At 37.9% G+C, this 60,948-nt stretch overlaps 1 protein-coding gene across 1 annotated transcript; it reads left to right on the forward strand.

Moving 5' to 3' along the window:
- Positions 1–37,276: 37,276 nt before the first annotated feature.
- ANKEF1 (ankyrin repeat and EF-hand domain containing 1) lies at positions 37,277–59,568 on the forward strand. Its single transcript, XM_060031227.2, has 10 exons — positions 37,277–37,456; positions 41,184–41,553; positions 46,679–46,878; positions 47,654–47,803; positions 48,821–48,944; positions 52,246–53,068; positions 54,954–55,180; positions 56,370–56,533; positions 57,717–57,854; positions 58,692–59,568. The coding sequence occupies exons 2-10, from the start codon at positions 41,208–41,210 to the stop codon at positions 58,848–58,850; spliced, it is 2,331 nt and encodes a 776-aa protein (XP_059887210.1). The 5' UTR covers positions 37,277–37,456; positions 41,184–41,207; the 3' UTR covers positions 58,851–59,568.
- The last annotated feature ends 1,380 nt before the right edge of the window (positions 59,569–60,948 follow it).

Below are 60,948 nucleotides of genomic sequence, written 5' to 3' on the forward strand. Positions count from 1 at the left end.
GCTAGTTCCCAGCCCAAGTGTGAATGGAGCTTGCGCTTTTGCTCTTCTGGAGTCCTGCCAGCACCTTGGGAATAAGCTCCAGTCAGACTGCTGGAGGATGACAGCACATGTACAGCTGAGGCCACGCTAGACCAGCCTACTGTCAGCTGACACCCCAAACATGGGAGAGTGCCACCACAAGGTCAGCAGAGCGGCCTACTTGACCCACAACAGCTACAGATGCATGAGGAAGCCCACTGAGACCATAAGACACACCCAGCTGACTCATAAACTTTCAGGCAGTAATACCTACTTATTATTATTCTTAGTTTAGAAGATCTTGCTTTTGTTTTTATTTTTTCCGCAGTAATTTTTTCATGGTAGATTTGCTCAGACTCACATTGGTTCTCTAGTTTTGAGGAGAATTCTTTGGCTTGAGTACTTTTTCACAGAAAATCTTGTGTAATGTCTTTTTGTCCTATACCTTAGGACTAGAAACCTGATTCTGCCATTGGCAAAGAAGTAGCTAAATAATTTGAAAAAGTGAAGAGTCCAAATAAAAAAAATTAATAAGATGAATATTAGTTTGCAGAGTTAAAGGTTGGTTCAATTGAACTCACAGTATTGAAAGCAGAAAAGATGTCAAGAGGACAGAATTAAGTCTAAATATAACTTCATTTTATCTAGCACATGGATATTATATATGACCATATTTGAGTTCCAAACAAGTAATGAGAAAAACAGAAACATTTAATGTTGGAAAAGAATGAATTACACCACCCCAAAGTGATCTGTCACAATAACGAATGCAGCTTTCCTTGATGTCCAGTAGGAATAAGAAATACCCTACAAGTACACTACATTTAAAATAATGTTTTACCTAAATATCCATCGACAGAGGAATGAATAAAGAAGATGTGGCACATATATACAATGGAATATTACTCAGCCATAAAAAAGAATGAAATAATGCCATTTGCAGCAACATGGCTGGACCTAGAGATTATCATACTAAGTGAAGTAAGTCAGACAAAGACAAATATCATATGAAATTACTTATATGTGGAATCTAAAAAGGTGATACAAATGAATTTATTTACAAAACAGAAACACACTCACAGACTTCGAAAACAAACTTATGGTTACCAAAGGGGAAATGTGGGGGAGAGGGATAAATTAGGAGTTTGGGATTAACATATACACACTACTATGTATAAAATAGATAATCAGGCTTCCCTGGTGGTGCAGTGGTTAAGAATCTGCCTGCCAATGCAAGGGACATGGGTTCGGGCCCTGGCCTGGTAAGATCCCACATGCCGCAGAGCAACTAAGCTTGTGCACCACAACTACTGAGCCTGAGCTCTAGAGCCCGCAAGCCACAACTACTGAGCCCACGTGCCACAACTACTGAAGCCTGTGCACCTAGAGCCCATGCTCCGCAACAAGAGAAGCCACCACAATGAGAAGCCCGCGCACCACAATAAAGAGTAGCCCCCGCTCGCCGCAACTAGAGAAAGCCTGCTCACAGCACCAAAGACCTGACACAGCCAAAAATAAATAAATAAAAATTAATTAATTAATTAAAATATATAATCAACAAGGACCTACTGTATGGCACAGGAAACTGTACTCAGTATTCTGTAATAACCTATATGGGAAAATAATCTGAAAAAGAATGTATATATGTATATCTATATCTGAGTCACTTTTTTGTACACTTGAAACTAACAAAACATTGTATATCAACTATACCCCAATATAAAAAAAATTAAATTTAAAAAATTAAAATAAATTTTTAAAAAGATAATGGTTTAACAGCCTACTCTAACATGTATTTTTATTCCCTTTGATAGCTAATCCAGTGTCTCCCCACACCTCCACCAGTCGTTTCATATACGTGTTTAAAAGTCTGTTCTTGTATCCCTTGTCCTTGAAGTAACCATTATGAGTGTGATATTGTTCTTTCCAACTTTTTCTTATGCTTATTCTGAAATCTGTGTATATTATAAATATATATATATAATTTATATTAATAAAATGGTATCAGGCTACACATATTGGACTAAAACTTGATTGTTCCATTTAAAAATGTACATCTTCCCAGGTTGTTATTTATGTACTTACTTATGATTGCTGAATATTAGCAACCTTTTTAATACTGGCAAATTTTTTCAACTTGGTAAGTAGAAAACGATATCTCATTTTACTTTGCATTTTGAAAATTACCTGTGAGTTTAAATGTTGTTCATAGAGCAAAATATTTTAACCTAGTAATAGAAAACATATTCAGAATTCAGATGTTTCTCAGAAACCCTACAGCTGAGAATTGCTAAGAAATCTTTCCTTGAGTGACTCTTCTTGAATTTTTCTCTATTTGTAATTCTTTAGATTGCCCACATATTCTGAAATTTATGAGCCAATCTTCTAAGTGTAGGAGGAAGACATTCAAAGAAAAAAACATAATTGTTTTAAAAGTATACTAGAAATTAATATTTCAAAATATATATATTCTAATACCTAAGTACCATTGGTCACCAGATGGCTTGAGAGCATCTCATGTGTCAGACATTATTGCAATTAAGGCCAATGTCAGCTCTTCAAACCTGTAGAATTAAAGCTCTAGAAAAAAGTAGTTCAAGGCTTCTCAAACCTTAAAGTATTTATGAATCACTGGACATCTTGATAAAATGCAGCTTTTGAGTCAGTAGTTCCGGGGTGGGGATTCTGCACTTCCAAAAACTCATAGGTGATGCTGATGCCACTGGTCCGAAGACCACACTCTGAGCTAAGAAGGCATTAAAGACCTCAACTAGTTTAGCTCCTCATTTTATAGACACACAAAAAAATGAATAATACACCCTGCTATCTGTTTTTTAATTTAAAGAAGCACACAGAATTTGCTTAAATATTTCAAGCCAACAAACATCCTATTTGCGTGACATAAATAATATTTGAACAGACTGTAATGAGTAATATAACATCTGTAGCTCTTAGAAAATAAAACAAAGTTAATTAGGGATGGCATGAAATATGTAATCATTACTTTTAATGTCTTGTTCTTTCTAGGTCATTCAAACTGCCATCTACACGTGCATAACAATGAAATTTTCATAAACAAGCCGAAACACCCAGAGGCATGGAGGGTTATAATGCGTGAATAATGCATGTATTATGACATTATAACCTCAGAAAACATAGATTTCATAACTCTAAAGCTCAGCCTTGAAGAGGATAAACATGTCATTCAACGCTATAGCATTCCAACACTTGTTCAAATGTCTTTGGAGCTTGAAATCTAGAGCCACCAAAATGTTTAAGAATTAAATTGAAAAATGTTCTTTCAAAATGCCTTAGCCAACCAAGCACGAGCGTTTTTGCCATTGTGGCAAAACTGACCATTGCCTTTGTTGGTCTCATCGTGGTCCATCAAGGAGCATCCTTTACTCCCTGAGTGAAGAAATTTGTGAAGTCAGCTTCTTTCTAGCTTTGACCAGATGTGATTTCTCTCTCCACAATAACATCCTGTCAATAATTTACTGGTAACACTTACAGAATTCTGTATTTTACTTGCTCTGATTATGTGTGAAGTTTTTGCTATTTCATCCTTAGATTATCCCTAAAATTTAGCAACTGCATCTCAGCTCCTCTGTATTCTCAACAGTGCCCATCCAAGGGCTGTGAATATCAATAAACATTTTTCTGAATCCACAAATCCCTACAAAAATCTATAGCCACTGGCATAAATACTGTACATCCCAAGGAAATGTGGAAGTTAAAGGAGGAGAATCATCAGCTGAGGAATGAGCCTATCAGAGTTCTCAAAAATTCAACAAGAAGATCCAGAAGAGTTCTAAACATTTCTTCATTTCTTTACGAATGGTTAATTCCTTACCAGTAGTGAGTCAGCAGCAATGATCTAATTTTCAGATGTTCACACCTTTGTTCATTGGAAGCCAAGATGAGATCAGGATGGTTTCAGAAGAGCAATCAGGCTGGGAAGGTGTGTGAGGAACCATTGGTAAAGGCGAAACGGGGAACCTCGTCATTCTGGAATGTGGACCTAAGAAGTACTGGGTTTCCCAGAAAGCTGAGCTGGACACAGAGTGTGTATGGAGGAAGTTTACTCTGTGTGGTTCCATCCCAAGGAACTGGAGTAGGAGACGAAAGGGTATAACAAAGAAGGTGGGTTATGAAGCCAAGCGTCACCTTGGGCAATTGCGGCTCAATCCTCCAGGGGGCGCTCTAAGAAGCTGCGGAGAGTACACCTCAAAATCGTCCTCCAGAAGGACGAACGAGAAATTATCCATCAGCTTCCTTGTCCCACAGATCAAGAGTTGCCCCAGGGGGTGTGCATGACCTTGCACTACCAGGATTGCACATGTTTCAGAACAACTAAGTGGCTTCCAGAAGGCATCTTAAGAGATGGCAAAGAGAAGCTGCAGGGCAGAAAGCATGAGATAGTTGCTGTTGTTGATGCAAGGTGCTGTCAAGTGATGGCTTCACCAAGCTGGTTGCTGTAAAATTTCGGGTCAAGAGGATGTGACCTGGGGCACGAGAAGTGGCTGACACCAGCTCTTAAAAGCACATGAGTCTAATGAAAATCTGTCTGCTCTGGAAATAATGAGCACAGGCTTATATCCATCCTTTCTGGACAGAAGTCAGAGAAAGGGGCACTCAGAGCAAGGGGCAGCCAGAGACAGAAACCAGTTGGGAGCAGAAGAAGCCAGGGCATCGGGGGCATTGCCCTTGCCTAGGACCAACACCTTCTCTGTGCTTCAAACACAGACCAACCCCTGGATGGGAGTTTTTCTTTCTCTCTATTCACATTTCTGGTATTTGGTTGCTACTTATTTTAACTTTCCATCTCTGGCAGAGCAATGCCATCTGCCAGCCATTTTTTTATCTTCACATAAATTACTTTATTGTTTTACATGCTCTGAGTTTTGTGCATTTCAGGGAACACCCTCAGTTTTCTCTGCTCATGACCTGTCTTAGTTTGGGTTGCTCCAAAAGCCGACCCTGAGGCAGGGATATGGCTACAAGTGGTTTATTTGAGAGGTGACTCCAGAAGTGCCACAAGGGAGGGGGGACTAAGGGAGAGAAGGGAAGGCAGTAAGAGTGTGCACATGAGCAGATTATTGGTGCCTCAGTCTTGCTAGAAATGTGCCCCACTGAGCGACAGGGAAGCAGGGGTGTCTCTGCACAGGCTCCAGTTCACTGGGTGAAGGTTGCTACTGAGAGTGTTAACGCTTCCCTGCATGCACCATGCAGGCTGAGAAAACTCCCTTAGTGCCAAGGAAGCCTCCAGGCAGAGAGGCCAGCAGAGAGGTGTGGATGGTCCAGGGTGTGAGCGGGGTGAACTACAGCTGCTGTGAATCCAGGAGTTGGCTGAGAGGACATGGATTGAGGCACCAGGAGGTTTTACCATACACTCTGAGATTATTTTGCAAAGGGCAAAATGTCCAAATACAGAGAAAAACAACAGCAACAACCTCCTCTGGCCTCTATGTGGAAAGAATAGTTACTTATTAAAGGGTTAGAGGTGATTAAACTTAACTCTGAAACTGAGATTATTTATTAAACTTTACAAAAACTTCAAGATGGCATTAGATCCCCTTAATGGAAATCTCCTTTGCTATGACTAAAGAACAAATTGGGAAAGCAGCCAACATCATGTTTATTGCTCTGGCCTATAAATTAAAAACCTCACTGAACTATATTAAATAACCACCACTTGGCTCTCTTCCTATATGAACACAGGAAACCATTGGGGTTGTGTGATTCTCTTGTACTGGTCATTGTTCTGGACCATCACCAAGGTGGAGCCACTCTACGATTAGAAGGGTTTCGCCCCTCTTTTTCTCCACCCCATGCTTTCTGATGGAAAAGCCAGATGACAATGTATGAAAACTTGACTGGACTTGAATGCAGTGGGTTTCACTGAGGTTAGAAGCCTGGACAGAGCCCAAAAGATTGGCTAGGAAGGAGTTACTCTCAGTGGCTTCAGAGATTAAAAATTCACCCCAATTCTTTATTTCCTTTTACTAAAATTATAAATGCACACCTCGGCCATGGCTTTAGAGTGGTCTTTATTGTTGGTTCATTGCATCTAATTCTAACCCGAATTCTTATGTATGCAATGCTGGAAAACCCATTCCCCCTCTGCCTGTTCTCGCCCTAACACGTCTCCGGTCCTGTTAGTCAGAAGAGCTTTAGAGGTTTCAGATGTTGCACCCTTGGAGCCATCAGTACCAGGCCCAGGGCTTTGTGTCCCTCGGCAGCAGATGGATAAGTGCAGCACTCCATCCTTTCTAACAGCTGCCCTTCAGGGTCTTCTTGGCCACGGAGATGAAGAAGCTCCGCAGGACCTTGAACTCCTGCATGCAGAGGTCTTTCCTTAGGCGGCCGCCAGGGGTCACGGACACCTGCATGCACCTGCCTTGGCCATGGTCCCGGCCCCACAGACCACCAGGTGCTCAGGGAAGCTGAAAAGTACACTTCTCATGTGTCCCCACACCACTCAGTTCCCTGACATGAGTAAAAAACCAAATTTACTGAAAAAGTTGAAGATAGTCAAAGATCTAACCCGTTGTACCCCCATATACTCTAATTTGACAGCAAGATTTGCTTGTTTGGGAGGGAGATTTTTATCAAAATTTTAATTAGTAAGTAATCTCTTTGGTATTTACAATCTATTCAAGCACATTAAAAAGAAAACATGAAAATTAAAACCACTGATATTATGTCTAACAAGCAGCCATACAAGGGTAGACATTAAGCTCAGTGCAAATATAATGAATAAAATATTTTCAAATTCACTGTGTCAACATCTTGCAATATTAACAATGTGTAGTGATGGAAGAAGGTTTATCTTAGGAATACAAGAACAGTGTAAGAATAGGAAGTGTATCATCCCTCCCCTGTTCAAAACTCTCCCAGGGCTCCCATCTCACCTCCTCACTTCCTCTCTCCCACCCCCTCAGGCTGCTTGCAGTCATTCTGGTCTCCTTGCTCTTCCTCAAACACAATAGGTAGGCTCCTACCTCGGGACCCACTGCTCTCTCTGCCTGGAAAGCTCTTCTCCAAAGTATCTGCTTCACCTTTGTCAAGTCTCAAATGCCACCTTCTCACCAAAGCCTACTCTGATCACCTCCTTAAAATGGCAGCCCTTTCTCACACTAATTAGGATGGCTATCATCAAAAACAAATTTTAAAAAAACCACCAGCAACAAAAGAATAGGAAGTGTTTTTATGCTAAATCACTGTAGAATAAATGAGCAAAACATCTTAATCGTTGTTGGAAAAGTATTTGACAGAATGTCTTAGTCACCCCTGATTTTAAAATTTAAAAATTAGGAAGTTGGGCAATGAGACTTCCTAAATTTGACATGGTGTTTTCAGGAAAACTATGGCAAACATCAATGATAAAAATGTTAGGAGTATTCCCATAAAATAAGGCAAGAATACCACAAATCCCCATTATTCAAAATAGTCTTAAGAGCCCTAGAAAAGAAGACCAAAATATTAGTAAATACTGGGGAATATTTAACAATTTTACATTAAAATTCAACATAATGAAATAAAAATTGACAGAAATATGACAGAAATATGACAGATTTTCAAGGTGTCTAAAAGTAAGATAAACACACACAAAGTACAGACATTTTAATGTGCCAGCAATAACCAATATAAAGATATCATTCAAAACAGCAACAAAATTATATTGTCCTCCCCCCAAACTTTAAAACATATTAAGACATAATATTTAAGGGCAGAGAAATAGACCTAATGCATAAAAGTAAGTAATATGGATTGTAGTGGGGAGCCTCAAGTTTTTAAAGGTTTATTTAATTTATTAAGTTTATTCCACTTATACTGTTGAGGAAACTGAGATATAAAGAAGTTGAATAATGCCATGTAGCTGCCATGTGGTGAAACCCAGGATGCCAATCCAGAGCCAGTGCTCCTCACCAGTATGCTGTACTGTCCCTGGCAAAAATGTGTGTGTGTACATATATTAGACATAGAGTCAATATCCAACATATACAAAGAGTTCCCATCAATCAATACGAAAAACATAAGTAACTTAATAGAGATAGATATGAGAAAAGTATATAGAAGCAATTTTCAAAAGAATAAATAACAAAAGGTAAATAAATATATGGGAAAAAAATGTTCAAGCCCCAAGTGGGGAAATGCAATTAAAAATAACTGCTAAAGGGCTTCCCTGGTTGCACAGTGGTTGGGAGTCCGCCTGCCAGTGCAGGGGACACAGGTTCATGGCCCAGTCCAGGAAAATCCCACATGCTGCAGAGCGGCTGGAGCCGTGAGCCATGGCCGCTGAGCCTGCGCGTCTGGAGCCTGTGATCTGCAATGGGAGAGGCCACAACAGTGAGAGGCCCGTGTACTGCAAAAAACAAACAAACAAACAAAAAACAAAACAAAACAAAACAAAACAAAAAAACTACTAAAGTCCATAAGGTTCGTGAATATTTTAAGAGTTCTGATCTCCAGTGTTTAATAAGGAAGTGGAGAAATAGCTTACCACCCAACATTCATGGAAGTTAGTTTGTCATTATTTGCCAAGATTAAAATGTACTTTAACTTAGCTATTAGCTAAATTAAATACTCACATATGTACAAAAATATATGTAAAAATGCTTGCTATTTCTAAAAGTGACCAATGGAAATAATAAAGAATAATAAATAAAAAAATAATAAAGAATTATTGTCAGAATGGAATAGCCACAAAATTAAATGAATACTGATATGGAAAGATGTCAATTTGGAGTTGATAATTTTTTTAAAAAGCAAGCAGGAGAAAATTCCATACAATATGATTCTCTCATATTTTATATGTGTGGAATTTGCACATATGTTTGTGTATCTAAATGCATTTAAAAGCTCAATAAATACCAAAGTACGCATTATACTACTCTTGTTTATTTTTATTTATATATACAAGTGTTTATTATACCAAAGTATTATCCACAGAGGAGAGAGGTTGATGGAGGAGAAGGGTGGAGAATGAATATGGATTTTTCACTTTTACTCCATCTATTTCTGTAATTATTGAATGTTTTATAACCAAACATTACTTATGTAATTTATAAGAAGACAATAAATATGACAAAAATTGTTTCCAAAAATGAAAAAAAAATGCACAGAGCAAAAATATTATATTTGGTCAGCATATTGTTTTTTGGAGAATTTTTTAACATCTTTATTGGAGTATAATTGCTTTACAATGTTGTGTTAGTTTCTGCTGTATAACAAAGTGAATCAGCTATATGTATACATATATCCCCATATCCCTGTCCTCTTGCATCTCCCTCCCACCCTTCCTATCCCACCCCTCTAGGTGGTCACAAAGCACCGAGCCGATCTCCCTGTGCTATGCGGCTGCTTCCCACTAGCTATCTATTTTACATTTGGTAGTGTATATATGTCAATGCTACTCTCTCACTTCATCCCATCTTACCCTTCCCCCTCCCAGTGTCCTCAAGTCCATTCTCTACGTCCATGTCTTTATTCCTGTCCTGCTCTAGGTTCATCAGAACCATTTTTTTTGGGGGGGGAGTCAGCATTTAACTAGCAAATTACCATTTCTGTTTACTGGTATCTACCATAATGAATTAAATTCTTGCTACTCAAAGTAGCAAGAGGTCCTTGACAAGTAGCAATGGCATTACCTGGGAGCTGGTTAGAAATGCAGACTCTTAAGCCTCACCTCAGACCAGCAGAATCTGTATCAAATCCCCAGGTGATTGTTGTGCACAGGAAAGTTTGAGTAACCTTGCTCTAAAGAACTTAGCATTTTGATTTCTGCTTTAACCACTGAAAAAGCAACTGTTTAAAAGTAAAATATTTTAATATTTTTCCTAATATATGAAAGATATTTGAAAGTATCTTCAAATATCAGAGACAATTTGTAAAGATAGTTCTTTCACAATATTAAAAATATTTTTAATGTTAAAGTGTTAAACACAAAACAAATTTTTCAGTAACTAGGGAGGCAAGACCACTAAGTAAAAACAAAACAAAAAACAATATTAGCATATTTCAAGCAGAGCAGGTTGAACTTTGTAAATTACGATTTTTCCTCCATCAAAAATCAGTGTTTGTACTTCCTGAGAGGAGAGCCAGCTGCCGAGCCCCAGCTGTCTGGATTCTCCATTCCCAGGTGAACTGCAAGGTGCGTCAAGAGACAACATGGAGACGTAGCCACCAACTTAGTTCCTCATTATCAGGCACTACAGAAGCCTCGACTTCCTGCTTTCACACATAAATCCATCCCCTTCACAACCTCTCACATTAATCCCACCCAAATTCCTACCTAGCCTTCCCTAAAGGAAGCTCCCTGGACCAGGTATGATTCCACCTCTAATTATTCTGGCTGCATTTGCCTGTGTTTTTCCTCATTATACTATCATTAGCATGAGGAGCAGGCTTCTGTTGCCTGGGCAACCAGAAGCAGCACTGTGCACTGTGCCTGGTGACTGGATCCTACTTCTGTTTTTTCTTTTACACTCTTGAATACTCTCACTTTTATGATCAAAAGAATGCAATCCTTTCTGCGGTTCTACCTCTTTTCTTGTATTGTGGTTCTCTCTGTAGTGTCCAGCTAATTTGTCGAATTTCTCTTGGATTTATTACTTTAACTTCTCTTATTTCCAGTAGCTAATGCTGCTAATGCTGCTCATGCTTTCTTTCCCCTTAATCAGATTCTCCCTTTGAATTGCCCACTCGGGTCAAGACAGCCAGCTCAATATTTTTTCTCCTTTTAGATGTCTGTCTAAAATATTATATGCACCATTAAAAGGACCCTATTTATGAAATTTCCTTGTCTGTCCTACTTCCTTCCTTTTTTCACTTGCTCCAGTTATTTGCTACTGTAATAATACAAGGCTAATAGAAAAATAATGCCCTCTGAGAAGCCTCTTAGATAGCCTCATCTACCAGAGAGCAAACAGCAGAAGCAAGCAGTACTACAATCCTGCAGCCTGTGGAACAAAAACCACATTCACAGAAAGATAGATAAGATCAAAATGCGGAGAGCTATGTACGAGATGAAGGAACAAGATAAAATCCCAGAAAAACAACTAAATGAAGTGGAGATAGGCAAACTTCCATAAAAAATATTCAGAATAATGATAGTGAAGATGATCCAGGACCTCAGAAAAAGAATACAGGCAAAGATTGAGAAGATGCAAGAAATGTTTAACAAAGACCTAGAAAAATTAAAGAACAAACAAACAGAGATGAACAATACAACAACTGAAATGAAAAACACACTAGAAGGAATCAATAGCAGAATAACTGAGGCAGAAGAATGGATAAGTTACCTGGAAGAGAGTGGTGAAATTCACTACTGTGGAACAGAATAAAGAAAAAAAAATGAAAAGAAATGAAAACAGCCTAAGAGACCTCTGGGACAACATTAAACACAACAACGTTCACATTATAGGGGTCCCAGAAGGAGAAGAGAGAGAGAAAGGACCTGAGAAAATATTTGAAGAGATTATATTTGAAAACTTCCCTAACATGGGAAAGGAAATAGCCACCCAAGTCCAGGAAGTGCTGAGAATCCCAGGCAGGATAAACCGAGGGAGAAACATGCTGATACACACAGTAATCAAATTGATGAAAACTAAAAACAAAGAAAAATTATTGAAAGCAACAAGGGAAAAATGACAAACAACATACAAGGGAACTCCCATAAGGTTAACAGCTGATTTCTCAGCAGAAACTCTACAAACCAGAGGGATTGGCATGATATACTTAAAGTGATGAAAGGGAAGAACCTACAACCAAGATGACTCTACCTGGCAAGGATCTAATTCAGATTCGACAGAGAAATCAAAAGCTTTACAGAGAAGCAAAAGCTAAGAGAATTCAGTACCACCAAACCAGCTCTACAACAAATGCTAAAGGAAATTCTCTAAGTGGGAAACACAGGAGAAGAAAAGGACCTACAAAAACAAACCCGAAACCATTAAGAAAATGGTCATAGGAACATACATATTGATAATTACCTTAAACGTGAATAGATTAAATGCTCCAACCAAAAGACATAGGATTTCTGAATGGATACAAAAACAAGGCCCCTATATATGCTGTCTACAAGAGACCCACTTCATACCTAGGGATACATACAGACTGAAATTGAGGGGGTGGAAAAAGATATTCCATGCAAATGGAAATAAAAGGAAAGCTGGAGTAGCAATACTCATATCAGATAAAATAGACTTTAAAATAAAGAATGGAGAGGGAGCTTCAAGATGGCGGAAGAGTAAGGCACGGAGACCACCTTCCTCTCCACAAATACATCAGAAATACATCTACACATGGAACAACTCTTACAGAACATCTACTAAACACTGGCAGAAGACCTCAGACCTCCCAAAAGGCAAGAAACTCCCTACGTACCTGGGTAGGACAAAAGAGCAAACACCGACAAAAGAATAGGGATCGGACCTGCACCACGGGGAGGAAGCTGTGAAGGAGGAAAGGTTTCCACACACTAGGAAGCTTCTTTGTGGGGGGAAATTGCAGGTGGCAGAAGGGGGGAGCTTTGGAGGAGTGCCGCAACAGGGGTGCGGAGGGCAAAGCAAAGAGATTCCTACACAGAGGATCGATGCTGAACAGCCCTCACCAGCCTGAGAGGCTTGTCTGCTCACCCACTGGTGCAGGCGGGTGCTGAGAGCTGAGGCTCAGGCTTCGGCCGGATCCCAGGGAAAGGACTGGGGTTGGCTGTGTGAACACAGCCTGAAGGGGCTAGTGTGCCACAGCTAGCCAGGAGGGAGTCCGGGAAAATGTCTGGAGCTGCAGAAGAGGCAAGAGACTTTTTCTTGCCTCTTTGTTTCCTGGTGCGTGAGGAGAGGGGATTAAGAGTGCTGCTTAAAGGAGCTCCAGAGACGGGCATGAGGCGCAGCTATCAGCGCGGACCCCAGAGACGGGCATGAGCCACTAAGGCTGCTGCTGTAGCCACCAAGAAATCTGTGTGCAAGTGCAGGTCACTATCCACACTTCCCCTCCCAGGAGCCTGTGCAGCCCGCCACTGCCAGGGTTCTGTGATCTAGGGACAACTTCCCGGATAGAACACACAGCATGCCTCAGGCTGGTGCAACGTCACGTTGGCCTCTGCTGCCACAGGCTCACCCCGCATCTGTACCCCTCCCTCTCCCCGGCCTGAGTGAGCTAGAGACCCCCAAATCAGCTGCTCCTTTAACCCCTTCCTGTCTGAGCAAAGAACAGATGCCCTCTGGTGACCTACACGAAGAGGTGGGTCGAAATCCAAAGCAGAACCCCGGGAGCTGTGTGAACAAAAAGAGAAAGGGAAATTTCTCCCAGGAGTCTCAGGAGCAGTGGATTAAATCTTCACAATCAACTTGATGTAACCGGCATCTGTGGAATACCTGAATGGACAATGAATCATCCCAAACTGAGGAGGTGGATTTTGAGAGCAAGATATATTATTTTTTCCCCTTTTCCTCTTTTTGTAAGCATGTATGTGTATGCTTCTGTGTGTGATTTTGTCTGTATAGCTTTGCTTTTACCATTTGCCCTAGGGTTCTGTCTGTCCGTTTTTTTATTATTACTTTAAAAATTATTTTTTCTTAATAATTTTTAAAGTTTTATTTTAATAATTTTATATTATTTTATTTTACTTTATTTTATCTTCTTTCTCTCTCTTTTTATTTTCTCCCTTTTATTCTGAGCCGTGTGGAGTACAGGCTCTTGGTGCTCCAGCCAGCCATCAGGGCTCTGCCAATGAAGTGGGAGAGCAAAGTTCAGGACACTGGTCCACAAGAGACCTCCCAGCACCATGTAATATCAAACGGCAAAAATCTCCCAGAGATCTCCATCTCAACACCAAGACCCATCTCCACTCAGCAAGCAGCAAGCTACAGTGATGGACACCCTATGCCAAACAACTAGCAAGACAGAAACAGAACCCCACCCATTAGCAGAGAGCCTGCCTAAAATCATAATAAAGCCACAGACACACCAAAACACACCACCAGACGTGGGCCTGCCCACCAGAAAGACAAGATCCAGCCTCATCCACCAGAACAAAGGCACTAGTCCCCTCCACCAGGAAGCATACACAGCCCACTGAACCAAGCTTAACCACTGGGGACAGACACCAAAAACAATGGAAACTGCGAACCTGCAACCTGCTATAAGGAGACCCCAAACACAGTAAATTAAGCAAAATGAGAAGACAGAGAAACACACAGCAGATGAAGGAGCAAGGCAAAAACGCACCAGATATAACAAATGAAGAGGAAATAGGCAGTCTACCTGAAAAAGAATTCAGTATAATGATAGTAAAGATGATCCAAAATCTTGGAAATAGAATGGAGAAAATTCAAGAAACGTTTAACAAGACCTAGAAGAATTAAAGGCAAACAAAGAGAGATGAACACAATAAACGAAATTAAAAATTCTCTAAAGGGATCAATAGCAGAATAACTGAGGCAGAAGAACAGATAAGTGACCTGGAAGATAAAATAGTGGAAATAACTACTGCAGAGCAGAATAAAGAATGAAAAGAATTGAGGACAGTCTCAGAGACCTCTGGGACAACATTTAATGCAGCAACATTAGAATTATAGGGGTCCCAGAAGAAGAAGAGAAAAAGAAATGGACTGAGAAAATATTTGAAGAGATTACAGTTGAAAACTTCCCTAATATGGGAAAGGAAATAGCTAATCAAGTCCAGGAAGCACGGAGAGTCCCATACAGGAAAAATCCAAGGAGAAACATGCCAAGACACATATTAATCAAACTATGAAAAATTAAATACAAAGAACAGATATTAAAAGCAGCAAGGGAAAAACACCAAGTTACACATAAGGGAATCCCCATGAGGTTAACAGCTGATTTTTCAGCAGAAACTCTGCAAGCCAAAAGGGAGTGGCAAGACATATTTAAAGTGATGAAAGAGAAAGACCTACAACCAAGATTACTCTACCCAGCAAGGATCTCATTCAGATTTGATGGAGAAATTAAAAGCTTTACAGACAAGCAAAAGCTAAGAGAATTCAGCACCACCAAACCAGCTTTACAACAAATGCTAAAGGAACTTCTCTAGGCAGGAAACACAAGAGAGGGAAAAGACCTACAATAATAAAACCCAAACGATTAGGAAAATGGTAATAGGAACATACATATCGATAATTACCTTAAATGTAAATGGATTAAATATGCCAACCAAAAGACATAGACTGGGTGAATGGACACAAAACTAAGACACGTATATATGCTGTCTACAAGAGACCCACTTCATATCTAGGGACACAAACAGACTGAAAGTGAGGGAATGGAAAAAGATATTCCATGCAAATGGAAATCAAAACAAAGCTGGAGGAGCAATTCTCATATCAGACAAAATAAACTTTAAAACAAAGACTATTAAAGAGACAAAGAAGGACACTATGTAATGATCAAGTGATCAATCCAAGAAGAAGATATAACAATTGTATATATTTATGCACCTAACATAGGAGCACCTCAATACATAAGGCAAATACCAACAGCCATAAAAGGGGAAATCGACAGTAACACTCTCATACTCAGGGACTTTAACACCCCACGTTCACCAATGGACAGATCATCCAAAATGAAAATAAATAATAAATAAGGAAACAAGCTTTAAATGATACATTAAACAAGATGGGCTTAATTGATATTTATAGGATATTCCATCCAAAAACATCAGAATACACATTCTTCTCAAGTGCTCATGGAACATTCTCTGTGATAGATCATATCTTGGGTCACAAGTCAAGCCTTGGTAAATTTAAGAAAATTGAAATTGTATCAAGTATCTTTTCAGACCACAACGCTATGAGATTAGATATCAACTACAGAAAAAAATCTGTAAGAAATACAAACACATGGAGGCTAAACAACACACTACTAATAACCAAGAGATCACTGTAGAAAACAAAGAGGAAATCAAAAAATATCTACAAACAAATGACAATTAAAACATGACAACCCAAAACCTATGGAATGCAGCAAAAGCAGTTCTAAGAGGGAAGATTATAGCTATACAAGCCTACCATAAGAAACAAGCCTACCAAATAAACAAACTAACCTTACACCTAAAGCAATTAGAGAAAGAAGAACAAAAAAATCCCAAAGTTAGCAGAAGGAAGGAAATCATAAAGATCATATCAGAAATAAATGAAAAAGAAATGAAGGAAATGATAGCAAAGATCAATAAAATGAAAAGCTGGTTCTTTGAGAAAATAAACAAAATTGATAAACAATTACCCAGACTTATCAAGAAAAATAAGGAGAGGACTCAAATCTATAGAATTAGAAACTAAAAAGGAGCAGGAACAACTGACACTGCAAAAATACAAAGGATCATGAGAGATTATTACAAGTAACTCTATGCGAATAAAATGGACAACCTGGAAGAAATGGAAAAATTCTTAGAAATGCAAAACTTTTCAAGACTGAACCAGGAAGAAATAGAAAATATGAACACACCAATCACAAGCATTGATATTGAAACTGTGATTAAAAATCTTACAACAAACAAAACCCCAGGACCAGATGGCTTCACAGACGAATTCTACCAAACTTTTAGAGAAGAGCTAACACCTATCCTTCTCAAACTCTTCCAAAATATAGCAGAGAGAGGAACAGTCCCAAACTCATTCTATGAGGCCACCATTACTCTGATATCAAAACCAGAAAAAGGTGTCACAAAGAAAGAAAACTACAGGCCAATATCACTGGTGAACATAGATGCAAAAATCCTAAACAAAATACTAGTAAGCAGAATCCACAGCACATTAAAAGGATCAAACATTATGATCAAGTGGGGTTTATCCCAGGAATGCAAGGATTCTTCAATATATGCAAGTTAATCAAGGTGATACACCATATTAACAAATTGAAGGAGAAAACCCATATGATAGGGCTTCCCTGGTAGCGCAGTGGTTGAGAGTCCACCTCCCGATGCAAGGGACACGGTTTGTGCCCCGGTCTGGGAAGATCCCACAGCCGCAAGCAGCTGGGCCCGTGAGACATGGCCACTGAGCCTGCGTGTCCAGAGCCTGTGTTCCGCAACTGGAGAGGCCACAACAGTGAAAGGCCCATGTACCACAAAACAAACAAACAAACAAACAAACAAAAATATGATCATATCAATAGATGCAGAGAAAGCTTTTGACAAAATTCAACACCCATTTATGATAAAAACCCTAAAGAAAGTAGGCATAGAGGGAACTTTCCTCAACATAATAAAGGCCATATATGACAAACCCACAGCCAACATTGTCCTGAATGGTGAAAAACTGAAACAATTTCCACTAAGATCAGGAACAAGGCAAGGTTGCCCACTCTCACCACTATTATTCAACATAGTTTTGGAAGTTTTAGCCACAGCAATCAGAGAAGAAAAAGAAATAAAAGGAATCCTAATTGGAAAAGAAGAACTAAAGCTGTCACTGTTTGCAGATGACACGATACTATACATAGAGAGTCCTAAGATGCTACCAGAAAACTACTAGAGCTAATCAATGAATTTGGTAAAGTAGCAGGATACAAAATTAATGCACAGAAATCTCTGGCATTCCTATACACTAATGATGAATATCTGAAAGTGAAATCAAGAAAACACTCCCATTGACCATTGCAACAGAAAAGAATAAAGTATCTAGGAATAAACCTACCTAAGGAGACAAAAGACCTATATGCAGAAAACTATAAGACACTGATGAAAGAAATTAAAGACAATACAAATAGATGGAGAGATATACCATGTTCTTGGATTGGAAGAATCAACATTGTGAAAATGACTCTAGTACCCAAAGCAATCTACAGATTCAATGAAATCCCTATCAAACTACGACTGGCATTTTTCACAGAGCTAGAACAAACAATTTCACAATTTTTATGGAAACACAAAAGACCCCGAATAGCCAAAGAAAACTTGAGAACAAAAAATGGAGCTGGAGGAATCAGGCTTCCGGACTGCAGACTATACTACAAAGCTATAGTAATCTAGACAGTATGGTACTGGCACAAAAACAGAAATATAGATCAATGGAACAGGATAGAAATCCCAGAGATAAACCCACGCACATATAGTCACCTTATCTTTGATAAAGGAGGCAGAAATGTACAGTGGAGAAAGGACAACCTCTTCAATAAGTGGTGCTGGGAAAACTGGACAGGTACATGTAAAATTATGATATTAAATCACTCCCTAACACCATACACAAAAATAAGCTCAAAATGGATTAAAGACCTAAATGTAAGGCCAGAAACCATCAAATTCTTAGAGGAAAACATAGGCAGAATACTCTGTGACATAAATCACAGCAAGATCCTTTTTGACCCACCTCCCAGAGAAATGGAAATAAAAACAAAAATAAACAAATGGGACCTAATGAAACTTCAAAGCTTTTGCACAGCAAAGGAAACCATAAACAAGACCAAAAGGCAACCCTTAGAATGGGAGAAAATATTTGTAAATGAAGCAACTGACAAAGGATTAATCTCCAAAATGTACAAGCAGCTCATGCAGCTCAATAACAAAACAACAAACAAACCAATCCAAAAATGAGAAGATGACCTAAATAGACATTTCTCCAAAGAAGATATACAGACTGCCAACAAACACATGAAAGAATGTTCAACATCATTAATCATCAGAGAAATGCAAATCAAAACTACAATGAGGTATCATCTCACACCAGTCAGAATGGCCATTATTAAAAAATCTATAAACAATAAATGCTGGACAGGGTATGGAGAAAAGGGAACACTCCTGCACTGCTGGTGGGAATGTGAATTGGTTCAGCCACTATAGAGAACAGTATGGAGGTTCCTTAAAAAACTACAAGTAGAACTACCATATTACCCAGCAATCCCACTACTGGGCATATACCCTGAGAAAACCATAATTCAAAAAGAGTCATGTACCAAAATGTTCATTGCAGCTCTATTTACAATAGCCAAGAGTTGGAAACAACCTAAGTGTCCATCATCGGATGAATGGATAAAGAAGATGTGGCACATATATACAATGGAATATTACTCAACCATAAAATGAAATGAAATTGAGCTATTTGTAATGAGGTGGATGGACCTAGAGACTGTCCTACAGAGTGAAATAAGTCAGAAATAGAAAGACAAATACCGTATGCTAATACATACATATGGAATTTAAGAAAAAAATATGTCATGAAGAACCTAGGGGTAAGTCGGGAATAAAGACACAGACCTACTAGATAATGGACTTGAGGATATGGGTAGGGGGTAGGGTAAGCTGTGACAAAGCGAGAGAGTGGCATGGACATATATACACTGCCAAACGTAAAATAGATAGCTAGTGGGAAGCAGCCGCATAGCACAGGGAGATCAGCTCGGTGCTTTGTGACCACCTAGAAGGGTGGGATAGGGAGAGTGGGAGGCAGGGAGATGCAAGAGGGAAGAGATATGGGAACCTATGTATATGTATAACTGATTCACTTTGTTATAAAGCAGAAACTAGCACACCATTGTAAAACAATTATATTCCAATAAAGATGTAAAAAATAAATTAATTAATTAATTTAAAAAAAAAGAGTCATGTACCAAAATGTTAATTGTACCTCTATTTACAATAGCTAGGACATGGAAGCAACCGAAGTGTCCATCAACAGATGAATGGATAAAGAAGATGTGGCACATATATATAATGGAATATTAATCAGCCATAAAATGGAATGAAACTGAGTTATTTGTAGTGAGGTGGATGGACTGACAGACTGTCATACAGATTGAAGTAAGTCAGAAAGAGAAAAACAAATACTGTATGCTAACACATATGTATGGAATCTGTAAAAAGAAAAACAAATGGTCAGAAGAACCTAGGGGCAAGACAAGACTAAAGATGCAGACCTACTAGGAATGGACTTCAGGATACACGGAGGGGTACAGGTTGTCTGGGACGGAGTGAGGGAGTGGCATGGACATATATACACTATCAAAGGCAAAATAGATAGCTAGTGGGAAGCAGCCGCATAGTATAGAGAGATCAGCTCTGTTCTTTGTGACCACCTAGAGGGGTGGGATATGGAGGGTGGGAGGCAGGGAGATGCAAGAGGGAAGAGATATGGGGACTTATGTATATGTATAACTGATTCACTTGGTTATAAAGTAGAAACTGACACACCATCATAAAGCAATTATACTCTAATATAGGTGTTCAGAAAATAAATAAATAAAAGATAAAGAATGTTACAAGAGACAATGAAAGACACTACATAATGATCAAGGGATCAATCCAAGAAGGAGATATAACAATTATAAATATATATGCACCCAACTTAGGAGCACCTCCATACATAAGGCAACTGCTAACAGCTATAAAAGAGGAAATCAACAGTAACACAATAATAGTGGGGGAGTTTAACACCTCACTTACACAAATGGACAGAACATCCAAACAGAAAATTACTAAGGAAACACAAGCTTTAGATGACACAATAGACCAGAGAGATTTAATTTATATTTACAGGACATTGCATCCAAAAACAGCAGATTACACTTTCTTCTGAAGTGCACACGGAACATTCTCCAGGAGAGAGCATATCTTCAGTCAAAAATCAAGCCTCAGTAAATTTAAGAAGATTGAAATCATATCAAGCATCTTTCCTGACCACAGTGCTATGAGATTAGAAATCAGTTACAGGGGAAAATATGTAAGAAACACAAACACATGCAGGCTAAACAATGTGCTACTAAATCACCAAGAGATCACTGAAGATAGCAAAGATGAAATCAAAAAATACCTAGGGACAAATTACAATGAAAACATGACGATCCAAAACTGAAGTGATGCAGCAAAAGAAGTTCTAAAAGGGATGTTTATAGCAATACAAGCCTACCTCAAGAAACAAGAAAACTCTCAAATAAACAATCTAAACTTACACCTAAAGAACTAGAAGAAGAAGAACAAACAAAAGCCAAAGTTAGTAGAAGGAAAGAAATCATAAAGATCAGGGCAAAAATAAATGAAATACAAACAAAGAAAACAATAGCAAAGATCAATAAAATTAAAAGCTGCTTCTTTGAGAAGATAAACACAATTGATAAACCATTAGCCAGACTCATCAAGAAAAGGGGGAGAGGACTCAAATCAATAAAATTAGAAATGAAAAAGGAGAAGTTAAAACAGATACTGCAGAAATACAAAGCATCCTAAGAGACTACTACAAGCAACTCTATGCCAATAAAATGGACAACCTGGAATATATGGACAAATTCTTAGAAAGGTATAACCTTCCAAGACTGAACCAGGAAGAAATAGAAAATATGAGCAGACCAATCAAAAGTATTGAAATTGAAACTGTGATTAAAAATCTTCCAACAGGGCCTTCCCTGGTGGTGCAGTGGTTGAGAGTCTGCTTGCCAATGCAAGGGACGCGGGTTCGTGCCCCAGTCAGGGAAGATCCCACATGCTGTGGAACGGCTGGGCCTGTGAGCCATGGGCGCTGAGCCTGCGCGTCCAGAGCCTGTGCTCCACAACGGGAGAGGCCACAGCAGTGAGAGGCCCGCGTACCGCAAAAAAAAAAAAAAAAAAATCTTCCAACAGGACTTCCCTCGTGGCACAGTGGTTAAGAATCTGCCTGCCAATGCAGGGGACATGGGTTCAATCCCTGGTCCAGGAAGATCCCACATGCCGAGGAGCAACTAAGCCCATGCACCACAACTACTGAGCCTGCTCTCTAGAGCCTGTGAGCTACAACTACTGAGCCCGTGTGCTACAACTACTGAGCCCGTGTGCCACAACTACTGAAGCCCATGCTCCTAGAGCCTGTGCTCTGCAACAAGAGAAGCCACTGCAATGAGAAGCCCGCAGACCACAACGAAGAGCAGCCCCCACTCACCATAACAAGAGAAAGCCTGTGTGAGCAACGAAGACCTAATGCACCCATAAATAAATAAATAAACAAGTTTATCAAAAAAACAACAAAAAAATCTTCCTACAAACAGAAGTCCAGAACCAGATGGCTTCACAGCTGAATTCTATCAAACATCTAGAGAAGAGCTAACGCCCATCCTTCTCAAACTCTTCCAAAAAATTGCAGATGAAGGAATACTTCCAAACTCATTCTTTGAGGCCAACATCACCCTGAAACCAAAACTAGACAAAGATACTACAAAAAAAGAAAATTAAAATTAAAAAAAAAAAAAAGAAAATTAGAGACCAATATCACTGATGAATATAGATGCAAAAATCCTCAACAAAATACTTGCAAACAGATCCACATTAAAAGTATCATACGCCATGATCAAGTGGGATTATTCCCAGGGATGCAAGGATTCTTCAATATATGCAAATCAATCAATGTGATTCTCCATATTAACAAATTGAAGAAGAAAAACCATATGATCATCTTAATAGATTCAGGAAAAGCTTTTGACAAAATTCAACACCCATTTACGAAAAAAGTATCCAGAAAGTGGGCATAGCGGGAACCTACCTCAACATAATAAAGGCTTTATATGACAAACCCACAGCAAACATCATTTTCAATGGTGAAAAACTGAGAGTATTTCCTCTAAGATCAGGAACAATACAAGGATGTCCACTCTCGCCACTCTTACTCAACATAGTTTTGGAGGTCCTAGTCATGGAAATCAGAGAAGAAAAAGAAATAAAAGGAATACAAATTGGAAAAGAAGAAGTAAACTGTCACTGTTTGCAGATGACATTATACTATACATAGAGAATCCTAAAGATGCCACTAGAAAACTACTAGAGCTAATCAATGAATTTGGTAAAGTTGCAGGATACAAAATTAATGCAAAGAAATCTCTTACATTCCTATACACTAATGATGAAAAATTTGAAAGAGAAATTAAGGAACCACTCCCATTTACCATTGCAACAAAAATAATAAAATACCTAGGAATAAACCTACCTAGGGAGACAAAAGACGTGTATGCAGAAAATTATAAGACACTGATGAAAGAAATTAAAAATGATGCAAACAGATGGAGAGATATATCATATTCTTGGATTGGAAGAATCAATATTGTGATAATGACTGTAGTACCCAAAGCAATCTACAGATTCAATGCAATCCCTATTAAATTACCAATGGCATTTTTTACAGAACTAGAACAAAAAAATATTAAAATTTGCATGCAGATACAGAAGACCCTGAATACTTAAAGCACTCTTGAGGGTAAAAAACAGAGCTGGAGGAATCAGACTTCCTGACTCCAGACTATACTACAAAGCTACATTAATAAAGACAGTATGGTACTCACACAAAAACAGAACTATTGTTCAATGGAACAGGATAGAAAGCCCAGAGATAAACCCATGAACCTGTGGTCAACTAATCTATGACAAAGGACAGACAGATATACAACGGAGAAAAGACAGTCTCTTCAATAAGTGGTGCTGGGAAAACTGGACAGCTACATGCAAAAGAATAAAAATAGAACACTCCCTAACACCATACACAAAAATAAACTCAAACTGGACTAGAGACCTAAATGTAAGACTGGACACTATAAAACTCTTAGAGGAAAACATAGGAAGAACACTCTTTGACATAAATCACATCAAGATATTTTTTGATCCACCTCCTAGAGTAATGGAAATAAAAACAAAAATAAACAAATGGGACCTAATGAAACTTAAAAGCTTTTGCAAAGCAAAGGAAACTATGAACAAGACGAAAAGACAACCCTCAGAATGGGAGAAAATATTTGCAAATGAATCAACGGACAAAGGATTAATCTCCAAAATATATAAACAGCTCATGCAGCTCAATATTTAACAAACAAACAACCCAATCCGAAAATAGACAGAAGACCTAAATAGACATTTCTTCAAAGAAGACATACAGTTGGCCAAGAAGCACATGAAAAGCTGCTCAACATCACTAATTATTAGAGAAATGCAAATCAAAACTACAATGAGGTGTCCCCTCACACCAGTTAGAGTGGACATTATCAGAAAATCTACAAACAACAAATGCTGGAGAGGGTGTGGAGAAAAGGGAATCCTCTTGCACTGTTGATGGGAATGTAAATTGATACAGCCACTATGAAGAATAGTATGGAGATTCCTTAAAAAACTAAAAATAGAATTACCATATGATCCAGCAATCCCACTACTAGGCATATACCCAGAGAAAACCATAATTCAAAAAGACTCATGCACCCCAATGTTCATTGTAGCACTATTTACAATAGCCAGGTCATAGAAGCAACCTAACAGACGAATGGATGCCCATCCACAGACGAATGGATAAAGAAGATATGGTACATATATACAATGGAATATTACTCAGCCATAAAACGGAATGAAATTTGGTCATTTGTAGAGACGTGGATGGATCTAGAGACTGTCATACAGAGTGAAGTAAGTCAGAAAGAGAAAAACCAATATTGTATATTAACTCATATATGTGGAACCTAGAAAAATTCTACAGAGGTACCTGTTTGCAGGGCAGAAATAGAGACACAGATGTAGAGAACAAACATAAGGACACCAAGGGGGGAAAGTGGTGGGGTGCTGGTGGTTGTGAGATGAATTGGGAGTTTGGGATTGACATGTATACACTAATATGTATAAAATAGATAACTAATAAGAACATGTGTAAAAAAAAATAAATTAAATAAAATTCAAAATAAAAGACCCAGCACAGACAAAATTAAAATAATAAAATAAATAAATATTTTAAAAAAGTAGAAAAGTGAAGCTCTCTATTATAATTTCTAATAGTAATCTACATAAAATATTACCTGTCCAATCCCTTTTCGTAAAGTAATAGTTCTTAACCTTGGCTGTATATTGAAATCTCCTAATTAAAAAAAAAATCACTGATGCTTCAGTCTCACCCTTAGAGTTTCTGATGTAATTAGTCTGAGGTGCAGCCTGGCAGAGGATTTTAGAAACCTTCGTGGTGATTCTAATGTTCAGGCATGTTGGGAAGCAAAAAGGGTAATAGCTTTTCAACCAGGCTTTCCTGGTTTTGTTATTTTTGTTATTCCTTGGCACGTATGATGATAAATTACAAATTTACACTTCCCTTATGGTCTCATGTCAGTCTTGGGTCTATTTTCCCACAACTCCGTTTCTCTCCTTCCCCTTTCTAAGCTGCGCATTTCAGAGGGCTGATACTCATAGACTCTTTCCTGGGCTCCTGTGACAGGTAAAACTTTTGCTAAAAGTTTTGTAGTTTTACCTCTTATATTTAGTTCTTTGATCCATTTTGAATTAACTTTATGTGTAAGATGTGAGGTAGAAGACATTCTTTTGTATATAGATATCCAGCTGTCCCAGTATCATATATTGAAAAGACTATTCTGTCTCCCCTTGAATTGTTGTGGCAACCTTGTTAAAAATCATTTGACCATAAATGTATTGGTTTATTTCTGGACTTTCAGTTTTATTCTATTTATCTATTTGTCTATCCTGTTGCCAGTACCATACTCTTTCATTTACTGTAGCTTTGCAGTAAGTTTTGAAACAGTTCTCCAACTCTGTTCTTCTTCAGTATTATTTTGGCTGATCCATGTCCCTTGCATTTCCATATGCATTTACGGATGAGTAGTCAATTTCTGGGAAAAACGTGGCTGGGATTTTGATAAGGATCGTGTTGAACCTCTAAATCAGTTTGGGGAGTGCTGCTGTCTTAATGATGTTAAATCTTCCAATCCATGAACATGGGCTTTCTTATCATTTATTTAGGTTTTTAATTTCTGTTGACAATGCTTTGTACTTTTCAGTTACAAACCTTGCACTTTTTTTGTTAAATTTTTCCCAAATGTATTATTCTTTCTGATGTTATTATAGATTGAATTGTTAATTTCATTTTGTGGCCTTGCATTATAAAATCTGCCTTTTTCACAAGGTCTCCAGATGATTCTTACGTACTCTGACAGTTTGAGAAGTGCTACTCTATTCAATAAACTCAACCCAAATAATATTCCATACAACACTGCCAAATTCTGTCCCCCAAAGCTGCCAGCTCTCCAATAAGAAGTGACTTCAAGAGCATAGTTTACAGGAAACAGAGGCAGGTCCATAGATACTACTTAACTGTGTGAATTAAATCTTTTAAATAAGAGGAAGCAACTAGTTAATATAAATAGAGTTTTGTTTTAATTTCTATGCAATGAAAAACTCATATTAAATATCCATTTAATTTAGGAGGAAACTACAGTGTTGACTTTTCCCTGAATTACGCGAATCATTATATGTGATTATAATATAATTATGTGAAAGAATTATATTGATAATTATTAATTCTTCATTTCATTTCTATTGTATTTTTCATTCTTTTTTTCCAATAATAGCAACAATTACAACAGTTATACCTTATAGTGAATATGTTTACTACACCCTGTTCTGCCTTCTGGTTTTAGATATGAACACCAATTACCTCCATGACTTTCAATAACTCACTTTATCTTTCTAACTTGCAATTTCCTCAACTGAGTAATGTAGAAAATGGACTAGATTTCTCTAGCATCTCACTCTTTTAGCTCTACATTAGATAATTCTGAATTTCTCTCATGTCCAAATATACCATTTAATTTTATGAACAATGTATTACAGAATTAGTCACTTATGAATAGTATAAAGCATGATTCAGAATGAAGGTGCTGAGGTCTGACATTTTTATACATAAATACAGTTACAGATCAAATTCAACACAGCACTTATAGTCATAATATATTCTCTCTGCTTGCAATGTCCTTTTAGCAAACAATAGTTAATGAAACAAATTAAACAAAATGCAATTTAAAAAATAATACTGAGAGTCCTTTGAAGTTAGTTAAAAGGGTATTTATTTACATATGTCTTCCCCAAATTAACACTTTTCTGTATATTTAGTAGTCATTTTCTTTTCCCCCAATTTCACACTAATAATTTTATAAAAATCAATGTGTAAATTACTGTATTAGCATGTAAAACTACTAACATGATGCTTTTCAAAGATGAAGTGAATATTCTGGTAAAAAGCCTTCAAACTGGAGGCATTTAATAATACTTATCTTTCCTTCCTATCAATTCAGGTTAGCTTTCTCTCTCAGTCCAAGTTACTAACAATTAACCATACAGCAAACATTTCAAGATTTTTGCTAACAATTCTTGCCTTTGAAAAATAAAATCTATTTTCAGAAAACTGTAAAGATGATTTCTTTCTCTGATACCATTCTATCATGGAAGAGATACTATTGCTTGCTTTTCTCAATGTACCTATAGGATTGATGATATACCCATGACACATTAGTTATATGATAAATGAAGTTAGTTAACTGAATACATAAATAATAATAACAATAATAATAATACTTGTCTTCCTATGGTATCATTGACCTAGGAGTACTTAGCAATTTGACTGATGCCTTATGTCTTACTTCAGGTTTCCTAGAAACAGAGCATTAGCCAGGGATTCTCGTTCAAGTAATTTATTGAGGGAGTGCTCTCAGAGGACACTTGTAAGAGACTGAGGAAAGGAGAAGAGTGCCAGGGAAGGACGCAAAACATGAGAATGCAGCTGAAATCTAGTCTCAGCCTGATCACAGGAGCAGCTCAGGAGTGTGAAGATCACCACAGAGTTGTTCACGTCTACGCCCATTTGATGGGTGAGTGGTGGATTATAACCTCCCAGGAATCTCCTGGTATATGGGATCCACTGGCTCAGGGCAGTCTCAGGAGAAGGGGCAGCTGTGAACTATTAGCAAGAGCAATCACAACATCTAGAACAGTGGCATATAACAAGTATGTGCTTGCTAATGACTTGTTAAATGAGTCAATAAAATATCCCTTTCAGTAGAAATATCCCTTTCAGTAGAAATTATGTTTAAAATTGTTCAATTATTCAAAACTCCCTGGAAAAAAAGTGAATGAAGAATGAATTGCTGTGATGCCAATGAAAGTTAAATGAATTTGGGTTCAATATCCACCTCCGTTACCCATATTCATTCTTCTATTTGCCCAGGGCAAAATGAAGACCGAGATCTAAATCTTATTATTGTCTATCATCACCCTTATCTGCTGTTTTGGTTTTGTATCATGGCTGGATCTCTTCTAAATGTGATTCAAACAAAGATGCAATTGACAGGAACTAGAACACAAATTCATATGGCCCCATTATATTACTCTATTGGATTCTTTCTGTATCGTAGATGCACAAGGACATTTCAAAGGGAATTCGAGAAAAAAAATGTTCACAGTTTAACACAATATGAATTTATTATTTGTGCTTTATTTCCTAAATAATCTTCCTAAATTGTCTCAAGGGCACTCTAAAATCATTAAACTATTGAGAATAGCAAGATAAAAAGCAGTAAGTTTTCTTTCCAAACTGTTTTATAAAAAGTCTTCCTTCACTGTTTTGAACATGAGTTATTTTAAGAACTTAGCACAGGAAAACAAAAATTCTCAATGCAGTAATCATTTTACTGCTTGGTCATATGAAAGGAAAACAACATCATGGATCTTCCTTGCAAAGCTGGGCAGGTAGAAAATATGAAAGTATGCAAAACCAATCAGACTGTGTCTCTGGAGAATTTCTCATCTCAAGTGTAGTTAACAAACTCCCAGTTCGTGGTCATATCTAGATACAGCCTGTAACCCATGTATATGAGCCTGTGAATAGTGTAAAATAAACTCAAAATAAAATCTTCTTATAGTACAAGACATGGCAGTCATTAAACTAAGATACAGCAAATGTTATGAAGCATGAAAATATGGTACGTGAATTCTATTTATTCAAAAGTCTTCACTGAGCTGAGGGTGTAACTAATTCAATTACTGATTTGAATATGTGTTATATTTTAATTGTTGCAGCTGTGAAAAGAAGCATTGGCTAAGGATGCAATTAATAAAAATATCTAATCAGCTTGAAGTTAATCATTTAACTTTTTTATTTAATGAAGATCTAATTTCTAGAACAATTGTGCCTATATATTTTGGAGATACATACCTATACTCTGGTCTATCTAGTGCACAAATTACTTTAGAATCATACTAGTTTACTTCAACTGCTTATCTAGGGAATGTTAAATAAGAGAGAAAGGTTTGGTTTTTTTCCATAATTGAAATAAAGGTACAATTAAGAGTAACTTCCTGATGTTTTGTCTAATCAACATAACAATGTAGATTTACTCTGCCTATACATGGAACTGTAGAAGAAAGTTGAGAAAGAATAACTATTAATAAATATAGGTCATACAATATTTATATGTTGAGACCAGCTATAATTTCTGGATGGATATTCAGACTATATTTACATTGCATAGAAGGATAGACATCAAGATTTATTTGATAAATGTGTCAAATATTGATGAAATTTGAGTATCAAAAGGTTGCTGTCAGGATGCTATGTCAGCATGTTTTTGTCATCTCAAAATAGCTTAAAAATACAGAAAATTATTTTCTCACTTAGTTTGAAGTCAGAAGTAGGGCAGGTCCAAGTTAGTTCAAGTTTATTAAAGCTCCAAGTTTTTGGAATTTGCTCTGCTAGACTTAGCTAGTTGGCTTTTGTCCTAAAGCTTGCTCCCTCATGGCCAGAATATAGTTGCAGCATCTCCTAACAATGAAGCCTGAACACAAGGTGTAAACCAAACCACTACACATGGTAACCCTTTCCATAACCAATCATATTCTTGGCAAAGCCCTCATTCTTGCTTGGTGATGGATAAATTAAATGTTTTCTTATTCAATAATCTAGTCTAATCTGGAATTTTCTACCTAATCCTGTTATGATAGCAGTCATAAGTAGTCAGAAATCCAAGTATTATCAGTATTAGCACATTATCCATCACTGGGGTGTGCTGGTGGGAAGAAGAGAGGAAAGGGAGGAAAGAAAAGCTGCTTGGATAAGTGATGGTGACTGATGGTTCCCTGGTGGAAAAAGCTGTCTTCCATTGGGATTATCAGCTGCTGGGCAGGTCGGAGAATTTGACTTTTTAATAATTATTGATGTGATGGTTTCAACATAGCTGGTGGACATATTTTTCTAGACACACCCCTACCTTTTTGCCATATCTCAGTTGTGTTTCTCTTCAGAGCCCACAATTTATGCACACTCCCTTTAGGAGGTGTGTCCCACTGTTCCATTGCTCTACCGCCAGGCTGGCTCACAACTGCTCCTCAGCTAACCTCAGAGATCTCTCCTTTGGAAATAGAGAAACTTGTGGGGTCTTACTTGCTGTCCTCTGAGAGCTTAGGGAATGAAGGGAGGGTGGATGATTTTGCTTACATTTTTATCCCACCATGTCCTGTTGGCTCAGATCCGTCAAGGATCCTCTTGCCTTTAGAAATGCCCAAATAAGAAGCAGGTATCATTCATATGGTTCGGCATACAACTTCAAAAGTTTTATGTTCAGGCCTCTGTCCACCCTGTCTGACCTGCTTGAATGTAGGAAATATTCAGGCACCAAACTCTGATTTGCCCAAACTCTGCCAACTTTAGTACATTTTTCTCTCCACTATCTCTTGTTTATACTTCCTGTGGCATTTTGGCGGGTGGGAGAGGAACACATCAAGCATGTTATGGCAAAGTCTCCATTAAGCCTGGCCATTGGTCACCTAGGCTGGGGGATGATCTTGACACAGGAAAAAGCCTGATATCTGCTGCCAGGGCTTCAGACATCTGAAGTTTTGACTGGAACTGAAGGATCCACTTTCTAGATGACTTACTCACAAGGCTGTTGGCTGGAGGCCTCAAGTCTTTGCCACATGGGCCTTGCCCCGGGACTGCCCGAGTATCCTTGTAACATAGCCACTGACTTGCTCTAGAGTGAACATTCTGAAGAGGAGAGATTCAGAAACCACAATGTCTTTTATGACCTTATCTGATGTCACACGCTGTCACAGTCACTTTATTCTAGTCATTAGAAGTAAGACCAAATCCTGGATCCGTGAAAGGGGAAGGGAAGTAAGCTCTACTATTTTGAAGGGAGGGTCAAAGAACATGTGGACACTTTAAACCACCACAATGCTATTATTCTTTTCACTGAGGCACAAAAAAGAAATTTAACTTGACCAAGCTTACACGGTAAAGGTTCTGACTCCATTGTGTGTGTGTGGCGGGGCGTTGATTTTCCCACACCACCAAGCAGTTCTCAGAATCCAGCTGGGTGTCCTACAATTCAACTCAATTCTGACACTATCTACTCAAGTTAGCATCAGGGTAGAGGGCTCATTCCCAAAAGATTGCTCTCCACTTCAGATGCCAATAGCAAGTCCAGTTTGTCATCTGGCCTTCTAACCAACCTGCTATACATTGGAGGTTCCCATAATCCCTTCCTTGGGTTTGATTAATTTGCTAGAATGGCTCAAAAGACTCAGGAAAACTGTCTGCTCACTAGACTACTGGTTTATTACAAATGATATTAAAGGACATTTATCAATAGCCAGATGAAGAAATACATAGGGTTAAGTCCCAAGGTCCTGACAAAGGAGTTTTTGTTTTTGTGGAGTTTGGGGCCCTGCACAATGGCACATGGAAATTTTCTGGTTCAACTTGGAAGCTCTCTAAATCCCATCTTTTGGGGGTTTTATGGAGGCTTTATTACATAGTCATAATTGATTAACTAATTGGCCATTGGTGATTGATTCACCCTCCAACCCCTCTTCCCTCCCTGGAGGTAGGAGGTTGGGACTAGAATTTCCAACCTGCTAATCACAAGGTTGGTTCTCCTGGAAACCAGCACCCATCCTTAGGTGGGGTCCAAAAGTCACCTCATAAATATAACAAAAGACGTCTTTGTTGCTCTCATCTCTTAGGAATTCCAAGAGTTTCAGGAGCTCTGTGCCAGAAATGGGGATGAAGACCAAAGATATTTCATACTATAAATCACAATATCACACATAGTTAGCAGCCAGGGGAGCTGAGACACAAGCTCAGATAATCTGACTCCAGTGCCCAAACTCATAACCACAACATGAAACTGGCCTTTCCATGAAAAAAAAGATTGATTTCTTAGGATTGTGTTATATGCATTGACATAGAATATTCATACTTCCAGTATAGTATAATAATTGTCTGGAATTAGAAATTCTAAATTATCTTGGCCAAACACAAGAGTTGCCATTGGGCTTGGAGGGATGTAAGATCCCTCCAAGAAGGTTGGAGGGATATAAGATCATGCCCAAGATGTCATCTAGGGGTGGAAAAGTAGAATGGGGATGTGAAAGTGTTCTTTTTAGATTGGGGAAAACATTGGGAGAACAGAGCATCTGGAGATAGGTGGAGAAAAGTTATTTTTTTTTTTTTTTTTTTTTTTTTTTTTTTTTGCGGTACGCGGGCCTCTCACTGTTGTGGCGCACGGGCTCCGGACGCGCAGGCTCAGCGGCCATGGCTCACGGGCCCAGCCGCTCTGCGGCATGTGGGATCTTCCCGGACCGGGGCACGAACCCACGTCCCCTGCATCGGCAGGCAGACTCTCAACCACTGCGCCACCAGGGAAGCCCGAAAAGTTATTTTTATAAAATAAAAAAAAAATAGATTATTAGTGCCTGAAAATGGAAGGTGATTATTAATGGGATAGAAAAGTTCATCAGATTTCCCAAGTTAGCAAGGAGGAATTTGAGCAAACCAGAAAAATAAAGAAAAAAGAGGTCATAGCAGAATAAACAAAATAAATTTATAATGAAAGTTTAAAAATAAGAGATTGAGGTATAGCAAACAAAAAGAAATGATTATTGGACCAGGAGGAAAGAAAGGTTATGAACACTACCTAAGAAAAGGAGAGACACTATTTAACAATAAAAGACAAAAGTTAGGAATCAGTTATGTCATAAATTTATATGCACAAACAGTATAGCAGCTAAATACATAAAGCAAAAATTACTAGAAATATAAGACAAATGATAAAAATACAATTATACAAGAAATTTAATATATTATAAAAATTAGACTGATACAGTAAATTTAAAAATAACCAAATTCATGATGTAGGGGTTCAGAATGAACCTCCCCTAAAATGTGTCACTTTTGCATGAGGATTATTTTGAGCTAAAAGGAATCAAGATCCTGAGGGTTTAAGAGGAACTACTACCCCTCTTTTAACCACCTAGAAGAATTTAAGCAGGGTATTTTTCTTAGGAAAGATTTATTACAGATACATTTTACCTAAGTGGCCCCATCTATATGGCAGGGCAAACGTCTAATTACCAAACATCTGCTCTTCTTCTTATCATCCTGTGAAACAACCTTCTGTCCTTAGAAGCCCCAGACCCCTATCCCATTCCTTACCTCTGGATGGTATATAGACCATTTTATGCTTCTGTTTCTGACCCTCTGATATATGTGGGGTCTCTGACCCTCTCATGTATGTGCGATTCCTGTATGTATTAAATTAAATTTGATATTCTCCTGTTAATCTATATCATGTCAATTTAATTCTTAGACCAGCTAGAAGAACTTAGAAAGTTAGAGGAAAGTTTTCTTTCCCTCCAACAATAGGATCTAAATAATATAACAGTAGCCTACAATAATGAAAATATGCTGATGTCAAAGTAAAATGCACAACATAAGAGTTGTGAGTTTAAGTTTTACTCAGGGTCTTACTGAGGACTATAGCCTAGGAGACAGACACTCAGTCCTGAAGAAACTGCTCAGAAGAGGCAGGGGAAAAGCCAGTTTATATATGATTTGTGACTAGGGAATACGTGCAGTCAAGCATACATCTTGGTGAAAGATTACTGCTAATCACAAAGAAAAGATATCTTGAGTTAATGATTTTAGTGCTTTTCTATGTATGGGAAGATGCAAGAATCTGAGTTCATCATAATTCTTCCTGAGATATACATTGAACTGTCTAAGAGGACTGCTTGTCCAAAGCACAGAGTGACTCGTCCTGTTTTTCATCCTGAATTCCTCCCAGAGTGCACTGTTGGTGGGCAACTGTTAGTGGGTTACCACTTAACCCTTATAGAACTGAGGGGTAAGTAATACCCTTTGTTCTTCTTTTTTCACCCTGGATCAAGAGAATTTCTGAGGTGTTTATTTCAGATTCACTATCATTTCCTTACATGATCTTAGACTTTAACCCAGAGAAAAGTGCAGACTCTGATATATTTAAACACATTTATCCACAAACTGCTTGTATTCTAAAGGAAGACTTGCTCAACATTCCTTCAATTCAGGGATTGTTTTCTAACTGCTATGATATAAATGAGTCAATCTAAGTCCTTAATGGAAGCATTACCAGGCCAAAGTTGAGTCCATTTGTCTGTCTCACAGCAAGGCCAATCTACTGACACCAGATTGTGGTGAAGGAAAGTACAGTGTTTATTTGCAGGGTACCAAGAAAGGAGAATGGGCAGTTCATGATCAAAAGATCCAAACTCCCCAGTAGCTTTCAGGGAAAGGTTTTTAAAGGCAACATTTGGGGTAAAGGTGGCAGTTCATGGACTTTCTTCTGATTGGTTGGTGGTGAGGTAACAGTGTGATGTTCAGGAACCTTAATCATCAACCTTCTGGTTCCAACCAGTCTGGGATCTATGTGCTTGTGGTCAGCATGAGGTCACAATTCTCCATCTGGGTGGGGGGGTGGTCTTTTCATTATGAAAAAATCCACAATGATTCAATGAATTTTATTTCCAATTAAATGTACCATCACCCTCTAGCATGCCATACAGGTTACTAATTCATTCATATTTCAATTAATTTCACACTTAATTTAATTAATATCGTTGCTGCTATGGAACAACTACTCTATGGCCTGCTTTTCAGGCCAGTAAATAAGAATTTAAGCACTCTGGTAGCTAATGCAATATGATTGGATTTTAATGACAGTTTTAATAAAGATGTGTGATGTAATTCAGTAGAATCACTTTTATTTACCAAGCATTTTGCAGAAAGCCTGAGACTGTGTAAGAAGTGCTAAATATATAATCCCTTTGCATAGTTGTAATTTAGAGATAAAATTTTATTTAATATGAGCTATAGATGGAAGCACAAGTTAGATTTTTGGTAGCGTATTTAGCCCATGCATCAGTCTGTCTCCTAGTTTGTACTGGGAATGTAGGTGTGTTACCAAACCAGGTCTCTTTGCTAGATGCACAGCAAGCCAAAGGCTGAGACATGGAGGTTTGTGACCGAGAAGGAGTTTATTCACAAGGCAGCCAAACGAGGAGACCGGAGAGCTAGTCTCAGATCCGTCTCCTCAAAGCCCAGGGGTTTGGGATATTTATGGGATAAGTAGGGTGGTCTTAGGCATAGGGAAAGGTGCTTGGAAGTAGAGAAAAAGGTGAGGTAATTGGTCTGGGTTACCTGTTTCTGTATATTCAAAATGAAGGCATTTAGCATGGTCAGAGGGTGGAGATTTCCCACCGTCTGATGTCAATAAGCCATCATCAGACACCTGCCCAGGGCCAGTTTTAGGGCTGGTGATCCTGACTAGCCCTGGCTCGCACTGGGCAAGATCCAAGCTCCAGTAAAACACCTGGGTGGTGTGAAACTGGGAAAGTATGCAATTAAAGAGAAAAAAAGAAAGAAAGTAACCACAGAGAGCTTAATTAAGCAAAGAGTTTTTAACAAGTTGTTCCCTTATCTGTTGTTTTGTAAGACAAGCTAAGGAATGTCTATTAGTTACCAGCTTCTGTTAACTCTGTGGGGCATGGGGGAGCAAATTTTGCCACCCCAAAATGTCTTTCTGTCATGCAGATTATTTTGAGCTGAAAACAATCAAGGCCCAAAAGAGTCAGGACATCTTTCTTTTGACCTCCCGCTTCGCTACCTGAAGAATTTCAATGAAGGGCCTGTTCTTGGAATAGAGCTATCACCAGGGAATATGGGCTGGGTGTAGCGAGGGAAACTCAACAAGGCCTAGAGATCAGAGTCCACTATGTGTCCACTCTCTTTGCATGGCCCAGTGTTTTGGTAAACATTTTTTTACCAAATATTTGCTTTTTCATCTCCATGTGAACTGCCTTCCTCCCCTGTGAAGTTCCAAGCCACTACCCCCAACACCTCTTTTGTCTTCGGCTGAAGATGACATTTAAGGTGAGGGCTCCTGCCTTGTTGACAAGTTATTAAGTTCTCCTGGGTCTCTCTCCTGTATACATGTTATTAAATTTTGTTTGATTTTCTCCTGATGATTAGTCTCAGTCAATTTAATTCTTAGGCCAACCAGGAGAACCCAGAAGGGTGGAGGAAAATCTCTTCCTCCCCAACAGTAAAAACTCTGTAAACTTTTCTGTCATGTCTCCATTAGCTTTATTTTAAGCAGTAGGACTATTAATGCCCTTTCCTCCCATTTTTTTCTTTATGTTGCCCAAGTTCTGACAACTCTACTGCCAAATGCTAAAGGCAAGAAATAAAGTTCAAGTTAAGAACTTTTCTGTTTTTAAGACCTCTCGTGAAACAGGGGAAAGGTTGTGTCTATTTACTAATCTGTGGGATTTATAAAATTTTACCCTTGTTACGCCTGTCCCCTCATTAGAGGAATAGTCCTTAAACATATTTTTAAATGAAGTGTAAAATATAGGACAGATGGGGTAAGGAACTACTGCTTTTAATTAGAAGCTATTACATATTATTTTTAAAAGCATACATATTTTATACTCACATAAACAGATAAAAGCTTTCAGAATGCCTCCAAAAAAGTGTGCATGTGTTTGGGGATAGGGATGTTAGGGCATCTTTGTAGGCCCTGAAATAAAGCTATCTCCATGATATATTTGGTCCCATTTGTGTATAAATCTTTTCAAGTATATATACATCCTAGAGTATGCAAAGAAAATTTCTGGGATCTATGAGAAATAAAGTTTACAAGAATCTACTGCAGTTGTCTCTGACAAGTAGATTTACTTTGCATTTTATTGTATTTTCATTTAACCTTACTGCTTACTTAATTAATTAACACTATATGAGGTTTACCTTTTTGATCAAGTTATTTTTTGAATGAGGGCAGGAGGTAGGAGAAGAGGATGAAGGAAGGGAGGACTCCTGGAGACCCCAGCAATGGGCGCAGCGGCCCTGCCACCCGTTCTGAGAGTGCTGAGCCCTCCTCCAGCATCCTAGCCCGGCCGGCGACCAGGCCGAGACCAGGCCACCTGGCGGGAGGGGCGGTGGGTGGCGGACGGTGGGCGGAGACGGGCCTCGCCCCGCCCCACCAGCTGAGCACCTGGGCCGTTGCCCTGGCAGCGGGGCCTTGCTGGCGTGGCCAAAACTCACAATCGGCGGGCGTCGCCGGCTCCCTCCCCGCCCCCTGCGCTCACCTGGCCGCTCGATCGCCCCCGGCGGATCCGCGGCCCATGGACACACACACCACCTTTCCTGCTGCCCCGCGCGCCTGCTCGCCTGCTCTGCCCAAGGGGACACCATTCACGTCCGGGCGCCCAAGCCGGGCTCTGGGAGCCCGAGGTCGTGGCTGGGACCCGCGCCAGGCGGCAGAGAACCAGAACCGGCCCCCTCAGGCGCGTCTGTGCCCGGACGTCCTCGGCTCTGATCGTCCTGGCGACTAAGAGGTGAGCTTGGCACCATGGTCCCGGCCATCTGGACTTTCCCTTGAAGTGACATTTTACCCACCTTCCCTTCCCGATTTTTCTGAGCCTTAAAATTGAACGGAACAGTAAAGAATCCCCGACATCTAAAGCTTGGCTTATGGATGAGCTGAAACCCATAGATGTTTGATTTATTCATGGCGAGCCTGTGTTGAGAGACTTGTCTAAATACTTTACAAAGCTGAACTCATTTCTGCTTCACACAGCCCCATGAAGGGTGCACTCTTCTTATCCCCATTTCACAGATGAAGAGACTGAGGCATGAACTAGGTAGATGACCTGTCCAGGTTTATCTAACTCCTTTGTATAAATAATGATGCAGAGGAGGGAAAACAATGGGTGGCAACAGATCTCCCCACTTCCAATCCTGCACTCTTTCCGCTGTACCTTTCCTCTTTCTGACCAACCACCATTGCCTCACAGGCTCCTTTGAAAAGTTAATGAGCTCTATGGATCTCTCCCTACAATGGAAAAATGCATCTGGACACACACACCCTGTAGATTTTCATATAATTTCAGAGTATCCAGACTCCAAACATGAACTTCAATTCAAGGAATCCTGTTCTGTTCCACTATCTTTTGAGATTGTGCTCATGGATGGTTACGTGGGGTATGCCAAGGTGCCCCAGGGCTATGCATGCATACTGAGATGTGTGTATATGTGGTGACCCTCCTGAGCATCAGAGAGGCCGTACAGTTTACAAGGAACCCAGGACTGGAGGGCAGGACTTCTGTCATTTCCTCCAACGGGGTCAGTCTTGGCAGTTGGTCGTGAAGGACACTGCACAAGGCCTTGCTCTCTCCTCAGCAACTCAAAGCGTTAGCCAAGAGGAACGCAAGCTGTAAAACTGACCTATGGGCTACTGAATTCATCCTTATAGCTGAATGGGACAATGCCATATGTTGCTGGTTCTTTGTAGGGGTGGGTGCTCTCAGAGGCAACATTGAAGCCTCTGATTAGGAAGTCTGTCCTCACAAATGAGTTTGCATCAACTCAGTATAAGCAATAAGCTTTTGGGGTGCATCTTATCCTATTCTGTATATGATGTATGTATGCGGTAAGACAACCCAGCATCTAACCAGAATAAGGCTAATAATAATACAACAAACCATAATCTCCAGCTAAAATGAATGTCACCAAGCCAAGCTGCAAAGGCCAACTGGATAAGTTCTGAGGCAGCTCAGGACTTACTGGGAGCCTATTTTACACACATGGTTCTAACAAGTTGCCTTATCCAGTTCCCAGTCCATCACCCATTGTAAACAGATTAGAAGGGAAGAGAGGGGCTACAGCAAACAGAACATTGAAGCCACGAGCCACGTGATGGCTGATGCTCCGCAGCAAAGGAGGAGGCACAAGGAATAAACAGTCCTCACCCAGTCTGGGGCTTACTGAAACTGCCAAAAACCTCGTAACTCCCCACCCACCAGGCTCAGATCTTTCCCTGAATAATGTACACCATTGCCTTGTGAATTCTCACTCTGCATGCTCAAAGCTTAGCTCACTCCCTGACAAATCTGGACCCCATCCTGGGCTCACCATCTCAGACACAGGTTGCTCAAGACAGAAACTTAGGTGTTTTCTTTGATTTCTTCCATTCCTCAATCTTTTAACTTTCAGTCATCATTTATTGAGCAAATATTTATTGAATGCCACATAGGAGTCAGGTTCTGGGTGATGGAGAGATAATACTAATTAAAATATAAAGCTTCTATTCCATGAAGACCATATACTAGTGAGGGAGACACACAATACATAAATCGAATATATCTATATTTACAGATTTCTAGAAATTTTATATATAGAATGTTTCACTTCATCGTGAAAAAAATAAAACAAAGGGATGATGTAACATGGTGACTGCAATTTGAGTTGTGAGAATGCCAACCAACAGAAATTCTGAGCAAAGAGCACTCCAGGCAGAGGGAACAAGAAGTTCCAGAGTCAGGAATGAACCATAACCAGAAAGAAGGCCAGTGTGTGTGGCTGGAGATCACTAAATCGAGGGAGACTGGAGTGAAGTGAGGTCAGAGGGGCAGAGAAAGTGTCCTTAAGACATCACCCTGAGGGATTTGGATTTTTTCTAATTACAATGGAAAGCTACTGAAATACTTTTAAAAGATAGTTTGGAAAGAACTTTCAGGTGTGAAGGTAATGCTCTGTATCTTGATAGGGGTTTAGTTTACAAAGTTGTATGCATTTATCAATGGCTATATATAGAAATAGTACACATAATTCTTGTATATTATATTATATGTTCAGAAGACCAGGAAGAGAAAAAGAACTGTAGACAAATATTGAACTACAGTTAAGGATATGTATGCTGGAATATGTCTGCAATTTACTTTGAAATGGATCAAAAAATAAGATAGATTGATGGATAGATAGAGGAATGGATAGATGTGTGATAATGCAAATAAAGCATGAATGGAAAAAAAAAGCATGAATGGTAGAATCTCAGTGGTGGGGATATATGGGTGTTCAACTTTCTTTATGTTTAAAAATAGTAATACTAAAATGTTGGGGGTGGAAGCTGGTCTGATCTTATCTAACCTACATTTTACAAAGATTTTTCTGGGGACTGAATAGAGAATGGGCTGTAGAGGGTTTTTGTGGAAGCAGTGAGACAAATTACAAGGCAATGGCAATGATTTGGCCTAGGATAGCACCTCTGTACTCTCTGGAATGGATTCCCAATATGTTAATGAAGTTCTGTTCCCAGAAAACGTGAAGAAACACGAGCTGGGCGTACCTAACATGGTCTACTACTTGACTCAAAATACTGTTTTTTTGAACTGAATAAACAATGAGATAAAATTACGTATTAGAATGCTCATTGCAACTTAGTGGGATTATTTATGAAAATTTACAGTTATCTCTGAACCATTTACCTACATAGTTCCCACATTAAGATGGCACAGGAATCATCCATCACATCTTTGGTATTTCCCAGGGCTCAATAGATTCCTGTTTATAAGCACCTCAAAATTCTACACATTCTTTATAACATGTTTAAGCTACTGAAATCTGTGTGGTCTCTACATTGTGAGGAACATGCTGGTACAGATCATTATAGTGGGGAGCTTGGCAATTTAATTAGCTTCACCTTCTTCATGGGTAAATGGTAAAGCTGTGTCAAGGAGGGAAAATTAAATGGAATAATAAGAAAACTGCATAGCAAGTCTAGTGTTAATTATGATGGAAGATTTGTTTTGAAATATTTTAACGTTATGCTAGCTGAATATTTTTGTATTTATATGTAATTTCTGCTTTCATGAATTAGTTGCAATAAATTATGGTAATAACGTTTCATAAGAAACAGCATCTCTTCTTAGGGAAGGCTTAAAATATTATTATCGGGCTTCCCTGGTGGTCCAGTGGTTGAGAGTCTGCCTGCCAATGCAGGGGACACGGGTTCATGCCCTGGTCTGGGAAGATCCCACATGCCGTGGAGCGGCTAGGCCCGTGAGCCATGGCCGGTGAGCCTGCGCGTCCGGAGCCTGTACTCCGCAGCAGGAGAGGCCACAACAGTGAGAGGCCCGCGTACTGCAAAAAAAAAATATATATATATATATATATATATACATTTATTATTATTATTTAGTCAAAGTAAAGAAGACAAAATTAACTTTGAGTTATATGTTTTTGCTTTGATTTTTGTTGCTGTAATTTTTGTTTTGGTCCACAAAGGCATTTTCAAGAAGCTGGTCAAATATGGCTTTAGCAGATAAAAGACTTGAGAACCTGCAGATCTACAAAGTTCTCCAGTGTGTTCGGAACAAAGACAAGAAGCAGATAGAGAAGCTGACTAGGCTCGGATACCCTGAACTCATCAATTTCACAGACCCCGTCAATGGAAACAGTGCTCTGCACTTAGCCTCAGTTTCCAATGACATCGATATGGTCAGCTTTCTCCTGAGCCTCGGTGCTCACCCTGATGTGCAAGATAAAATGGGCTGTACTCCGACTATGAGGGCTGCAGAACTGGGCCACGAATTGTCAATGGAAATATTAGCCAAGGCAGAGGCCGATATGACTATTGTCGATAATGAAGGAAAAGGTAAGAACTCCCAGCATTTTATCCAGCAATTCACTTTGTAGCCAGAAATCAATAAAATGCATTTTTTGCTTTCCAGCTTTAGAAATGAGTTATTTATGGTACATGGTAGTGAAAGTCTAGATTCTCACTCTTATACCAAAGGACACTATCTCCCCATGATTTGAAAATGATGCAGGTATTTCTTAGGGAAGCCAGTTCTGAGAACTGTCTCATTGAAAAATAATATTAGAATTAGTCAATCTGTTTTATTTTTTAACATGGAGAACTTTCAACATGACACATGTTAATATTTCCATAATCACAATCACCCATTGTAAAATATAAAGTCTCATTTAGAGCTAAAGATGAAGGAGAGCATCTCTTCTTTTTTACATTTTAGAACCTCGAGTAATACTAGATATAGGTTTTGCTCTCAAGAGCAATCTAATGTAGAAAGTAGTTGCATTTAGGAATTTGAGGGACAAAGGTGGATTCTGACATAAACTCCAACTTTCTAGTGTCATTTAAAAATGTATTTGAAAATATGGCTTAAAATTTGAGATATGGCAGGCTTCCCTGGTGGCGCAGTGGTTGAGAGTCCGCCTGCCGATGAAGGGGACACGGGTTCGTGCCCCGGTCCGGGAAGATCCCACATGCCGCGGAGCGGCTGGGCCCGTGAGCCATGGCCGCTGAGCCTGCACGTCCGGAGCCTGTGCTCCGCAACGGGAGAGGCCACAACAGTGAGAGGCCCGCGTACCGCAAAAAAAAAAAAAAAAAAAAAAAAAAAAAATTTGAGATATGGCATTTCCATGATTATTCAGGTGAGATAGCCCCACTTTCTCACTCCTCCCCTCCCAAATCCCATTTCAAGACCACGATCTGGGAGCTTCTTGTCCAAATAACTCAAGGTTCTGACAGGAGGTGACACAGCCTCATGAAAATCACTAAGAAAATTACCTCCAGGCTTAATATAAATTGGTAGATTTAATCAGTTGTTCCAAAGAGTTGCTTCAAGTACAAAGCCATTAACATCAGTCCCACATTAGAGAAATGAGTCCCATTTTATAATGTTAATTAATGTTTTCTGACAGGAGCAGAGTCTGCTTTTTAACTCTCTGTGGACATGGTATTTGAAAAGTGACTTGCTTATAACAAGAGGAGAGGACAAAGAAAAGGAAGAGTTATTTAATTACTTAATGGCACCATGTAACAAAATACACTTCAGATGCACTCAGGAGTCAAATGTGTTTTAAAATGTTTTATTCTGAAAAAAAACCTCTCAACGCTCTATAGAATATCATTTCCCAAAGTGTGTGTCACGGGCCACTGAATCAGTGGGATATTGATAAGTGCTACATGCAAAATTGGTTCATTCCGCTGCCAAATTTATTAGAGAAACATTGGATAAAACAAATTTAGACATGTTTATTTTACATTTGTCATACCGACCAAAACCAGTGACATTTTCCATATTTATTTGACCATGAGATAGTTTTTTAAATGGCATCTTGTATACCTGGAGTTTCATGGAAACTTCAGTACATTCAGAAGAACGGTAACAAAGAAAAGTTTACCTTCTTGAGTTTGAAACAGAGATACAAATCACAAAGAAAGCAGTCTGAGACATTTTATAGCATAAAAAACTAAAATTATAAAATGTAAGCAATCAAGGTAAAATTGGAAACGAGGTCAAATGAGTATCTGTAGCAAATGCAACAGCCATGAGGTTATCTATACTCATTCAAATTAATATTAAACCTACCAAGGTTCTGGAAGACCAAAGTATGATAAAAACAACCTGACAAATCAAATAGAAAGAATTAAAAATATAAAAGGAAACTTGAAATAAATACAAAATCTTGTTTCACACGTGACCTTGTTAGTACTGCTCCCTCCAGCCTTGATTGTGGTTCATGGTATGCCTACTGCACAGAGGGCCTTGTCTTCCCATCAGTGAACCTAGCTTACCTTGCACATCCCTCAGCTCAAGGGCTGCCACTGGCCAAACTCCTTGGTTTATTCCACTGTAGTCTCTCTGCCCTTAACATCCTATTTTCTGGTGATTGACATTTGACTCACTGCACATTGTTTCAAAAGGATGAGCAAACATTTAAATGGTTAAAATAATGGAGCTTTAGAAGGATGAGGGATGTACTCTAGGTCTAACCTGTACTTTCTATTTGAACAATTTTGCAGAATATGGAGAAGGTAACACTCTAAGCCAAAAAATTATTTGTTGTCTTAGGAAATTAGTTACAGTGTCTGGAATTATTTTCTTTAAGGGTAAAGCTGGAATAGTTCCTTGTAACACCCATTCCATTGGTTCTCCCATTTATAGGAATGCATCCCCAGTCCTCAATTCAATATGCTAGTTCTATTGTGTATACATGTTTTTCTCTTTTGTTTTTGCTTCGATCTTGGAATGTTGATTTGTGTCCTTTGTGGCTTAAATAGTCAGCATGGATAGACTTTCACTGTGTGTTGCACATGCCATCATTATAAAGTAGCCATTTCATAAGTTCCTTAAGGTCTTTGTAATGAATTCAACCTCAACTGGCACTATTTTCTAGATTTTGCTGTTGTTATTGTTTATTGCTGTTTGGGTTCACTCTTACCTACTATGACTTCTCTGTCTTTGATTTTATATTTTCAACCATGTCCTTGACCATCTTTCTATTTTTAACTGTTTGAGTAACTCTATTTTAGATGCATGTTTATAAGAGATATATTTTGGTTTCTATTTTCACATACATTGTATTTTTATTTTAATGGTAGAGTTTATCCAATTTACATTTATCTAGATGCTCCATAGGTTTGGCATCAGAACTGTCACTTATTTTATATTATGAAAACATAATATATTTAATTTATATAAATACACAAATATGTATAAAAATATTTTCCTCTATGGTCCATGTGTTCTGTGTTTTGTTTTGCTGTGTGTATATATTTTCCTTCTCACATTTTCTAAAATTAATGGTATGTTTTTAGTTCTTTTAATGGCTAACTGGACAGCGTTACATATACTTAATACTCTGTTTATTGAATTAGCACTTTAAACAGTATTCATTAATATTTCTCTATGAAAGATGAGATTGGTACAAGAACCCTTCCTCTCACCTCCTTTACCTCCCTTCCAGTACCTAATTTTAGTACATTAAAATCATTTTAGTTCTTTCAGTGATTCTTTTCATACCTTTAAATAATAAGCATCTATCTCTTTATCTGTTTTAAATAATATCTCAAACTCCAGCAGTAAAAGATAAAGAAAATCAAATGATTACACTGTCTCTCCTTCCCTCTCTTCCCTCCAAGTTTTGTTAAATTACATTATTATTTCTACATTACTGTGAATTACAATATTATTTTCTGTATCTAGAATTCCTAAGGTGATTGAACTTTGGTTCAATGGTTGAAGGGATTCAACATCTATCAAGGGTCTTTTAGTCACATATTCTCTGTTGATCCCCTGTTAGACTCATTTTTGTCATCAAGTAGTTTAGCTCACTCCTTTGGGCTTATATCTTTTGATTTCTTGCATCTTTAAACTTATTGTCCATCACTTTTATATATGAACAATACCTTGACTGAGTATTAAAAATTCTCTGTTTTCTATTCCAAGTGACATTGTAGAGCTATTTTGGTTATTTTCTAGCACTGAATGTTGCTGTACCAAAGTCTTGCAGCCAGCTTGACTTTTTCTCTTTAGAAATGACTTGAATTTTTAACTGGATGCTCACAGGACACTTTCTTACCTAGCTTTACCTAGGCACCATCTTATGGATTGTTCTTAATCAATTTTTCCTGAGACTCAGTATACTCTGTCAGATCTAGGTTTTTCCTTCAAGAGAGTTTTCTTCTATTATATCTCTCCATTTCTTTCTGTTCCATTTGTTCTTTTATTTTTGAATACCAATTACATACATGTTAAATATTCTTTGCCTCTCTAGAACATTTAAACTCTTGCATCATTTCAGTTACATTTTTCTTTCAAGTTCTTTCAGGTTTTTCTTCCATGTCCCTGACCATGGTTTTGGCGATGTCTGCTCTCCTTTTTCCTGCTTCCAACATGAACCACTTTCATTTCCTTAGTGGTTTTACAATATTTTTCTCTACCATTTCTTTTTTTAAGCTTTGCTTGCTCAAATTCAACTTTTCCTTCTATTTATCTTTTATTGTCCTAGAAGTATTTATTATAAGTTCAGTCTAGCTTTGCACTTTTGTTTCAGAAAAAAATGTATTTGATTTCTTTGTTGTCATGGAAATGGGTCAGTCAATAATTTTCATGTCGTATAGTTTTTTGAGTATATAATTTTTGCCTATGTTTGTCATCAAGTTTCTTTCCTTACCTTTCTTTCAGTATATTTTTTCATAGGTCACATGCTGGTTTCTTGTTGATTATTGTTCCTCTTTGAATGAAGCCTCTTTTTAGAGTCAAGTCATTACAAAGTCAGTCTGAAGTTTGACTGCTGTTTACCTGACTTTCTTACCAGGGGAATATAAACAATACCCCAGGTCTGTAGTACATTTTTGACATGGGTTATGTTGAGGGTCTGTATGTCACAGGTGCTGGGTATGAAGATTTAGCATTTTTCTCTCTTCAGTAAACAAAATTATTTGCCAAAATGTCAGAGCCCCTTGCCATCTAGTTTTTCTTCTCACTGCTACTGTACAGACAGCCTGCTTCCTATAAACATGGCTGATCTGCACATTTCATCATTATGTACCATCTCCTTTGCCACTCTGCAGTTTCAGAGGGGATCCAGGGATCCACCAATAGTCCTCTGGCACACACACCCCTGTATATTCCAAGAAGGGACACTGGGGTATAGACTGCAGGATGCCAAATACCCAGGGTCAACCGGAGCTCACATCCCAGCACTCAAATTCTTCCCAAACAAAGTCTTATCACATTTTGGTTATGATTGTTTTCTGGCTCTTATATGAGATTGGGTTTCTTTTCTGGTATCTCTGTCTTGGTGTTTCAGTTGATTTCAGAGGGAAAACCAAGGCATAAACATCTTTGCTCTATCTCCTTCAGCTAGCTAATTATGAATTTGTAAATTATTGTTTGTTCCTTCCTATGTGATCCAAATATAGAGAGACTACTAATTAAGTATTCTTTGGGGATTCTATTTTTCTACAGGTATTTTGTTTTACTGCATTTTACCTACTAAGAGGCATTATCGCTGTGCACTGATTGCCTTGGAACATGGTGCAGATGTCAACAATTGTACCTATGAAGGAAAGCCAATATTCCTTAGAGCTTGTGAAGAAGCACATGATGTTAAAGATGTGTGCCTGACATTTTTGGAAAAAGGAGCCAATCCAAATGCTGTCAACTCAGTATGACTATTCCTGTGATTATAAATATTCCTTTTTTCAATTATAGAAAAAAATTTCAATACACTAATAATCTCTATTAGTGTATTTTTTCATTTGAATATGATAAAATTATCCTGTTAGTTTAGACTGTTCATTTCTGTTCAAAATACTTTAAGATGATATACTTTCATCATCTTTATATGGCATGGCCATGATTCTACAATCTATTTCCTAATTATGTTTGGAAAATTGGTATTTATTATGTATAATGTTAAAAGATCATTACAGGAAATAGAAAAGATATTACTGATGCCTAATAAAAATTTATCTTCTTCAAAAGAAAATATGTAGTTCTGCTGTTCCCCTTAATCATTTTGCTCCCTCTCCTCATTTGGCTAATTTTATTCAGTTTTCTTATCTTTTAATTGTCATTTCCCAACAATAAAAATAGATTTTCTTCTCATTGGAAAACACCTATAGCCTAATTTTAGCATGTGTTTTACCCTCTTTTCTCCCTTAATGCTCTACTTTCTTTACAAGAAACTGCATTTTTCAGCATGATGTTCTTACAGGGACTTTTGGTGTGACCTTGACTCTGATTTTAGAATTCTACATTTTGGACACTGACCCATTTTACTGGCTTCATTTTTCCTATTTGTTACGTGAAACCAATAAAACTGTACAGAACTGAACGTGTCAGTGTGACTCTAAGGCCAAATGGATTTAGACATATTTATACGGAATATGTTATTTAGTATGACAGGGATAAACAGCATCTGATCTGTTTCACGTCCAGTCCACAGGTCGCACGGCTTTAATGGAAGCATCAAGAGAAGGAGTGGTAGAACTAGTTCGAGGGATATTGGAAAGAGGAGGTGACGTGAATGCATTTGACAATGACAGACATCACGCCGCACACTTTGCTGCCAAAGGAGGCTTTTTTGATGTAATAATCTACTCTTTGCTTTAAATTTTGTTGCTAAAAATATTCTCTTCTTTTTCTCAACATCTTAAAATATCATGTAGGTTACACTGATAGAATTTTTTCTGAGTTATCATCTTGATTTTCCAAAATAATTCTAAAACTATATTTTAAACCAAATATTAACCTTCAAAATATATTTTAGCTCTTTATTCAGTTTTATCTGCTTGCTAACTTATTCTTTTAATATTGCTAATAATGTTTTTCTATATTTTTAATTATGACAGCTTAAAGGTTTTGCCAACTGGGATTACTCCATTTTATGACTCCATTACACATTAGAATTTTCACGGTGGGGAGAACAATGCCAATATACTCATCTCCCTGATGTTTGAGGCATCTAATGACTCATCTAAATTTTTAACTCTAAGTATTCTTATTATCTGGATATATCAGCAAAGGATATCTCATAGGTACAGTGATATTGCAGAAACAAAATAGAAATCGATGCTATCCTATTTTTTTAAATTCTGAATTATATCTAAAATTTCTTTACTGAGTTTTTCTGAGTTTTAACATAATTATCTTTACTTTTGTCATAGCATCTCTTCCCTGCAATAAAAGTATATATCACAGTAGAAGTCACATCTGTTTGGTAAAGAATTTGCTCCCCTGATGATGCTTGCCATAGTCTGATGCTTTCTAAAATTGCCTAAATTTACTTCAAAACAGTAGTTCCCCAGCTGAGTATAGAGTTTTCTATACTCTAGATCAATGTTGTTTGATAGAACTTCTGGCAGTGATGGAATTGTTCTGTATCTGTGCTGTACAATGTGGTACAATACACTACACTTGTGGTTTTTGAGTACTTGAACTGTGGCTAGTGGAAGTAAGGAACTGAATTTTTAAAATTTGTTTTCTATTTAATTCATTTTAATTTAATTCAAATTGACACTCTGGATAGCACAGGTCTAGGTCCCAGTTTTCATTCAGTAAATGTACATTCCTATTCCTCTACAATATCCACTATTTATTTTGCAGATATTGAAGCTTCTCTTTGCCTACGACGGAGACATGGGGCTGATTGCAATGAATGGCAACACACCACTTCATTATGCTGCTATGGGTGGTTTTGCAGATTGCTGTAAATATATATCTCAGCGAGGTAAAATGGTCTACCAATTTCATGCCTAAAGAATTTATAATTTTCCCTCACTGTAGATGAGCAGAGAATTTCAGCCTGTCAAATGTCAGTTGCTTATCTCACACATATATGTAGAAAGAAAATTAAACTTTTTTTCTTATTTACCTTCTGTTAAATCATGAATCTGGCCTTGAAGGTGATAAAAATTCATTTCTCAAGTATTTTTAGGTTATTATTAAAAATCTAAAGAGAATTGTTTATGAGTCAACCAATTATTAAGATGCTTATAGTTATTAAATTCCTATTTAAAAATGTAAATATCAATCTAAAAAAAGACAAACACTAGACACCATGTCTTTTAGTTTGCATTCTTAATTATTTTATTTTTAAAAAGGTACTATCATGTCAAGTTCATAGATAACATTTCTGGGTAATTTTAAATTATAGAGGAAATATTTTGGGAAGAAACACATGAAATAAATGAAAAATTTCATGGAACATTTGGAATATAAGTAATATTTATTATTTTAGATTTTTCTGTAGCTTTCAAATAATTATTAACTTAGGAATATAAACTATGTTTTGTATAGCTTAATGTATTCCTTAAAATAGTAATATTAGCCAATTAAGGTTAAAGATTTGGATCTATTTGGTGTTAATTACATGCTAATTAAATGTACATTCAAAGTTATTAACTCTTTGTTAGAGAGGGAGCTGCATTCTGCTGAATGTTACGGTAGTGTTTTTTTTTTTTTTTCCAGTTTATGAGAAATGGGCAGAAACTTAAAGTTCAACAACTTTATAATAGAGCAGAGAAAGTGTTTTTATTTTCCTGTCTTCTACAGAGGAACAGAAATTTTGAAGTCACTGGGATCTGAGAGAGCCTATACTGTAACCACTAACGTTATAAATAAGACTAACGTGCCTGCATAACTAATGGTGTAATAACTGGTCCACTTTGACTTTTTTCACGTTATACAAAGCTCACATTCTTTCCCCATTCCCCTAAAATACAAAGCAGATAAAGGAAAATATATCAACTGCAATTTTTGCTGTCATCAACTGTCTCATCAGTCTTATTTTCAAAGCTGTTACCATCAGCAGATTATTCTGACACTTCATTTTTAACATTGTGTATTTCTAGAAACTAAAGATCTGCCCAGATTGAGACAAGCTTCTTCAACTTTAACATGCTGATTCCTTTCTTATTGGGACAAACATCGCCCAATATATACTCTACCATTTATGTACTCCTGGGATAAAATCAGAGAAAGCAAATTGAGAAGTAAAGAGCCAGAGCCTGCCAAAGGCCTTGCCTGGTGATGCAGAAAAGTTTCATCCTCCTGGCTGGCTCACAAGACTAGGCTGTGTTTCTGAAATAAATGTCTGAAAATGTTCTGAGTTCTGTAGCATGTTTGGAAGTACAACCACCAGATCCTATGTGGGTGACCTATTTCCATACCAGGCAATTGCTTATCTAAGGCAATCAGAGCAGCAAGAAACCATTGGTCACGAAATGCTCATTTCTGAGTAAACTCCCTGAGTGTAGCCTCTTTTATTCTTAAATGTGAGGGCTGGATTCCTTTCCCACATTAAACTACCTTCCTCAGTATGCTCCTCTTTTGTCCCTGATCTTGTCCCTAGAGTAATTTACAACTCCCTGTAGGCAGTGTGAGGCCAGATCCAGGGGAGAAGAGGGGAGTTTGGAATAGTTCTCCTGAAGCCCCTGTTCAGGGTTCTCCTTCTCTTGGGCCTTTTGCCAGCAGTCAGCTGAAAGTTGAGTATCTCAGCCACAGAGGCACATAAATCACAAAGGGAATGAATGAATCTTTATTTACTAATGATAAAAGAGGAGACAAAATCAAAGAGAGAAGAAAATGCCTTCATATCTTTAAGCTGGGATGTTGGCGTCTTTTATCCACACAAAATTTCTAACAGGGAGGAAACTGGGAGCAGAAGAAGGCAAGATAAAGCCGCTTTAAAACCCTTTGATCCTTAGTGCTGGGCTGAATATAGGAGTGGATTGGGAGATGGTAGATAAACCCCCAGACACCCTGAATAAGCGAAAAAGCTAAATAAAAACAGCATACTCAAGATGACTATGGAATTATACTATGTAATTATTATGCTGTGGAATTATACTGTTGAGACCAGTCTCAGGTCCCTTTCCCAATAAGTCACTATTCTTCAAACTGTCCAATATAAAAATTTTAGAATCTTTATTGCTCCAATGCTCTTTTTGAGTTTTTCTATCACTAGTAAAATTATCAGCCTTCACATAAAATTTTAATTTTTGACAATGCCATAGGAAGTGCTAATGTTGAAAAACACTGGTAATTAATTTTCTTTTTGATAAGGAATAAAACTATAAAGTGTTGGAGGGACGGGTTTTATTTTTGCATTCGGCGACCTTTACATTTTGGATGCTAGAGATACTGAGGTTAGAGAATCTTTTTTGATTATGTGATGCTTGCAAAGCAACAGAAGAGCCTTCTAGATTCAAAACACTAGAAAGAGCATCTTCATAGTCTGACTTATAATGGGTTTTTAGTGTCTCCAGACATTTATTACAGACAACACAGCCTTCTTGATAGCATTAAGTAGACTCCTTGATGCATTCAGAAAAGTTTATTTCTTTGGAGAATGCTTACATATAATGTTGGTCCCATCATTTTAAGTAAGGGTCCAAAAAGGAAAACGAATTTTAATGCCTAATTGCACAGTTCTTATTCTTTCACGTTTGATGAACAAATTACTTTTTCTTCTGTTAGGCTGTTCCCATGACCTTACTGCAAAACAGCAGGTCAATATAAATTACACTAACTTCATGTAGAATACAGTTAAAGCATAGTTTAAGATTTTACACAGATTTAGTCATAATCGTTCAAAAGAAGCAGGTGTCAGTTATCATCCTGAGTTCCTAAGGTCCTATTTAAGCTGTTTGAATCCAGCTTCCTTCCAAATTCAAATGTCACCCTTACTCTTTCCCGCTAGTCAGGAAGCCTCCTTAGCAAGTATCCCAATATGATATTTGTTTCAAATATCTATAGGGATTAATGTCCTAATCCTTTGGGAAAAGATACTATCAACAGGAAACATATCTCCCTCAGAATTCACCAAAGTAAAGCTCACGGAAAAAAAAAAAAATCATAGCTTAATTTTGTAGTTATAAGAGCTAAATGTGCTTACCTCTATATACAAGTAATTTGGGGAGCAACTTTTGATTAATCACTAGAAACTTTAAAAACTGTTGGATGCATGTCATTTGTGGAGTCATGCAGATGCCTTGGCACCATTATAATCATGATGCTTCCTGTTTTAGGATGTGATCTGAAATGGAAGAATTTGGAGCATAAAACGCCCAGGGCCTTGGCTAAGGAAGGCGGCTTTAAAGCAGCCACCAAAGAAATACGGCGGGCGGAGCAAATCGCTAATAAACTGGCCCGGCCAGGAGCCCAAAATCCGAATCCACAATTGTACCTGAAACTTCACGATTGGTCCATAGAACATGAGACTTTCCTTCGGGAAGCCCTTTCGTTTGTGGACAGGGGCGATGGGACAGTCACCAAGGAAGACTTTGTGCTGGCGCTGGAGGAGAGGCAAGATTTTATGAGCTCAGAACAGATAGCTACCATAGCTCAACTTCACGAAAAAGTCCGGGGCGGAGGGGTCAACATTAACGATTTCTTTAAAGGAACCAAATACTTAAGCAAGTCTTATGTCCTGGGATCCTATGGACCTAAGAAAATTAAAAAAGGGATGGCCAAAAAAGCCAAAAAAGGCAAGTTTGTTTTACCCTTCCCAATCTGCATCATCCCTGACCACGTGTTTCCACGCCAGAGCGAAGGTGGGCTGCCTTGTTACATGATTGAAACCTACAAGCATGTAACTGATTGCAATCGCTTTAACGGAGATCATCCACCCGAACATCCCATTCAGGATGACTCTGCTTGGTACATTGATGATCCAGGGAAGGTCTTTTCAAACATTAATTTTATCACCAAGGCGGGAGACCTGGCATCTCTGAAAAAGGCGTTTGAATCAGGAATACCTGTGGATATGAAGGATAATTATTACAAGACACCCCTAATGACTGCATGTGCCAGTGGAAACATAGATGCGGTCAAGTTTCTTCTTGAAAAAGGGTATGACTTTTGGTTGAGTGAAATTTAGATTTTTGGGAGCCTTCACATTTCAAGGAAGGCTAAGACACATTCAGCTCCAGAATTTAAGTAGTGCAAGAAAGGGCTTCATTCCTGAAGTCCAGATCACAAATAGATCCTATACTGGGAACCAGGCTAACGGAACATAGGAGTGTGTGTACACAAAGACCGTTTGCCAATAACAGCTATGCACAAAGTGAAGGCCAAGAAGTTTTCTCTCTGAGGGAAAACAAAGCCTTCTGATTAGGTATCCCTGGCCTCCCAAGACAATTTAATTTGGTCTCAGAGCTTTACCTACATGATGTGGAGTTGCTTTTTATTTTATTTTAAATTAAAAACAATCTTTTTATTGTGGTAAGAACAGACAGCATGAGATCTACCCTCTTAAATTTTAAGTGTAGGGTACAATATTGCTAACTATAATCACTATAGTGATTATAATATTGTAGAGCAGATCTCTAGAACGTACTCACTTTACATGGAGTCATTTTTAAATCTGTCTCTTTTTTCTTTCTTTCTTTCTTTTTTTTTTTGGAGAGGATCCCAACAAATTCAAGCAATTTGTTGGTAGCCATAATGACTAAGCACCATTTCATTCCCCTTTCCTTGGTTCATTTGTAAATATCTTTAAAATAACAAAGCATGACATTTAGTTTAACTTTTAAATCTAAAGCAATTTCTCAGGCTTAAGTCCTTCTTTTTACCATTGCTGAATAACCTGGGGTAACTTTCTTAACCTTTTTGTGCCTCAGTTTTCTCATTTTTATAAGGGGGTTCTAATGGAACTCAGCTCACAGGATTTGTTGAAGATTAAATGAGTTAAAATATGTAAAGCACTTAGTAGCCCAGTAATTGCAGACTTGATAAAAGATATTATTGTTATTATTACTATAATGTTTAACTTCAAAGAAGGATTTAAATGTGTTTATTATAGAGAGGGAGTATAAAGCAACTAATGACAATGTGAAGTGTTGGGCAGAGAATTTTTAAATAGGACTAAAATTTTATTTTATCTTTTCATAGTTTCTGGATGATTTATTGCTTTCAATAAAATCAAAAGAATTAATTTTCTTTTTTCATTTAATATTGGAGTATAGTTGATTTAAAATGTTGCTCTAGTTTCAGGTGTATAGCAAAGTGATTCAGTTATACATATACATATCCATTCTTTTTCAGATTCTTTTCATATATAATTACAGAATATTGAGTAGAGTTCCCTGTGCTATACAGTAGGTTCTTGTTCATTATTTATTTTAAATATAGTAGTGTGTATATGTTAATCACAAACTCCCAATTTATCCCACCCCCTCACCTTTCCCCTTTGGCAACCACAAGTTTGTTTTGGAAGTCTATGAGTCTGTTTCGGTTTTGTAAATAAGTTCATTTGTATCATTTTTTGATACAAAATTTTGATACATTATAATGCTTAAAATTTTAATAATGAAGGTGCATTTAAAAATTCATAACATACAGAGAAAGTAGATACAAAATGAAATAATATAACTTTTCTGTTTCCTGTTAGCTTTGATCTTTCATCGGATCCAGTTTTTCCCTGATTTTAATGATGCAAAATTGTAGCCCTTAGGTTACAATTGTAACCTAAGGATCTAAGGGTTAAAATTGTAACCCTTAGGGTCTAAGCACCTTTTAAACTAAACAAAATGTATATATACACAAAGTTAAGACTGTTATAAAATGAAGGACACAGGTCAAGAAAAATTATGGCACAGAATTTAACTTGACCCAAACCTTCCTTGGTTTTCAGTTGAAAAACCTGATAAAACTATGATATCTTCCTTAGCATTTTTATCCTCTAGTGCTTGGAATAACCCATATTTTTAGCTCATGCATCTACCTCATTTTACAGGGCTAACGTCAATGCAACAGATAATTTTCTGTGGACTCCGCTTCATTTTGCATGCCATGCCGGCCAACAGGATATTGTTGAGCTTCTTGTTAAATCTGGAGCCGTGGTAGATGCCCTTTCAATCAACAACTCAACCCCCTTAAGTAGAGCCATTGAGAGCTGTAGACTGGATACTGTAAAATACCTACTTGATATTGGTGCTAAATTCCAGCTGGAGAATAGAAAAGGCATGTGTTCTCATTATGGGTGATTAGGGTTAGAAAAGGAGGATTTATGTTAGTTTCCAAACCCGTTTAAATCTATTCTTGTAGGACCACATTTTCCCTTGAGTCACTGCTGCAAAAACAAACCTGAGTAAATGTTATGGAACTTTATCGTATACACAGTGCTTCTCAAATCATTGGTGTGAAAGAACCAGTTCTTTATGTTGGTGATCCATTGTGGATGGAGACTTTTGCAAAATACAATGAAAATGATTTAGAAAAATGAAGAGGAAAAAGCCCATAAAATACAAGTCCAAACTTTTTTTTTATCATTGGATTTAAATGACATAAAATTGCTATAAAAATTTCTAAATGTAAAAAAACATTTACTCTTAATCCCTGTATTTATTTCACTGTGGCTGTGTAACCATTAGTTTGTAGACTGACACCAGTCTGCAGATCACATCATGAGTCATCACTTTGTCTTAACAGTCAATTCCTAATAATCGGCATAGTTTGAAGCCTCTGTAGACTTTGGATTCCTTCTAAAGTTGGACAAATCATTCCTGAATTGAGGCTCTTTCTAGGAATGGAAATGGGAAGCCTACCTATGTCATAAATATCCCATGTAAATACGTGGAGGTGTTATTTTCTTAGAGTGGAACCCATTGCTTCCTTTGGATCTGAAGGAACTTCAGTATCTCTGGCTGCTTCAGGCTGCCTCTGAGTCACAGGTAATATTGTTAGGCCTGCCTGAGGACGTTACAGGTGTCATAATACCCAGCAATCTGCATAGAGCACTTGAGACCTCCAGTTTCCCAGGCCTTTTTGAATACACCTCCTTCCATCATGGGAAGGGGAGGACAATGTAAAATTGTCACACACAAAGGAATGTGTGCACTGTGGGGAGAGAACCAGCACTCAGATATTCAAAATGTAATCTACCACTATTTCCTATCAACTTTTTAAGAAACATGCTCAAAATAATTAACAAGAATAAATGGTTTTGCTTGGTAAATGGCACTCTAAATGATGAGATTGTAGAGCTGGTGCCACTTTAGAGAGTATCTGATCCAGCTCTGTGACTTTATACATACCATTCACTTCAGTAATCACCCTTGGTACTGCATGCTTAGAGCTGATGTGCTGAGATTTTGCTACATGTTTTATTATTAATCTGTTTAATGAAACTCTGAATTTATGTTTTGAGCAGGGCATAGTGCCATGGATGTTGCAAAGGCTTATGCTGACTATAGAATAATTGGTTTGATTAAGGAAAAGCTGGATAACTTGCCAAAACCAGCAGAAACTCAAAAAACAAAAGGCAAGCCACTGCTTAAAGTGAAGACTGAAGGCCCTGAGATTAAGAAAGAAGAGGTATGAAAAGCAGTTGACCTCCCATTAGTAACTGGTGGGGCTGCGGCACCATTTACATATTGTTACAGGACATGGGCAAATAATACGCAGTCCATGTTTTCAGCACCATTATGCAATAGTATTAAAGAAATATCTAGCAAGAAAGTTCCTGTTACTGAAAAGCCTAAAAAGTACTCATTGCAAACAGAACCCACACAAAAACCAGTTGGTTCAACTAAATACCATTAGAATGTTGGAAAAAATAACTGGTATTGGATATGTATACACTCAGACCTGAATTATACAGATTTGATGGGATGGCCCCAAAAGGGGAAGAAGAGTAACCCTTATGAGAAATGAAGTAAAACATGATTTTCCTTCATTTTGGTTTCATAATCTTTCACTACCCACCTTACCACCCCACTCCCAAAGAATTTTAATGATTACTATGAACCCAGGGATATGTAACTTGGATATCCTGCAAAATAACTCTAGAAGGTTTTAAAGGTGTCAAATTGTCCCTGGTAATCTGGAATGGTTTGGGTGCCTCTAAATTAGCAGCAGAAGATCGAGGTTGTTGTTTATGGGGATTTCTGAGACACCAAGAATTTGTCATTCATTAGCAGGAAGCTTTAAGTACATTTCTAGACTGAAAGCTTCTTTTAGGGAAGCAGATGGATCCCTAGAGATCCTTGGCTGACATAGGATAGGGGATGAAATTCAGGAAGGAAAAGCTTTAATGCTATCAAATTAGAAAGGGTTAGAGAAATGTAGGTGGTAGGAAGTAGATAGAGTTGAAGGGATGATAGGCAGACAACAGAGAGTAGTAAGCATAGAGGAAGAGAGTAAGGATGGCCAGAGGTGAAGGAGGATTGATCAGCTAAAGCTCCTGATACATGCACCATTATCATTTTGGTAGGAATACACCCTTCTGATTAATAATGTCCACAGGTCAAGGATGGATATCTGAAAAACTTTTGTGATCTGTCACTAATACTAATTAAATAAAGTTAAACAAGGCAAACGAATGCTCTCTCCTCACTCAAAATTATAATAATATTCTATTTCATTTCAAATTATAATTTGTATAGTAGCATTTTTAGTTTTTTCTGGCTTCAGAGTAAGATGCGGAACAGCAAATAACGTTAGGAAGTATATATAGGTTTTTGCAATTGACAGGTTTTTTTTTTGGTCTTGTTTCCAGGAGCCACTTTCATCAATGTATACTGTACCAACCATAGTGGAGAAAAAGAAGGTGCATAAGGATAATGTGGCTTACCTCAATTCATTGATTACCAGTGGTTATACCAAGAAAGTGGATATCACATTTATTCCACAGAGGGTAAGTACTTTAGAAAGATCATAACATGGTATAAACTCATGATGTCATTTTTCAAATACTTTTTATGCAGAGCACCCAAATGTCCTTATCTTTTCTAGTTATTATTTGGAGGTGTCCTTTTTCTAGGTCCTACTACTTCTGACTAAGTAAGTCCAACTTGTATAGCTTCCAATATCTGGTATTACTCTTTTCTGTATTAACATTTTAATTTTCCTTGAACAATTGAAATCTTCTTCAGTTAGTGCCATTCCTTATAGCCATGTAGTCACCGAGTTCTATAGGTACTTTCTCTGGGTACACCTTAGAGCCCAACCCTTCCTCTTTTTACACACTATCACCATCTCACTTGGGAGTTTCATACTAATCAAGACTGGATTTATTCAGTGGCTTCCTTAAACATCTACAATTAAAAAGGTGAAGATGTCTTTGGAGAATAAGAGTGGTCTTGACAATGTGCATCAAGCCATGCTGAATAAGAGACCACCAGCTCCTTCTGCCCTCTACTGTGAAAATAATTTTGACTTCCCCATGAGACATAAAGGCAGTAAACCCAAACTATCGATTAACTCCATTGCTTCCTGGTTTTGACATCCTAAAAATGATCAGCAGCTGGCCTAAGGGTCATCAGAGAGGTAACTGAAGAGCATTTCAGTTGTCCAAATAGTCACCATCAGAAACAGCGATGCCCACATAACCAAAAATGTTGTGTAAGAGATAAAAGAGATTTAGAAATAAATTTGATAGTTTTAAATTAACCATCTTGAAGATTGTCTGGATATTGGCATGTTTATTGGCCATCATATTCACACCTGCTCTGGATGTGGTTGTTTATTTAAGATCTGGAGTCCCAAAGCCACCACAGCAGAGCTGATCAGGAAGAGGGAACTGCGCCGGGAGCGGTTCTCGTACGAGGTAGATTTTGATGACTTCATGATGCCCTTTGAGAAGCACATCACAGAGAAAGCGCAAGCATTGAAAGCTGCCTTCAAGACCTAAATCACAGCAGTTGCTTCTTGGGATAAACATTTTGAGGCCCAGGGACCAAACGTTGGAGAAAGTAGATATTTCCATTAAAGCCAAAACAATCCACAAGTAACCAAATATTTGTTTTTGCTTTAACAGCTATAAATATTCTGAGCTGTCTAGAGAAGGTGTGTTTTATTTTGCAATGAACTGCATGTTATTCTGCATAAATCTCCCAATTTCCCTCAAGAATGTAGTAGAATACATGGCATTTTTTGTTATAAGCATAGTGTCATCGTCAAAGAATTTACAAGATTTACACCATTATGTTTGTTAAAGATATCATTTTAGTGGAAATGGATGAAAACAATTTGATATTAGGGAAGAGAAGTCGTTTTTAATCCATTAAGAAAGCAGTTTTGTTCTCACACATCATAAGTGATATGGATTAGATTTTGTTTTTTTATGGCATTGGTATATTAGAAGACAGGCTAGTTATTTTGTAAAATGGTTGTTAATTGGGTCTGATTTGTCTTACATTTCCTCAAGAATAGATTCAGGTGATGCATCTTAGGCAGGAAGACCACTGACATGATGGTGTGCCCTTTTCAGTACATCATATCAGGAGGCACATGATGTTGCTATGGGATGTAAACTTTGTCACCTTTCATCCCTTGATTAAAAGTGGTATGTACTTGGTTTCTCCTCTGTAAAGTTACTCTTTTTCCTTTTGTACTTAATAAAATCTCATGGATACATCCTTTGAAACTACGTAAATTTCCTGTTACTCCCATGACTTTCACCCTCTAATTTTAACACTCATGGATGACTTTTGCCTGAAAAAATTATTACAGTGATGGTTGCCATAAAATTATGTTCTAATCTCATCATTCTTTCTACATTTCTTAGTTGGTTTTGTATTGTTGGTCAGAGCTTTCTCTTCTTCACCATTAATTTGTGTATTGGTTATGTAATCAGTATGGACTCACGGTTTTCTTTTTCGCTTAATGGGTTACAATCACTTACTACCATTATTTATTTTGGTGCTCAAATTGTTCCTGATTTGGCCAGTGGAAGCTCCTTCAAGCTAGCTCCTGAGGACAAGACATTTTGTTTCCTTAAGTAACTAGAGGACTCTTTATTTCTTGAATGTGAGGGAAGATGACTATCCATGGTTTCATTTGGGAGCAAGGAAAATGAGTCTGCAATGGGAGATTTTCAGAGTCTACAATTCTCTGCTATCACCCGGTGAATACAACACATTCTCAATGCCAGTTTCATAGATAGTGCTGTTCTGTGATCACCCTCAACCATCTGCAAACATAAACTGCGAGAAAGTGTTAATGTCAAATCCTATTCTCTCTCATATATATCAAGTGTTTATAATCATTTGAATGACTCAACAACATGCTTGAATGAGAATTGTGTGAGGAGACATTCAAGTGACTAACTTTATTTTGGGTTTAACTCTAAACTCAAACAGAGCAAAGCCAAAGTTCTTTGATGCCCCATAAGGCCATTAGTGCTATTCAAAGAGTGGTCCATCAATCAACAGCATCAACATCACCTGGGAGCTTGGCCCCCTCCCACAAAATTATTGTACAGAATCCTATATAAGAATAAAAAATATTTTGTAGAGGGCATTTTACTGGCATAAAAAGACAGTCTGTCAAACTTAAAAATGTTAAGTTAAAAATATTATAAATAGTATGAATAGTAATTTCAGACTTGTAGATATGCAACACACATAAATAGTAATTTTTCTGGATTTTAGAATTATGAATTGACTGTTATCTTATTTTGCTCATCTGTTTTATTTTTTACATTGAATATTAATTTACAATAAAAAACAAACAACAGAAGACAAAAAATACAAGTCAACCCAGAAGTCCAGCATACCAAAGTGATTTTATTAGTATTTGCCTCTTTTATTCCCTTATATATATTGACTTAGTTAAGATTCTCTCAGAAGGAGACGCTGAGCCAAGAAGTCAGGTGCAAGTGATGTGTTAAGGAAATGGTCCCAGGGAGACCAGGTGAGGGAAGCAGGCCAGGGAAGGGAAAAGAAGCCAAGCACAGGGGAGCTTTCTGGTGAAACCCCAGCTTCCATCCAACCTGTGGGGAGCTGTGG

Source organism: Delphinus delphis, chromosome 15 (assembly GCF_949987515.2).
Source record: "Delphinus delphis chromosome 15, mDelDel1.2, whole genome shotgun sequence".
Classification (NCBI taxonomy): Eukaryota; Metazoa; Chordata; class Mammalia; order Artiodactyla; family Delphinidae; genus Delphinus; species Delphinus delphis.

Bases quoted from the DNA above. Each gene is read 5' to 3' on its own strand.
- ANKEF1 (XM_060031227.2), top strand. From the start codon at position 41,208: ATGGCTTTAGCAGATAAAAGACTTGAGAACCTGCAGATCTACAAAGTT. The intron at 55,181-56,369 runs GCATGTGTTCTC...TGTTTTGAGCAG, and splicing joins CCAGCTGGAGAATAGAAAAG to GGCATAGTGCCATGGATGTT. The intron at 57,855-58,691 runs GTAAGTACTTTA...TGTTTATTTAAG, and splicing joins TCACATTTATTCCACAGAGG to ATCTGGAGTCCCAAAGCCAC.